The sequence below is a fragment of the Erinaceus europaeus genome, chromosome 4, assembly GCF_950295315.1.
Source record: "Erinaceus europaeus chromosome 4, mEriEur2.1, whole genome shotgun sequence".
Classification (NCBI taxonomy): Eukaryota; Metazoa; Chordata; class Mammalia; order Eulipotyphla; family Erinaceidae; genus Erinaceus; species Erinaceus europaeus.
Genome location: NC_080165.1, coordinates 52,438,125 through 52,510,213, shown reverse-complemented (window position 1 = coordinate 52,510,213; position 72,089 = coordinate 52,438,125). Strand labels below are relative to the sequence as shown.

General features: G+C 41.6%; 2 protein-coding genes and 1 non-coding gene across 3 annotated transcripts; 2 read left to right on the top strand and 1 right to left on the bottom strand.

Annotated features, from left to right (window-relative positions):
* The first annotated feature begins 36,666 nt into the window (after nucleotides 1-36,666).
* Nucleotides 36,667-67,519, top strand: SMIM13 (small integral membrane protein 13). Its single transcript, XM_007538470.3, has 2 exons — nucleotides 36,667-37,257; nucleotides 67,108-67,519. Exons 1-2 carry the CDS (start codon nucleotides 37,182-37,184, stop codon nucleotides 67,293-67,295), a joined length of 264 nt encoding a protein of 87 aa, XP_007538532.1. The 5' UTR covers nucleotides 36,667-37,181; the 3' UTR covers nucleotides 67,296-67,519.
* On the bottom strand, nucleotides 58,837-59,361 carry LOC107523535 (60S ribosomal protein L37a-like). The gene has a single exon (XM_016194955.2). It carries the CDS (start codon nucleotides 59,287-59,289, stop codon nucleotides 59,029-59,031), a length of 261 nt encoding a protein of 86 aa, XP_016050441.1. The 5' UTR covers nucleotides 59,290-59,361; the 3' UTR covers nucleotides 58,837-59,028.
* Nucleotides 67,520-67,897: 378 nt separating the features above from the next.
* On the top strand, nucleotides 67,898-68,055 carry LOC132538353 (U1 spliceosomal RNA). Its single transcript, XR_009549749.1, has one exon. It is a non-coding gene; the product is annotated as a U1 spliceosomal RNA (small nuclear RNA).
* Nucleotides 68,056-72,089: the final 4,034 nt, after the last annotated feature.

Here is a 72,089-nt window from a genome sequence, read left to right as displayed (position 1 = left end):
CAAAAACCTGAGGATTGATCCCTAGCTCCATAATAAGCCAGATCTGGGCAGTGTTTTTGTTTTTCCGCCCTCTCTCATTAAAAATAAAATAAAAATAAAAGTAAATCCAAAATGAGTATGGAATATCTATTAAATTATGATTCTTATAGAAAATTTTAAAAAGAGGTCAACAAAACTTAAATTGAAGGTTTTTTTTAAGAGTTTATTTATTTATTCAAGAGTAAGATAGTAGAGAAAGAACCAGACATCACTCTAGTACATATGGTGCCGAGGATTGAACTCAGGATCTCATGATTGAGAATCCAATGCTTTATCGGCTGCACCACCTCCCAGACCTCAGTTGAAGGTATTTGTTTCAAAAGCAACATAAGTGAAGGTATAACACTTTTTTTTTTTAAATTTTGTTATCTTTATTGGATAGAAACATCCTGAAATTGAGAGGGAAAAAGGAGATAGAGAGGAAAAGAGACACTGGTCTGGGAGGTGGCACAGTAGATAAAGCATTGGATTCTCAACCATTATGTTACCTCCCCACTCACCCACAGAAGGAATTCTTGACTAAAGAAATTGAGAGGGCAGGGTAAGTAGCATAATGGTTATGCAAAGAGACTTTCATGCCTGAGGCTCCAAAGACAACGGAGGTGGCACAGTGGATAAAGCATTGGATTCTCAACCATGAGGTCCCCAGTTTGATCCCCGGCAGCACATGTACCAGAGTGATGTCTGGTTCTTTCTCTCCTCCTATCCTTCTTATGAACAAATAAATCAGTTCTTTAAAAAAGAAAGAAAGCACTGGACTCTGAAACATGAGGTCCTGAATTTGATCCCTGGCAGCACATGTACCAAAGTGATGTCTGGTTCTCTCTCTCACTCCTGCAATCTTTCTCATTAAATAAATAAATATATTAAGAGAGAGAGGAAAAGAGACAGAGAAATACCTGAAGCCCTGCTTCACCACCTGTTTCTTCCCTGCAGGTGGGGACTGGGGACTCCAACCTGGGGCCTTGTTCATTGTAACATGTGCACTCAAACAGGTGCACCACCACCCAGCCCCAACACCTTATTACTTTTTAAAGATTCTATTTATTTATTAATGAGAAAGATTAGGAGATTAAGGAGAGAGAAAGAACCAGACATCACTCTGGTACATGTGCTGCCGGGAATTGAACTCAGGACCTCATGCTTTATCCACTGCACCACAAAATACAACAAATTCTACTCCAAAGAATAATAAAAAAAAACACAAGGGAGTTGGGTGGTAGCACAGGAGGTTAAACGCATGTGGTGCAAAGGGTATAAGGATACAGGTTTGAGCCCCCGGCTCCCCACCTGCAGGGGACTTGCTTCACAAGCAGTGTCTCTCCCCTTCTCTGTCTTCCCCTCCTCTCTCCATTTCTCTCTGTCCTATCCAACAACAACAATAATAACTACAACAATAAAACAACAAGGGCAGCAAAAGGGAATAATAAATAAATAAATGTTAAAAAAAAAACAACAACACATACAACACAATATAGTAGAAAAAGTTTCTCAGTTACCATTCAAAGTAGAATCAACATCATGCAAGATGGTTTAAAATACATAAATCAATCAACATAATCCACCACATCAATAAAAGCAAGACCAAAAACCACATGGTCATATCAATAGATGCAGAGAAAACCTTTGAGAAAATACAACATCCCTTTATGATCAAATCACTACAAAAAATGGGAATAGATGGAAAATTCCTAAAGATAGTGGAGTCTATATATAGCAAACCTACAGCCAACATCATACTCAATGGTGAAAAACTGGAAGCATTTCCCCTCAGATCAGGTACTAGACAGAGCTGCCCACTATCACCATTATTATTCAACATAGTGTTGGAAGTTCTTGCCATAGAAATCAGTCAGGAGCAAGGAATTAAAGGGATACAGATTGGAAGAGAAGTCAAACTCTCCCTATTTGAAGATCACATGATAGTATACATAGAAAACCTAAGGAATCCAGCAGGAAGCTTTTGGAAATCATAAGGTAATACAGTAAAGTGTCTGGCTACAAAATTAACATTCAAAAGTCAGTGGCATTCCTCTATGCAATTACTAAATTAGAAGAAATTGAAATCCAGACATCAATTTCTTTTACTATAGCAACAAAAACATTAAAATATCTAGGAATAAACCTAACCAAAGAAGTAAAAGACTTGTATACTGAAAATTATGAGTTACTACTCAAGGAAATAGAAAAAGACACAAAGAAGTGGAAAGATATTCCATGTTCATGGGTTGGAAGGATTAACATCATCAAAATGAATATACTACCCAGAGTCATATACAAATTTAATGCTATCCCCATCAAGATTCCAACCACATTTTTTAGAATACAAGAAATGGTACAAATGTTTATCTGGAAACAGAAAAGACCTAGAATTGCCAAAACAATCTTGAGAATAAAGAACAGAACTGGAGGCATCACACTCCAAGGTCTCAAATTGTATTATAGGGCCATTGTCATCAAAACTGCTTAGTACTGGAACATGAACAGACACACTGACCAGTGGAATAGAACTGAGAGCCCAGAAGTAAGCCCCCACACTTATGGACATCTAATCTTTGACAAAGGGGCCCAGACTATTAAATGGGGAAAGCAGAGTCTCTTCAACAAACGGTGTTGGAAACAATGGGTTGAAACATGCAGAAAAATGAAAATGAACCACTCTATTTCACCAAATACAAAAGTAAATTCCAAGTGGATCAAGGACTTGGATGTTAGACCACAAACTATCAGATACTTAGAGGAAAATATTGGTAGAACTCTTTTCCACATAAATTTTAAAGACATCTTCAGTGAAACAAATCCAATTACAAAGAAGACTAAGACAAGCATAAACCTATGGGACTACATCAAATTAAAAAGCTTCTGCACAGCAAAAGAAACCACTACCCAAACCAAGAGACCCCTTACAGAATGGGAGAAGATCTTTACATGCCATACATCAGACAAGAGTTTAATAACCAAAATACATAAAGAGCTTGCCAAACTCAACAACAAGAAAACAAATGACCTCATCCAAAAATGGGCAGAGGATATGGACAGAATATTCACTACAGAAGAGTTACCAAAGGCTGAGAAACACATGAAAAAATGCGCCAAGTCTTTGTCAGAGAAATGCAAATAAAGACAACAATGAGATAACACTTAAAAAATAAATAATAAGGCTCAGGAAATACAACAGGGAAAAAAAAAAAAAGGAAATCCCCCTAGTTTTCTTGAGAGAGTTTTTGGGATTCACAAGCAACCTGCTGATATCCATCCTCAACACCCAGACACTATGAAATTGGTTAATATGATCTTTATAGGTCAATGTGCTCCCAACATATGGAAAATGTCACAAAGAGTGGAAGAAGGGTTGTAAATGCTGATGTCTAAATTGGTTGAGATTGTCTTTATTTAATTGTCATGACTAGTTCCAGGAAAATTAGAAACACCATGAGCCTTATTCATGGTAGCTTTCAGCTGTGAGACCTGCAATGTGCCTACTAGTGAAAGCAAGCGCTCATAGATAAGATTCATTGGTCTCTACCAACTAATCATAAGGGCTACCGGCTACAATATGGGACTACAATAACGCCCTCCCCCACCCCCCACTACCATGTTGTCCTGCAAGAAGGAAGGCCATTGAGAGTAGATTTGCTCTGACCTCATGGTTGTCGGATAAATACTAATTGCAAACCAATTCATCAAATGTTACAGCTCACTGGTAGTTATGAGCCTTGGGGGTATTTGTGAATTTCATTTGCTCCACTGATATTTTCCACAAGGAACCCCAGGTAATGGTTACTGTGGGAAGCACACACACGCACGCACACACACATATATATATATTTTTTTCTTTTTTTCTAATTTTTTACCATTTTTCTAATTTTTTACCAGAGCACTGCTCAGCTCTGGTTTATGGTGGAGCAGGGGATTAAACCTGGGACTTTGGAGCCTCAGGCATGGGAGTCTGTTTGCATAACCATTATGCTATCTACCCCTGCTCTCTATTTTTTTTTTTCTTATTAACACTGAGGTCATTTATTTTGCTTTAAACTCTCCCTGCCCATCCCCCATACCACTGACATAACAAGTGTCTCTGGAGAAATCTCTCCTAAGCCCTTCCTGCAGCCTCTTGAATGCTACATAAGTAAGGCCTATTTTTTTTAAAGACTTTTTTTTTAATAGATATTATTTATTTATTAATGAGAAAGATAGGAGGAGAGAGAGAAAGAACCAGACATCATTCTGGTACATGTGCTGCCGGGGATCGAACTCAAGATGTCATGCTTGAGAGTCCAATGCTTTATCCAATGCGCCACCTCCCGGAGTAAGGCTTATTTATTTATTTATTTATTTTCACCATTCCCATCACCAAAGGTCTGTGTCCCCCCACCCTCACCCCCATAGATAACCACTACAGTCCTCCCACAGTCTTGAAAATCATTTGATATATTTTTTTTCCTCATTTATATATTCAGTCCTCTATATTCCATATGAGTGGAAACCATTCTGTAGTTGTCCTTCACCTCTTGACTTGCTTCACTCAGCATAATTTTCTCCAATTCCATATACTTTATAACAAAGATTGATGCATCATACTCTGTTGAATATATGTGTCTTACTACTTTTTTAAAAAGATTTTATTTATTCATGAGAATGATAGGAGGAAAGAAAGAACCAGACATCACTATAGTACATGTGCTGCTGGGAATTGAACTCAGGACCTCACTCTTGAGAGTCCAGTGCTTCATCCACTGAGCCACCTCCGGACTATAATGTCCCATAATATTTTTATCCAATCATCTGTTGAAGGGCATTTTGGTTGTTTCCAGGTTTTTGCTATTGTGAATAAAGCCACTATAAACATGAGGTTGGCTATATTCCTTCAAATCATTGTTATTTTATCTTTTGGGTATATTCCTAGCAGTGGAATTGCTGGGTAATAATGGCATTTCTGTTTGTATTTTTTTAAGGATTCTCCATACTGTTCTCCAAAATGGCTGTACTAGCTTACATTCCCACCAGCAGTGTAGTAGAGTTCTCTCTCCACATCCTCTCCAATATTTATCTTCCCTTTTTTAAAAAAAAAAAATATTTTTCCTTTTGTTGCCCTTGTTTTTCATTGTTGTTATAGTTATTGTTGTTATTTATGTCATTGTTAGGACAGAGAGAAGTGGAAAGGGAGGGGAAGACAGAGAGGGGGAGAGAAAGATAGACACCTGCAGACCTCCTTCACTGGCCATGGCCAGTGCGCCGCTATGTTCCATCGCTGGGGAGCCAGAGACGACCTGAACTGCCCCTGCAGCTACAGACAGACTATGACCCACATAGTCAACGACTGCCACCTCTCCAGATTCAAAGGAGGTCTCAAAACTTTACATCAGGCTCAACCTGATGCTGTTGACTGGCTACGGAAGAAGGGCAAACACTAGAAGAACTGCCTGTGAAGTGACTCCCCTACAGGTGGGGAGCTGGGGGCTCAAACTGGGATCTTTGAGCCAGTCCTTGCAGTTTGCACCACGTGCGTTTAACCCGCTGCGCTACACCCGACTCCCTCTTCCCTTGTTTTATTGATAAAGCCTGTTCTCACAAGTGTGAGGTGATTTTAGTCTGCATTTCTCTGATGATGAGTGAACTAAACATTTCCCCATATGTCTGTGGGCCATTTGCATCTCTAGAGAACCATCTATTCATATCTTCTACCTATATGTAATATGTGTGTGTGCATATTAGTGATTTCATAATGATTAACAAGATTGTAGGAAAAGAGGGGTACAAGTCCATACACTTCCTACCACCAGAGTTCTATATCCCATCCACTCTATTGGAAACTTTCCTATTCTTTATCCTTCTGGGAGTATGGACCAGAATTTTTTTTTAATATTTATTTCCTTTTGTTGTTTTATTGTTGTAGTGATTATTGTTGTTATCAATGTTATTGCTGTTGGATAGAACAGAGAGAAATGGAGAGAGAAATGGGAAGACAGAGAGGGGGAGAGAAAGATAGACACCTGCCGACCTGCTTCACTGCTTGTGAAGCGACTCCCCTGCAGGTGGGGGGGGGGGGTTGTGCACAGGTCCTTGCACTTCAAGCCGTTCTTGGGCATCGTGCCACCTGCACTTAACCCGCTTCGTTAGTGCCCCACTCCCATGGACCAGAATTCTTTATGGGGTGTAGAAGGTGGAAAGTCTGGCTTCTGTAACTGCTTCTCCACTGGACATGGGCATTGGCAGGTCAATCCATACCCCTATCCTGTTTCTATCTTTCCCAGATAGGGCTCTGGGGAGGTCAGGTTCCAGGACACATTGGTGAAGTTGTCTGCCCAAGAAAGTCAGTACCTGCCCACTTTTTAATTGGGTTGCTTTTTCTTTTTGTTGAGCTGTAACAGTTCTTTATAGATGTCTGATATTAACCACTTGTCCAGAGTAATAGGCAAATGTATTTTCCTCTCTGCTGGGTTTCCTGTTTATCCTTATGAAATTTTCTTTTGATGTGTAAAAGCTTTTTAATTTGATATAGTCCCATTTATTCATTTTTGGTTTTGTTTCCCTTCCCTATGGAATGGAGTCTCCAAATATGTCTTTAATGTTGAGGTCCTGGGATGCTTCACCAATATATTCTTATATGTATTTCATATTTTCAGGCCTAATATCCATGACTGTAACCCATTTTGAGTTAATTTTGGTCATGGTGGTAGGTGGTGATCTAGTTTCATTTTTCTGCATGTGGTTGTCCAATTCACCCAACATCATTTGTTAAAGAGACTTTCTTTTCCACATTGGTCAGTTTTGGCCCCTTTATCATATGTAACATGTTGTAAGGGCTGTTTAAAATACATGTTACTGTACATAGTAGAGTGATCCATAACTTTGTTGGGCTATGGCCTGCTAACTAAATGCACAGGTAAACTACATGCATTCTGGCCAAACCTGTGATCTTCACTGCACTATTATATGTGGAAGAAAAATACCAGACAAGGCTAGCAAAATAACTCACTTGAATAGTGTACTGCTTTGCCCTGTGGGTTATAGCTTGGCTCCCAACACCTTAATGAAAACATTGGTGCTGTGATCTTTCTCTCTCTCTTTCTCTCTTCAGCATTGCTCAGCTCTGTTTTATGTTGGTGCAGAGAGCTTCAAGCTTGAAAATCTTTTACATAACCATTAGACCATCATTTTTGCCCCTAGTCTCTCTAAAAACCAAACCAAACAAAAACAGGAAAAGCTGAGACAATGAAGTCCTTACCAAAGAAAAAAGAAAAGTAAAAAAGAAGCCAGTGAGATATACCAGAAGAAATTCTATAAAAGGTAAGGTCAGATTTGTGGGTTAATGGAAAAACCCTGAGAGGCTAGTACATTGGCACTTAAAAAGGTGAAACTCCAACAAGATGCAAAATTACAAAGTTAAATATTCTCTACAGAGATGCTATGGACGGTATAAAGTCTTTTTGATAATTGTTTCTGTAATATTAGCTTAATCTGCCCTACCATTCATCATGTAATACTCCAATTTTGCCATTACAAAAGTAAAAAAACAAGGGCAGGGAAGATAGCTTTTTTTTTTTTTTTCCTATTTTGTTGCCCTTGTTGTTATTTTTATTGTTGCCATTGCTGCTGTTGTTGTTAGATAGGACAGAGAGAAATTGAAAGAGGAGGGGAAGACAGAGGGGAGAGATAGATAGGACACCTGCAGACCTGCTTCACTGCTTGTGAAGAGACCCCCCTGCAGGTGGGGAGGGAAGATAGCTTAGTAGTTATGCAGAGACTCATGCCTGAGGCACCAAGGTCCCAGATTCAGTTCTCCACCCCATCAGAGCTGAGTGGTGCTCTGGTATAAAAAAAAGAAAAAGAAAAAAAGAAAGAAGAAAGAAGGAAGGAAGGAAGGAAGGAAGGAAGGAAGGAAGGAAGGAAGGAAGGAAGGAAGGAAGGAAAGAAAATATTGCAACTGTATATAAGAATTGAGTGGGTGGGGGAGACAGCATAATGGGTATGCAAACAGACTCTCATGCCTGAGGCTCCTTCTTCTTCTAGAGTTTGCCCTTCTTCCGTAGCCAGTCAACAGCATCAGGTTGAGTCTGATGTAAAGTTTCGAGACCTCCTTTGAATCTGGAGAGGTGGCAGTCATTGACTATAGAGGCTCCTAAACCCCACCTAACAACACCATAAGTCAGAGCTGAGCAGTGCTCTGGTGTTTCTCTATGTGTGTGTCTCTTTCTGCATCTCTCTCAAAAATAAAATTACTTTAAAAAAAATCTAAAAAAAAAGAATTGAGTGATTATAGAGGATATATTGCAGGTTCTTTTCCTCTTCTTCCAACTTTTGGGGTTTCACAGCCTTAGATTTATTTATTTTTAAAAGGATTATTTATTTAATTAAAATTCATTCATTCATTTTTTTCCCTCAGGGTTATTGCTGGGGCTCAATGCTGCCATGGCTCCTCATGGCCCTGTTTTCATTTTTTTTTTTTTTTTTGCCATCAGGGTTATTGCTGGGGTTTGGGCCAGCACTGTGAACCCACTGCTCCAGGAGGCCATTTTTTCCCCATTGTTGTTGCCCTTGTTGTTGTTATTATTGTTATTGTTGTCATTGTTGTTGGATAGGACAGAGAGAGGAGAGGAAGACAGAGATGGAGAATGAAAGATAGACACCTGCAGACCTGCTTTACCACTTGTGAAGTGACCCCTCTGAAGGTGGGGAGTCAGGGGCTTGAACCACAATCCTTAGGTTGGTCTTTGTGCTTCACGGTATATGCACTTAACCTGCTGTGATACCACCCTTTTTCTCTCTCTCTTTCTTTCTTTTTTTTTTTTTTTATTGGATAGGTCAGAGAGAAATTGAGAGGGAAAAGGAGAGAGAGAGGGAAAGAGATAGATACCTGCAGCACTGCTTTACCACTTGCAAAAATTATTTACAGTTAAATGCTAAACAGTTTCATATCAAGCCCTGATCTACACCTCTTGCCAGCAGGAAACAGAGAAGTCATTATCCCAATTCCATCAAGATTGAAGTAGAGGGAGTCAGGCTGTAGTGCAGCGGGTTAAGCGCAGGTGGCACAAAGCACAAGGACCGGCATAAGGATCCCGGTTCGAACCCCGGCTCCCCACCTGCAGGGGAGTCGCTTCACAGGTGGTGAAGCAGGTCTGCAGGTGTCTATCTTTCTCTCCTCCTCTCTGTCTTCCCCTCCTCTCTCCATTTCTCTCTGTCCTATCCAACAACGACAACAACAATAATAACTACAACAATAAAACAACAAGGGCAACAAAAGGGAATAAATAAATTAAATAAATATTTAAAAAAAAGATTGAAGTAGAACAAAGAAAAGGAGAGATTTCAAGCCAAATAGAACATAATCTAGGAAAGGAACATTGCCAGTCCTTTGTTTCATTTCCCCTCTGTGACTACTTTCATTAACAAAAGATAAGGCTGCCTTGTCGCCTGTGAAGTCAAATATTTCAAGAGAATGAAAGCTGGCCTTTAAGTGACCTCAGACTAGAGGAACTAAAATTCAAATATCTGTGGACCACCTGGCATTTATTCTGGAAAGAGATCGCAGGAATAAGATCCAACTAGTTCACCTCATATGGAGTAATTAGAAACCCACCTATCAGTTTTATCCAAATCAACCCTTCCCCCCTTAAAAAAGTATATTTACCTAGATTAGTTTACCTCCTAGCCCTATAAAAATCCTCCAGCATTAATTCTAAGAAGACAAATTTGAATCTGCCTCTGTCTTCTTTTATCAAAAGTCAGTGGCACCCAGGTGTCCAACAACAGATGAGTGGCTGAGCAAGTTTTGGTATATATACACAATGGAATACTACTCAGCTATAAAAAATGGTGACTTCACCGTTTTCAGCCGATCTTGGATGGACCTTGAAAAAATCATGTTGAGTAAAATAAGTCAGAAACAGAAGGATGAATATGGAATGATCTCACTCTCAGGCAGAAGTTGAAAAACAAGATCAGAAAAGAAAACACAAGTAGAACCTGAAATGGAATTGGCGTATTGCACCAAAGTAAAAGACTCTGGGGTGGGTGGACTCTGGGGAGAATACAGGTCCATGAAGGATGATAAATGACATAGTGGGGGTTGTATTGTTAAATGGGAAACTGGGGAATGTTATGCAAGTACAAACTATTGTATTTACTGTTGAATGTAAAACCTTAATTCCCCAATAAAGAAATAAATTTTAAAAAAATAAATAAAAACATGTCAGTGGCATATAGTTTCAGCTTCCATGCACTTTGGGCAACATGCCTTTGCTCAGTAAGGTAACCATCCAAATCAACTTTGTATGATCAAGAGATTGCTTTGAAGTTAACAATGCTTCTCTTTTTCCAATTAACAAAGTCTATTGGGAATCTTTTTTTTTTAGCTAACAGAAAGAAGTTAGAGCGGTCTGGGAGGTGGCGTAGTGGCTAAGTGTCATGAGCAAGGAATTAGAGCAAGGACTCATTCGGAGAGCCTGTCGGGATTAAGCAATAACTCTACTTATTTTAGATGCCAGAGAAAGGTCACACAATTCACACAACACACAGTCAACCTGATACCACTCTTTAAATAGCTATTTGCAGGTAAGGCTCATGACGTGATCACCAGCCACTGTGTTGCCTGACTGGAGGTCCTGCGTCCACTGGCGCTGCCAGATGAGTGGGGGTCCCTGGAAGCTGGGGAAGCAGTTACTTAGCCTCGCCACGTGGGCTTAATGTTAAAGAGCGAAATCAAACCACCATCCACTGCAAGGAAGCAAAAGATGTTTATTCACGAATTGCAATCCGGGCCGAGATGGTGACTGGTGTCAGTCTACCAAGCTCGACCCTGAACAAAGCTCAAACCATACAATTTATAGGAATTCAGACTACACTCAGGGAGGGGGAACACATCACCTTATCTGCCTATATCCAATCATTTCAAACTTAGCAAAAGCCTGATCCATTCAGAGCAAAGCATGGGCTATTTCTAAACATCACACCAGACCAATAGGTCATTGCCAAAGTGGGGGTCACCACATTTTTTTGTTCTTTATTGGGACCACCGACCATCTGTTTGCAATCTATCAGGTCATCATTTGTCAGGCCATTTTTAACTGTCTGGTAACAGTATTCTGTTGCAGAGGTCATGATGAGTCCTGCTCGCTGCAGGGTCTGTCAAAATAATTGATGGCCTCTCAGGTTCTGTCGAGGGGAAAGGGGAAAGGAATTTTCCACCTCACTGGTCAGGAAGGCAAAAAGCAACTATATTTAAACTATTCTTAAAACTCAAACTTAAAAAGCAACTATAACTATTTTAGAGTTACTGCCTCTAACACTTAAGTCTTTAGCAGCACTGGCAGCATCCCGGTAAGTAATGGTGAAAGTGCTTCATCCAGCTGGTTTCTGAGCCTTTACTTATACTTAGCTTGCTTCTAGTTTCAAAGTTATATCTCCATTGGCCAATCAGGTTTGGGTTGACAGCTTATCCTATGTATACATATGTTTCTGTCTTTATCACACTATGCAAGTGCATTATGATTACTATAGTTACTAAGGTTACATGTTCACTACACAAAATGCATTAGACTCTCAAGCATGAGGTCCTGAGTTCGAACCCCAGCAGCACATGTACCGGAGTGATGGCTGGTTCTTCCTCTCCTCCTATCTTTCTCATGAATAAACAAATTCTGTGGTCTGGGAGGTGGCGCAGTAGATAAAGCATTGGACTCTTAAGCGTGAGGTCCTGAGTTCAATCCCCAGAAGCACATGTACCAGAGTGATGTCTGGTTCTTTCTCTCTCTTTTATCATTTCTCATGAATAAATAAATAATATCTTTTAAAAAATAAATAAATTCTTTAGAAAAAAGTTAGAAATTAACTAGATGCTTTCTTTCCAAAAGAACAACCATGTACTTTGTGTATGTGCATGTAGCTTACTTATAAAAAGGGCTGGGGAGGGGCCAGACAGTGGTGCCTAGTTAAGTGCACATAGTATGAGGCACAAACATCCTCACAAGAACCTGGGTTTGAGCCCCATGCCTCACCTGGAGAGGGAAACTTCACAATTGGTGAAGCAAGTCTGCAGGTGTCTCTTTCTCTCTGTCTCTGTCTCCATCTTGCCTCTCAATTCCTCTCTGTCCTATAATAAAATTGGGGGAAAAAGGGGGAGTGGATGGCCACCAGGAGTGGAGGATTCCTAGTGTCAGCACTTAGCCCCAGTGAGGCAGAAAAAAAAAAAAAAGAGCTGTGGAAATAATATAATGGTTATGCAAATGGGTTCTATGCCTGAGGTTATGAGCTCTTAGTTTCAATCCCCATCATCAGCATAAACCAGCAGTGCTCTGATAAAAAAATAATAGGACTAGTGAGACAGTATAATGGTATGCAAAAAAGACTTTCCTACTTGAAGCACCAAAGGTCCTAGTTTCAGTTTCTAGCACTGATATAAACCAGAACTGAGTAGTGCTCAGGTAAAAACTAATTAATTAGCTAACTGAATAAATAAATAAATAAATAAATAAAGTCAGAGAGGAAGCAAATAATTTTATGCCTGAGTCTCTGGGGTCTCAGGTTTAATTCATAGCAACACTATAAACCAGAACAGAGCAGTGCTCTGCTTCCTCTGTGTGTACGTGTGTCAATCTCTTTCCCTCTCTCTCCTCCCTCACATTAAAAAAATAAATGCAATATTAAATAAATAAGTAAATAATACAAGATTCCAACTCCAAGGGTAGGAATCAGTCACTCAAAGTAACCTAATGTTGATCTCCCAGGCCCAGGTACCTAATTACTCCAGTGTCGTGTGCTGTTTTGATTTTTTTTCCCCCTCAGAGTTACTACTAGGGTTCAATACCTACTCTATAAACCTTCATTTACTGCAACCTTTTTTTTCTTTTCTTTTCTCTTTCCTTCCCCCCCCCCCCATATTTTTTTCCAGAGCACTAGCTCAGCTCTGGTTTATGGTGGTATGAGGGATTGAACTTGGGACCTTGTAATCTCAGGTATGGGAGTCTGTTGTATAGCCATTATGCTATCTCCCCCACCCCCTTTTTCTTTAAATATTTTATTTGGGGGGTGCTAGATAGCATAATGGTTATGCAAAGAGTCTCTCATGTCTGAGGCTCCAAAGTCCCAGTTTCAGTCCCCTGCAACACCATAATCCAGAGCTGAGCAGTGCTCTGGTAAAAGAAAGAAAGAAAGAAAGAAAGAAAGAAAGAAAGAAAGAAAGAAAGAAAGAAAGAAGATAGGAGAGAGAGAGAGAACCAGACATATCTGTGCCAGGGACTGAACTCTGGACCCCATGCTTAAGAGTCCAGTGCTTTATCCATTGTGCCACCTCCTGGATCATCCAGTTTCCTTTCCTTCTTTCTTTCTTTCTTTCTTTCTTTCTTTCTTTCTTTCTTTCCTTCCTTCCTTCCTTCCTTCCTTTTTAATCATTATTATTTTTATTTGATAAAACAGAGAGAAATTGGGAGGGGGAGAAGAGAGAGAGAATCACCTGCAGCACTGTTTCACTATTCATGAAGCTCTCCCTTGGCAAGTGGGGACTGGGGTGCTTGAACCCAGGTCCTTGCTCGTGGTTATCAAAGAAGAGGAGGAGGAGGAGGAGGAGGAGGAGGGGGTGGGGGGAGGAGAAGGGGGTGGGGGGAGGAGGAAGAGGAGGGGGAGGGGGGAGTAGGAGGAGGAGGGGGAGGGGGGAGGAGGAGGAGGAGGAGGAAGAGGAGGGGGAGGGGGGAGTAGGAGGAGGAGGGGGAGGGGGGAGGAGGAGGAGGAGGAGGAGGAGGAGAAGAAGAAGAAGGAGAAGGAGAAGGAGAAGGAGAAGGAGAAGGAGAAGGAGAAGGAGAAGGAGAAGGAGAAGGAGAAGGAGAAGGAGAAGGAGAAGAAGAAGAAGAAGAAGAAGAAGAAGAAGAAGAAGAAGAAGAAGAAGAAGAAGAAGAAGAATACAAGAGGTGGTGGTGGTAAATAGCATCATGGCTATGTAGAGATTCTTGTACCTGAGGCTCCAAAGTCCCAGGTTCAGTCCCCTGCACCACCCACACCACCATAAGCCAGAGCTGAGCAGAGCTCTGATCAAAAAATAAATAAATAAAAATACAGGGAGTCGGGTGGTAGCACAGCGGGTTAGGCGCACTTGGAGCGAAGCACAAGGATCGCGTAAGGATCGAGGTTGGAGCCCCTGGCTCCTCACCTGAGGGGGAGTCGCTTCACAGGCGGTGAAGCAGGTCTTTAGGTATCTATCTTTCTCTACCCCTCTATCTCCCTCCTCTCTCCATTTCTCTCTGTCCTATCCAAAAACAGCAACAACAACAACAATAATAATAACCAAGGGCAACAAAAGGGGAAAAAATGGTCTCTGGGAGCAGTGGATTCATGGTGCTGGCACGGAGTCCGGGTAATAACCCTGGAGGCAAAAAAAAAAAATTTTTCCACAGCTCTTTTTTTTTTTTCCTGCCTTACTGGGGCTCAATGTTGGCAGTAGGAATCCTCTGTTCCTGGTTTTCTTTTCTTTGCTTACCCTCAACATACTAGATTATTGAAAAAGTCATGGCACATTTTTGCACAGAAAATCATAGAAAAAATGTGATGACTTTTCTGATAACTCAGTGTTTTATTTATCTTATTTTAACGAGAGAGATACAGAAAGAAAAGATGGGGAGAGGCCAGTGCATTGCTCAGTTCTGGTTTATGGTAGCAAGGGGGATTAAATCCAGGACTTTGGAGCCTCAACCATGAAAGCCTTTTCCCATAATCATCATGCTATCTCCCCTACCCTGTTTGTTTCTTATTATAAAGAAACTAGGCTTCACCAAAGGAGAGACTGCAAAGAAAGAAAAGAGGATCTCCTGAGAAGCAAAAGACAACCTACTATATATAGGGAATGGCATGGGATTAATTAAACATACTCCAAGGGAAAAGACTTCTGAAGCATAAGCATAATTGGCTTATTACCTAGGTTGAGAAGCAGTTCAAGATCCAGAACCCACAGTAACGACTTGGACCCTATCTCTTTCTGATAGTTTGCTAACCTGTGGATGCCACTGAAGATTAAATATGATTGAGGACACATGTAATTTTCCCTAGGGGGAGATTTGACTCAGGCAGAAATTTATAGTTGGAACTTGATAACTGTTATATACTTGGCTTCCTTTCAAGGCACTGTTTCTTTTATTAGAATGTCTCTGTGTCTTTACCTATTTAGTTTTTTTTTTCTTTTAATAATTTTTTAATATTTATTTATTTTCCCTTTTGTTGCCTTTGTTGTTTTGTTGTTGTAATTATTATTGTGTGGCTATTGATGTTGTCATTGTTGGATAGGACAGAGAGAAATGGAGAGAGAGGAGGGGAAGACAGAGAGGGGGAGAGAAAGACAGACACCTGCAGACCTGCTTCACTGCCTGTGAAGCGACTCTCTGCAGGTGGGGAGCCTGGTGTCAAACCTGGATCTTTCCGCAGGTCCTTGCACTTTGCGCCAAGTGCATTTAACCCGCTTCACCATGGCCGACTCCCCTATTTAGGTTTTAATACAATCGTGGCTTTAGAAAAACAATATCCCATAGCATGAAAGGTATATTTCAAATGTTTCCTTGCGGGTTGTACCAGGAGACCAGGGCAGCCCCTGAGAGTCCTAGGGTGGCCTTGGTGACGAGGGTGATGTGCTCAGAGAGGAAGGAAGCACATGACCAGCTCCAGGAGAAGCCTCCTGGACAACTAGCTTATTAAGGGATACAAGCAAGTAGATATACCCATAGTTCAGAGAGAAGGTTGAGGTAATCATTAACCCACACAAAATGCATCTTGACCTACCAAGTATTTGATCACAACTGGAAAGTTACCGTATAAGGTCTGATCATGAGCTCCCAATGCCTAGGTAGACTTTTTTCTCTAATGGTAAATTACAAACACCTCAGGGTAGGGGGGAAGGGAGCAATTTGAGCAAAGCCAAGATATTTGTGGTGGGTTTTAGGTTGGCCATACACAGTAATTCACGGTCTTTGTTCAAAAGTGTAGCATTGTTGGTATGCATGAGATCCCTTCTGTTTCATTTAGTTTAAATCCCCCCTGCTTAACACTATTCTATTTACATAACCACTGCATTCTATTTACATAACCACTGTTAACAAGCACCACCCTCCCTCCAGGGCATTGGTGGTTCAGTGATAGGATTCTCGCCTGCTCTGCCCCCTCCTTGTCACACTCTGATTTTCACCAGTCACTTTTCTCTCCACCCTCTCTATGTCACATCCTGTTTCCACCCTACTTGGCAAGTATATATAAAGACAGCATTGTGAGTTTTAGGGTACTTGAATTTAGCTTAGCTCGGCTTAGATTGTGCTGTGTCCTGCATGAATAAAGAGATACTGCCTACAGCTCAACCATGAGTCCCCAGTCATCTGTTACCCGCCCATGAAGCCAGCCCAGCGAAAACAACATAACCCGATGAAAACAACATAGCATGTACAGGAAGGTGCCCTTGTCTGGATAAGCTGGTCTATCATAAGTTCATGAGGTCTATCATAAGTTCGGACCAGCCTACCACCCCTCAGAGAATCAACACTCTTAGACACTCATGGATAAAATAGCTTAGACTTCCCAGACAGTGGGCCTTTTCCCCAAATTTCCTTTGCCCTAAATATAGCCCTGAGAAGTCTTTGCATTGCGCCAAATTCCCCTGCCCCTCATATATTGCCCCTCATATATACTAATTCATTTGAATTTTCTTCATTTGAAATTTAGCAACTCAAAGTTTGCAGGTCAGATTATAAAATAAATTTTTTAAATCTGGCCTATATTATAGAACTGAAATTGTGTTTACCAACCTCAATCATCTAGACTTGAGGCAAGGACAAACAGTATTATTAAAAGACAATTGGAAAAACTCACAGATGCTTTTTTTTTTTTTTTTACCTTGACGAAAAATTCTTTCATTGGCACTGCTGAATATGAGTCACATACTTTAGGAGACATTTTTCTCCCTTTGAGACCGTCTTTGGTAGACATGATCACAGATGAAGAATTATAGAAATGTACTCTATTAAAAGGAGTCTAACTGTGTTATCATAAACAGTTAACTACAGGATTGAAGAGCCATTCAAATTCAGTAAGATAGGTATTATATTAATTTACTAGTGGGCAGTATAATGAAGCCTAATAACCTTTAACCGGGTGATAATTTATGTTGGAACCTAAGTGTAATTTAATTGAGAGAATTCCTTTCAATGCCTTTTGACAAATTCATGTGTTGTATAACTACAATGAAGCATTATCCTAGTTTTCCTTTTTCTTTGAATAGCTTTATTTATTTATTATTGGAAACAGAGAAATTGAGAAGGGAGGGGGAGGTCGAGAGGAAAAGAGACAGAGAAACCTGCAGCCCTGCTTCACCACTAGTGAAGCTTTCCTCCCTCAGGTGGGGACGAGGGGCTTGAACCTGGGTCCTTGCTCACTGTGATGTGAGCACTTAACTAGGTATGCCACCATCAGACCCACTAGTAATTCAATTTAAAAAATGACTCTTAGTCCTAACTAGATACTTTCAACTGGCCTAAAATTGATACTCAGAAGAGTCCACAGTCTGAGTCCCATCCTGTATTGTTCATGAGACTCTAACGACTTGACTATCCCTTCACATCTATAGCAATTTTTAGGATGAGAGATCCCTATGACCCTTGAGTCCTTAGATCTTCCCAAAATACAGGTATCTCTGACTAAGTTAACTCTTAAGGTCAAAGGATTGCTTTGAAGTACTGAACAATTTTCCTCCTTTGACAATTAAGCCTATTAGAAACCAATCTTTTTTTTTTTTTTTTCTTTTGAACTCTGCTTATTTCTGGCTCATGGTGATACCTAGAACTGAACCTGGGAGCCTCAGCAACAAGAGCTTTTGTATAACCATTATGCTAGTGTCTGTGCCTTTATTTTTTAATTATAATTTTATTATTTATATATTCATTTATTTATATTAGAGCACTGTTCAGCTCTGGTTTACAGTGGTGACAGTGATGGTGTGGGAAACCCAGGATTTCAGGGTCTTTGGTAAGAAAGTTTTTTGCGGGTAGTTGGGCGGTAGCACAGCGGTTAAGCGCAGGTGGCGCAAAGCACAATGACCGGCGAGAGGATCCCGGTTCAAGCCCCCAGCTCCCCACCTGCAGGGGAGTCATTTCACAAGCGGTGAAGCAGGTCTGCAGGTGTCTATCTTTCTCTTCCCTCCCTATCTCCCCCTCCTCTTTCCATTTCTCTCTGTCCTATCCTACAACGAAGACATCAATAACAACAACAACAATAACTACAACAATAAAACAACAAGGGCAAAAACAAAGGGAAAATGAATAAATAAATATTTTTAAAAAAAGAAAGTTTTTTGCATAACCATTGTGCTTTCTCCACCCCTCCCTTCACTCACTCCCAGTTAACTGGAAATACTAGAATTGAACTAGGGGTTAGCTTTCTAAAGAACAGTAATGCATTAAAAATTTTTTTAAAATATTTATTTATTCCTTTTGCCCTTTTTTATTGTAGTTATTATTGCTGTTTGATGTTGTTTTTGTTGGATAAGATAGAGAGAAATGGAGAGAGGAGGGAAAGAAAGAGGGGGTAGAGAAAGATAAGACACCTGTAGACCTGCTTCACCACCTGTGAAGCAACTCCCCTGCAGGTGGGGAGTGGGGGGCTCAAACCCAGATCCTTACGCTGGTCCTTACACTTTGTGCCACTGCGCTATCACCAGACTCCCTTCAGTAATGCATTCTTGTGCATGTAATTTACCTATATAAGCAAACCAAAGTTCTGAGAGTAGGGAAAAATCAGAAAAATATGATGTTGGTCTCCTGGGCCTAGACATTTCAGTTGACTTTCAATATCTCATTAATAAATTTCACTATTATTAAAGTTTGCAAATGCAATGTCACCCATATGTTGCTCTAAGTAACCCTCTTTTTTTCCCAAAAGTTAAACAGGGACAGTGAAATAGTTGCCTTGGATAATGTGCTACTTTGCTATGTGGTGATCCCCAAGTGGTTATCTGATCAAAAGAAAAATCACTCTGCGTCACTTTGGGCAAGTATGAAGATTCAAGGGTTACCCGTCTCAGATAAAGGGCACTGATTCCATATAACTGGCTGCACTGAAGTGTACAATTTCCAATTCCAAGTCTTTTTTTTTTCATTTCTACATTTATTATGAGAGAGAGAGAGAGAGAGTGAGAGAGAGATCCAGAGCATCACTCTGGTACATGCGATGCTGGAGACTGAACTTGGAACCTCATGCTTGAGAATCCAAGGCTTTCTTCACTGTGCTGCCTACCAGGCTGCCCCAGCCCCAAGTCTTTATTTATTTATTTTTATTTTTTATATATGTATATTTTAAATATTTATTTATTTGTTTATTCCCTCTTTGTTGCCCTTTTTTATTGTTGTAGTTATTATTGTTGTCTGTATTCATTGTTGGATAGGACAGAGAGAAATGAAGAAAGGAGGGGAAGACAGAGAGGGGGAGAGAAAGATACCTACAGACCTGCTTCACCACCTGTGAAGTGATTCCCCTGCAGGTGGGGAGCCCTGGGCTCGAACCAGGATCCTTACGCAGATCCTTGTGCTTTGCACTATGTGTGCTTAACCCGCTGTGCTACGGCCTGGCTCCCTTTTTATATTTTTATATTACAGATTTACATGTCAACAGGGGTATGAATCCACACCATTCCCACCACCAGAGTTCTGAATCTTCACTCTCCCCACTGCAATCCACCACAGTTCCCCTAAAGTTGTAGGTAGGGGCCAACCATGTTCTCTACAACTATCTGTTCACATTTATACAAAGTTGCCCCTCTTTTCCTGATTCAATCCTCTCTCCCTCTAAGCCACTCATGACATCATAACTACCTCCATATATCCCTCTCCTTTTCGTTCTCTCACTGGGTGCTTCTTCTTCTTCTAGCGTTTGCCCTTCTTCCGTAGCCAGTCAACAGCGTCAGGTTGAGCCTGATGTAAAGTTTCGAGACCTCCATTGAATCTGGAGAGGTGGCAGTCGTTGACTATGTGGGTCATAGTCTGTCTGTAGCTGCAGGGGCAGTTCGGGTTATCTTTGGCTCCCCAGCGATGGAACATAGCGGCGCACCGGCCATGGCCTGTTCGATAGCAATTGAGGAGGGCCCAATCATAACGTGCTAGGTCAAAGCCGGGTTGACGCTTGCAGGGGTCTGTGATTGTGGGTTTGTTCTTTACCTCAGCTGACTGCCAACTCTGTTTCACTGGGTGCTGATGGAGCTGGAATCTTCTTATCTTCATCCTATCACTTCTCCCCCGCTGGGAGTGTGGGATCAAGGTTGTTTATAGAGAGCAGAAAGTAGGAGTTCTGGCTTCTGTAACTGCTTCTCCTCTGCTGAGCATTGCCAGCCCCAAGTCTTTAGGTTCAAGTGTGGAGGGTGACTATATTGGATAGCTATCTGAGATACTGGCTACAAATTTATTACACTGCATTTCCATTTGATCTTTTTCTTGAAATAGAACCCCAAAGGGACTCTCCTATACTCTACCCATTTCCTTCTGGAAGAAGGAAAATCTGACTGTTGGCTTTTTCTGCATCTCCTGCTAGTATAAAAGCGGCCACTGCTCAGGGGTGGGTGGTGGTGCATCTGTTTGAGTGCGTGTTACAATGAGCAGGGACCTAGGTTCAAGTCCCCAGTCCCCACTTGCAGGGGGAAAGCTTAACAAGTGGTGACGCAGGGCTGCAGGTGTCTCTCTCCCTCTCTATCACCCTCTTCCCTTTCAATTTTTGAGTGTCTCTATCCAATAAATAAATAAAGATTTTAAAAGAAAGTTTTTAAAAAGTGGCCATTACTAGGAGAAGGGAGGTTTTACTTGAGTTAAGATGGGCTTTGGCCTTGAATATGCAATAAAACAGGTTTTTCCTTCACACAAAAGAATGGTGTATAGAGTTTGGCTTCCTATGGCTCTAGGTAGTGGATCCTTGTTTTCTACATCCTTACACAATGGGCTCCTGTGGTTCCTGGCCTTTAGAGCTTCCTTGAACAGCCACCTAGGATACTCCAGTCTTCCATTAGGGGAATTTATGCGGGTTTGTGAAAATTAAGACTTGGAACTAGGCAGATGCCTCCTTATCCCAAGATCTTACCCCATAACCTGACCTTTTCTGACCCTTATCCTGTTCCTGTTCTTTGCTGTCCTGGTTCCATACATTTGTAGTAGGTACTCCATCAATAAACCTTGGACATTTGGTATACTCCATGCTGTGTAGGTAGAGACTAGCTTTGGTGTGCTACATAAGTTATAGGGTGGAAGGAATCCAAATCTCAATTCTCTGTCTGCAATGGCAGCTGAAAGTTGGTGAGATTCAGTCCTCCCATTTAGATTTACAGTCTGCTGGGGTCCTTAACATGGATGGCATTCAACAGGGACTCCACTCCAGGTGTTTCTTATTTAAAGGATACCCTATACATTATCCTCAGGCTCTATCTTTGTCAAGCAGCGCAATATTTTGTACCTTTGCTTTGGAGGGTGGGTATGCATATATATGTGGCACAGGGCTGCAAAACAGGTTCCTTACTCTCCATGATCCTGTACCTATGACATGGGATCTTTGTTCCCTTCCTTTTCTCTTTAGTATTCTCTAGCCTGACCTCTGTGCCCTGCACATGCTCAGTAGCACCTCTTCCGTAGAAGCTGTGTAGTCAGGGACTAGCCTCACACAGACCTGTGGAGGTAGGAACTAGAGTTAATTATCTGCACGGCTTCCAGGATGAGGGGCCAGGTAGTGGCAATCTTGGTAGAGCGCACATGTTACGATGTCCAAGGACCTGGCTTCAAACCCCTGGTCCCCACCTGTAGGGGAGAACCTTTACAAGAGGTGAAGCAGTGTTGCAAGTTTCTTTTCCTCTCTGTCTCTCCATTTCCTCTTGATTTCTGTCTCTATCCAAAGAATGCATTAAGAGAAGAAAGAAAAAAAAAAAAGGAGCTGGGTGGTAGTGCACCTGACTGAGTGCACACATTACCATGCACAAAGACTTAGGTTCACATTTCTGTCCCCATTTGCAGGTGTCTCTCATTCCCTCTCCCTCACTAACTCCCTTTTCCCTCTACATTTCTCTCTATCTCTATCCAATATAATAAAAATAAATATTAAAAAATAAAATTAAGACCTGGGGGGCAACTCCCAACTGGGACAAGAGGAGAGATAAAATTAATACAAATAATGTCAAAGAACGTAAATTATGGTGATATTGGGTATTATACAGCAAATCCTAACAAAGGGATTTTTCAAAGTTAACCCAATTACCAAACAATGTGATTATAACAATAACTATCTATTGTCTTCTTGAACCCTAAGACAGCAGGAACCTCACAATTCCACTACAGAGCCTTTATTTTCCCAGTCCTTGAACCTTAGGGTGGGGAGCACTTTCCTGCATGATTCTCTTAATTCATACCAAATAATATTGCATCCGCCGATCCCAGCCTAATCAATGCAACAACTACCACCTCAGCATGCTTCACTTCAGACTGTGTCCAGAGACTTCAGGTGTGGAAATGACAACCCTTCAGCTTCATTACTCAGGTGAGACCTTTCCTTTCATAGTATTCTCTAATTCCATTCCAGGCGGTTCACTTCCTAACAAAGTCCCAAAACCTAGATATAGATCAGGTCCCCTGCGATAGAGCCTATGTTCACACGTATCCATAAACTAGGGCAAAATATATACCTGAAAGCAGAAATACACAATAGTCTGCAGTGAGTACCCCCCCAACACTTCCTCTGCACTATTCCAGCCTTTAGGCCCATGATTGTTCAATAGTTTGTTGGGCTTTGTATGTTAACTCTCTTTTCAGCCACCAGGTTCCAGATGACAGCATGATGCTGACCAGGCTTCCCTGGACAACCTCACCAATGTGTCCTGGAGCTCTGCTTCCCCAGAGACCCACCCTACTAGGGAAAGAGAGAGTCAGGCTGGGAGTATGGATCTACCTGTCAAAGTCCATGTTCAGTGGGGAAGCAATTACAGAAGCCAGACCTTCCATCTTCTGCATCCCACAATAACCTTGGGCCCATACTCCCAGAGGGATAAAGAATAGGAAAGCTATCAGGGAAGGGGATGGGATACGGAGATCTGGTGGTGGGAATTGTGTGTTGTACCCCTCTTGTCCTACGGTTTTGTTAGTGTCCTTTTTAAAATAAATTTAAAAAAAAGATATCAGAAAAAAAAAAAAGCAGGGACCAGGGGGTGGTACACCTGGTTAAGGGCCCATAGTAATAGGCGCAAGGACCCACTCCCCAACTGCAGGGGGAGGTTGCATAAGCGGTGAACTAGGTCTACAGGTGTTTGTATTTCTTGCTCCCTTTCTCTCTCTCTTTCTTTCTCCCTTTCTTTTCTTCTTCTTCTTTTTAAATATTTATTCGTTTATTCCCTTTTGTTGCCCTTGTTTTATTGTTGTAGTTATTCTTATTGTCGCTGCTGGATAGGACAGAGAGAAATGGAGAGAAGAGGGGGAAGACAGAGAAGGGGAAGAGAAAGATAGACATCTGCAGATCTGCTTCACCACCTGTGAAGTGACTCCTCTGCAGGTGGGGAGCTGGGGCTCGAACCGGGATCCTTACTGGTCCTTGTGCTTTGCTCCAGTTGCACTTAACCAGCTGCACTACCACTTAACTCCTTCTTCTCCTTCTCCTCCTCCTCCTTCCCCTTCCCCTTCCCCTTCCCCTTCCCCTTCCCCTTCCCCTTCTTCTTCTTCTTTCTTCTTCTCCTCCTCCTCCTCCTCCTCCTCCTCCTCCTCCTCCTCCTTCTTTTTTTAGATAGGACAGAGAGAAATGGAGAGAGGAGGGGAAGACAGAGATGGAGAGAGAAAGATAGACACCTGCAGACCCACTTCACCGCCTGTGAAACGACTCCCCTGCAGGTGGGGAGCCGGGGGCTACCAATCTACTGCTCCTGGAAGCCATTTTTCTTGACCTTGTTATTTTTGTTACTGTTGTCATTGTTGGACAGGACAGAGAGAAATCGAGAGGAGGGGAAGACAGGGAGGGGGAGAAAGAGATAGACATCTGCTTGAAGGCTTGTGAAGTGAGCACCCTGCAGGTGGGCAAGTGGGCAGGTGGGGAGCCAGCCGGGGGCTCAAACCAGCATCTCAAACTGGGATCCTTATGCTGGTCTTTGTGCTTCATGCCTGTGTGCACGACCCGCAGTGCTACTGCCCGGCCCCTTTCTTTTCTTCTTCTTCACTCCCCTTCCTGGCCCCTTTCTACATCCCTATCCTCTGTCAAATTCTCTTTGTCCTATACAGGAAGAAAAAAAAATGCCACTTGGAGCGGTGGGTTAGTAGTGCCAGCAGGGACCCCCAGCAACTGGAGTCAAAATAAATAAATAAACATAAAAAAGCTTCCAAGGTGGAGAGAACCCACCTCTAAATATTGCTCTAGGGCAGTGAGCCGCAAGTTGGCACTAGACTTTCTCTATTTGGTCTTACCGCTTGATAGGTTCCTTCAGAAAACATGGTTCCCAAGTGTTTCTTAGTGGAAGACAACCCATCCTGACTAGGCAGTGCAGTGTCCACCATTTCTATCTTCAGGGGAAATAATTCCCATTGGGTATTGGAACCAGGTTATCCAGTTCTGCTTATAAGGGCAATGTAGTAGTGCCTCTTTATGCCTGGTTCAATAGACTTTGGGGGCAGAGGGTAGATAGCATAATGGTTATGCAAATAGACTCTCATGTCTGAGGCTCCAAAGTCCCAGGTTCAACCCCAAGCACCACCATAAGCCAAAGCTGAACAGTACTATGGTAAAAGAAAAGAAAAGAAAGAAAACCAAATAGACTTTGGTTTTGGTTATCCAGGGTCAACAGTTGTCTAAAAATATGAAGTTGCAAATTTCAGAAATAAAAAACCTGTACATTTTAAACTTGAGGCTGTTTGGAACAGCCTGCTGAAATCTACTCTGTTCTTTTTTATATATATATATAATTTATTTCTTTATTGGGGAATTAATGTTTTAGATTCAACAGTAAATACAATAGTTTGTACATGCATAACATTCCCCAGATTCCCATTTAACAATACAACCCCCACTATGTCATTCATCATCTTTCATGGACCTGTATTCTCCCCACCCACCCATCCACCCCAGAGTCTTTTACTTTGGTGCAATAAGCCAATTCCATTTCAGGTTCGACTTGTGTTTTCTTTTCTAATCTTGTTTTTCAACTTCGGCCTGAGAGTGAGATCATCCCATATTCATCCTTCAGTTTCTGACTTATTTCACTCAACATGATTTTTTTTTAAATTTATTTTATTTGTTTTTTATTTAAGAAAGGATTAATTAACAAAACCATAGGGTAGGAGGGGTACAACTCCACATAATTCCCACCGCCCAATCTCCATATCCCACCCCCTCCCCCGATAGCTTTCCCACTCTATCCCTCTGGGAGCATGGACCCAGGGTCATTGAGGGTTGCAGAAGGTAGAAGGTCTGGCTTCTGTAATTGCTTCCTCGCTGAACATGGGCGTTGACTGGTCGGTCCATACTCCCAGTCTGCCTCTCTCTTTCCCTAGTAGGATGGGTCTCTGGGGAAGCTGAGCTCCAGGACACATTGGTGGTGTCTTCAATCCAGGGAAGTCTGGCCGGCATCCTGATGACACCTGGAACCTGGTGACTGAAAAGAGAGTTAACATACAAAGCCAAACAAATTGTTGAGCAATCATGGACCCAAAGCTTGGAAAAGTGGAGAGGAAGTATTAGGGAGGTACTCACTGCAAACTCTAGTATACTTCTGCTTTCTTACTTTGGTGCCATACTCCAAACTCAGTCAATTTCTGCTTTGCGTTTCTACTTCTTTTTTTTTTTTTACATGCATAACATTCCCCAGATTCCCATTTAGCAATACAACCCCCACTATTTCATTCATCATTTTTCATGGACCTTTTCATTCTCCCCACCCACCCACCCACCCCAGAGTGTTTTACTTTGGTGTAATACTCCAATTCCATTTCAGGTTCGACTTGTGTTTTCTTTTCTAATCTTGTTTTTCAACTTCGGCCTGAGAGTGAGATCATCCCATATTCATCCTTCTGTTTCTGACTTATTTCACTCAACATGATTTTTTCAAGGTCCATCCAAGATCGGCTGAAAACGGTGAAGTCACCATTTTTTACAGCTGAGTAGTATTGCATTGTGTATATATACCACAACTTGCTCAGCCACTCATCTGTTGTTGGACACCTGGGTTGTTTCCAGGTTTTGGCTATTACAAATTGTGCTGCCAAGAACATCTGTGTACACAGATCTTTTTGGATGGATGTGTTGGGTTCCTTAGGATATATCCCCAGGAGGGGAATTGCAGGGTCATAGGGTAGGTCCATTTCTAGCCTTCTGAGAGTTCTCCAGACTGTTCTCCACAGAGGTTGGACCAATTGACATTCCCACCAGCAGTGCAGGAGGGTTCCTTTGACCCCACACCCTCTCCAGCATTTGCTGCTGTTACCTTTTCTGATGTATGACATTCTCACAGGAGTGAAGTGATATCTCATTGTTGTCTTGATTTGCATTTCTCTGACAATCAGAGACTTGGAGCATTTTTTCATGTGTTTCTCGGCCTTTTGGATCTCTTCTGTGGTGAATATTCTGTCCATGTCCTCCCCCCATTTTTGGATGGGGTTATTTGTTGTCTTGTTGTTGAGTCTGACAAGCTCTTTATATATGTTGGTTATTAAACTCTTATCTGATGTATGGCATGTAAAGATCTTCTCCCATTCTGTGAGGGGTCTCTTGGTTTGGGTAATGGTTTCTTTTGCTGTGAAGAAGCTTTTTAATTTGATGTAGTCCCATAGGTTTATACTTGCCTTAGTCTTCTTTGTAATTGGATTCGTTTCATTGAAAATGTCTTTAAAATGTATGCAGAAAAGAGTTCTGCCAATATTTTCCTCTAAGTATTTGATAGTTTGTGGTCTAACATCCAAGTCCTTGATCCACTTGGAATTTACTTTTGTATTCAGTGAAATAGAGTGATTCAGTTTCATTCTTCTGCATGTTTCAACTCATTGTTTCCAACACCATTTGTTGAAGAGACTCTGCTTTCTCCATGTAATAGTCTGGACCCCTTTGTCAACAATTAGATGTCCATAGGTGTGGGGCCTCATTTCTGGGCTCTCAATTCTATTCTACTGGTCAGTGTGTCTGTTCATGTTCCAGTACCAAGCGGTTTTGATGACAATGGCCCTATAATACAGTTTGAAATCTGGGAGTGTGATGCCTCCGGTTCTGTTCTTTTTTCTCAAGATTGTTTTGGCAATTCTAGGTCTTTTCTGGTTCCAGATAAACATTTGTAGCATTTGTTCTATTCTCCTAAAAAATGTGCTTGGGATCTTGATGGGGATAGCACTAAATTTGTAGATGGCTCTGGGTAATATATTCATTTTGATGATGTTAATTCTTCCAACCCATGAACATGGAATATCTTTCTACTTCTTTGTGTCTTTTTAAATTTCTTTGAGTAGTGACTCATAATTTTCAGTATAAAAGTCTTTCACTTCTTTGGCTAGGTTTACTCCTAGATATTTTATTGTTTTTGTTGCTATGGTAAAAGGAACTGATTTCTGGATTTCAATTTCTTCTAACTTAGTGTTTGCATAGAGGAATGCCACTGACTTTTGAATGCTAATTTTATAGCCTGACACCTTACTGTATTGCCTGATGATTTCCAAAAGCTTCTTGCTGGATTCCTTAGGTTTTTCCATGTATACTATCATGTCATCTGCAAATAAGGACAGTTTGACTTCTTCTCTTCCAATCTGTATGCCTTGAATTCCTTGCTCCTGCCTGATTGCTATGGCAAGAACTTCCAACACTATGTTGAATAGTAATGGTGATAGTGGGCAGCCCTGTCTAGTAGCTGATTTGAGTGGAAATGCTTCCAGTTTTTCACCATTGAGTATGATGTTGGCTGTAGGTTTGCTATATATAGACTCCACTATCTTCAGGAATTTTCCATCTTTTCCCATTTTTTGTAGTGTTTTGATCATAAAGGGATGTTGTATTTTGTCAAAGGCTTTCTCTGCATCTATTGATATGACCATGTGGTCTTTGGTCTTGCTTTTGTTGATGTGGTGGATCACATTGATTGATTTACGTATATTAAACCAACCTTGCATGCCTAGGATAAACCCCACTTGGTCATGATGAACAATTTTTTTGATATACTGCTGTATCTGGTTGACTAGAATTTTGTTCAATATTTTCGCATCTATGTTCATCAGAGATATTGGTCTGTAGTTTTCTTTTTTGGTTGTGTCCCTGTCTGCTTTTGGTATCAGGGTGATGTTGGCTTCATAGAAGCTGGCAGGGAGTATTCCAGTGTCTTCAATCTTCTGGAAGACTTTTAAAAGTAGAGGTATTAGTTCTTCTTTGAAAGTTTTGTAGAATTCATTTGTAAAACCATCTGGTCCAGGACTTTTATTTTTGGGGAGATTTTTGATAACTGTTTCAATTTCATTAGCTGTGATGGGCCTGTTCATGTTATCCACTTCCTCTTTACTTAGTTTTGGAAGTTGGTAGGTATCTAGGAAATGGTCCATTTCTTCCAGGTTCTCTAGCTTGGTGGCATATAGTTGTTCATAGAAGCCTCGCATGATATGTTGAATTTCTGCGGTGTCTGTTGTGATATCTCCTCTTTCATTTACTATCTGATTTATTTGGGTCTTCTCTCTTTTTTGTTTTGTGTGTCTGGCTAAAGGTTTGTCGATTTTGTTTACTCTTTCGAAGAACCAACATTTACTTTCATTGATCTTTTGTATGGTTTTCCTATTCTCAATGTTATTTATTTCTGCCCTAACTTTAGTGATTTCTGTCCTTCTGGTTGCTTTAGGATTCCTTTGTTGTTCTTCTTCTAGGTCTTTAAGATGTGCAATCAGGCTGTTTATTCGTGCTTTTTCTTGTTTCCTAATGTGTGCTTGTATAGCTTCTTCTTCTTCTAGCGTTTTCCCTTCTTCTGTAGCCAGTCAACAGCGTCAGGTTGAGCCTGATGTAAAGTTTCGAGACCTCCTTTGAATCTGGAGAGGTGGCAGTCGTTGACTATGTGGGTCATAGTCTGTCTGTAGCCGCAGGGGCAGTTCGGGTTGTCTCTGGCTCCCCAGCGATAAAACATAGCGGCGCACCAGCCATGGCCTGTTCGATAGCGATTGAGGAGGGCCCAATCATAATGAGCTAGGTCAAAGCCGGGTTGACGCTTGCAGGGGTCTGTGATGAGGTGTTTGTTCTTTACCTCAGCTGACTGCCAACTCTGTTTCCAAGAGTCTGGAACAGAGAAGTTCAGTGTAGGCATAGGGGACCAGATTGGGTGACGAGACGTCAAGCGTTGGACAGGGTGGGCGAAGATATCCGCGCATATTGGCAGGTCCGGTCAAGCGTAGACGTGGGAAATGAACTTAGATGATGCCGCATCCCAACGACTATCTGGCGGGGCGATGTTGCTAAGAACTGGCAGCCATGGAACCGGGGTGGAACAGATGGTTCCAGAAATTATCCTCATGGAGGAATATAATTTGGAATCGACCAAGTGGACATGGGGGCTACGGAACCATACTGGGGCACAGTATTCTGCAGTGGAATAGCATAATGCCAGAGATGATGATCGTAGTGTGGAAGCGCTCGCGCCCCATGAGGAGCTGGCCAGTCTTGCAATGATGTTATTCCTTGCGCCCACCTTTGCTGCAGTGTTTATGAGATGTTCGTGAAATGACAGAGTGCGATCGAGAGTAACGCCAAGATAGACTGGCTGGGCTTCATGCCGGATTCTTGTATCGCCAAGCTGCACATTAAGCTCACGTGAGGCCGAGGCATGGTGTAGATGGAAAACAGATGATACCGTTTTTGCAATGCTAGGGATTAGTCGCCATTTTTTACAGTAATCAGATATCAGAGACATGTCTTTTGTGAGTGTTTCCTCGAGGATGTCAAACTTGGATGCCTGAGTTGCACAGCAGATGTCATCAGCGTAGATGAACTTCCTTGAAGAAGTTTCTGGGAGGTCATTGATGTAAATATTAAATAGCGTAGGAGCCAGAACAGAGCCCTGGGGGAGGCCACTTGAGACAAGTCTCCATCTGCTAGACTTGTCACCCAGATGCACCCGGAATCTTCTGTTTTGGAGAAGAAATGATATAGTGTTGGCCACCCATGGAGGCAGGCATCTTGAGATCTTGACTAGGAGACCCCGGTGCCAGACGGTGTCATAGGCTGCTGTGAGATCAACAAAGACAGCACCCGTCTTTAAATTCTTCTGGAATCCATTTTCAATGTAAGTTGAGAGGGCCAGGGCTTGTTCGCAGGTAGATCTTCCTGGGTGGAAACCAGCTTGGGCGGGTGATAGGAATTTCTCTGTAAGATGAGAAATACGTGACAGAAGCAGCCTCTCAAGGAGTTTGTAACACACGGAGAGGAGAGAAATTGGTCTATACCTGGCGGCCAGTGTTGGGTCTTTCTTTGGTTTCAAAACTGCTATAATCTTCGTACGAGGCCAAACTTTGGGCATAGACTCAGATTCCAAGATGTGGGACAGCTAATGTGTATAGCTATGAACTTCCCTCTTAGGACTGCTTTAGCTGTGTCCCAAATATTTTGATAGCTTGTGTCTTCATTTTCATTGAACTCTCAAAACATTTTGATTTCTTCCTTGATTTCCTCTTTGACCCAGAAGTTGTTAAGAAGTGTACTGTTGAGCTTCCACATTTTGGGACTGTTACTAATCTTTTGTTGATTGTTAAGTGTTAGTGTCATTCCACTGTGGTCTGAGAAGATGCTTGGCATGATTTTAGTGCTCTTGAATTGGCTGATGCTGTCTTTGTGGCCTAACATATGGTCTATCCTTGAGAATGACCCATGTGGATTTGAGTAAAATGTGTATTCCAGTTTTTTGGGATGAATTGTTACAGAGCAAAAATCAAATCTCCATCCACTGCAAGGAAGCAAAAGATGTTTATTTACGAATTGCAATCAGGGCTGAGTGGTGACTGATGTTAGTCTACCAAGCTCGACCCTGAACAAGGCTCAAACCACACAAGTTATAGGATTCTAGAGTACATTTTGGGTGGGGAATATGCAAAACTAGAATTCTATCACACACTCAATAGCATTTTACAGAAAACACAGGATCCAAGCATTTCAGACATTGAAATACCCTAAGCAGCCTATAAGAATTGTTTAATTTCAAGCCTTTATGCAAAATAGGGTCACCACACTAAGACCACTGGGCTATCAGCTCCCTCGACCTTGAGCAAGTGGTTGTGTTTCAAGGACTTGGTTAGGCTAGCTATTCTCTTTAAGACAAACAGCAGGTGGCTTACATCTTGGTGTGTGGGTTTTGTCTAGGTCCCCTTTTTTACAGGAATTTTTCACTGCAGGCAGAAAAGCAACTATACTTACAACTCATGTTTAAAATTTTACTTAAAGCAATTCTAAAGTTACTGCTTCTAACATGAATGACTCTGAAAATGTCCAATAGTTCTAGTTTATCTATCTCTTCATTTAGCTCCCTTATGTCTTTACTGATTTTCTTCCTGGATGATCTGTCAAGTTGAGAGAGTGGGGTGTTGAATTCCCCTACTATGATTGTGTTGCTGTTAATATATTGCTGTAGCTCTTTCAGTAGAAGTTTGATGTATTTAGATGGCTTCTCATTGGGTGCATAGATGTTAATAATTTTTAAGTCCTCTTGATTGACTGATCCTCTGAGCATTAAGTAGTGTCCATTCCAATCTTTTTAATCTTATCTATTTTAAAGTCTATCATGTCAGATATGAGAATAGCTGTTCCTGCCCTTTTTTGTGGGCCATTAGCTTGTATGATAGTTTTCCATCCTTTCACTTTAAGTCTGTGTTTGTCTTGTTGAGTTAGGTGAGTGTCGTATGCTTTACATTGGTTTGTTCTAGCCCTCCCCCGCCAAGAGTATTGGATGAGTCCTGTTAATTTCGCGGGCCTGCTTGGCCCCGCCCCAAGGAACCCCGAGAGAGGGTTCCTGAGTCCGAGAGTTCCTGAGTTCCCGAGTGACAGTGAGTTCCTGAGTTCCTGAGTTCGAGAGTTTGAGGGTTACAGAGTAAGAGAGAGTTACACAGTGTGTCAGAGTTTCAGAGGGCTCTCAAGTACGAGAGTTGGAGAGTTCCAGAGTTGGAGAGTTCCTGAGTTCGAGAGTAAGGGAGAGGGTTCCTGAGTTCCAGAATTGCAGAGAGAGAGTGCTTGCGCCGCCGCAAAGAGACAGCAGAGTTCTGTTTGGTGATTAGTTTGTCTTAGTTTATGAATCGTTGTTCCTGAATAAAGAAATACAGCTTCCCTGCCCAGCCGTTGTCTCCGCGTCTCTGTTCACCACCGTGAAGCCAGCCTGGCCGGCATGAGCCTCCGAAATTTTAACAATAGGTGAGTTTCCTGTAGACAACATATTGTTGGGTTGAGTTTTCTGATCCATCTTCCTACTCTGTGTCTTTTAATAGGTGAATTCAGGCCATTGACATTTATTGATATCAAAGATTGAAGATATTTTAACGCCATTCTTGTAGAGTTTTAGAGTGTTTTGATATATGTCCTATTTGTGGTGGTCTGGTTGTTTATAGGAGACCTTTCAGAACTTCTTTCAGGGCAGGCTTGGTGATGGTTGCTTCCTTCAACTGTTGCTTGTCTGAGAAGGTTTGGATGCCTCCATTTAGTCTGAATGACAGTCTAGCAGGATATAGTATTCTTGGCTGAAAGCCTTTCTCATTGAGCACTCGATATATATCTTTCCACTCTCTTCTGGCCTGTAGTGTTTGTTTGGAGAAGTCTGATGCTAATCTTTTGGGTTTTCCTTTGTAGGTGACTCTTTGTTTTTCTCTTGCAGCCTTGAGGATCCTTTCTTTATCCTTATTCCTTTCCATTCTAAGTATGATATGTCTTGGTGTCTTTAGGTGGGTTAATTCTGTTTGGGACCCTCTGGGCTTCTTGAATCTTTATGTCTTTGCTTTGTCTAGACTAGAGAAATTTTCAGCTATTATGGCCTGGAAAATGTTTTCTTCCTCTCCTTCTCTTTCTTCCTCTGGTAAGCCAATAATGCGTATATTGTTTCTTTTGAAGTCATCCCATAGGACTCTGTTGTTGTTTTCAGCATCTCTCAATCTCTTTTTGAGATATCTTATTTCTTTTTTAGTTGTCTCTAATTCATCCTCAATCTTGCTAATTCTGTCTTCAGCCTCATTGATTCTATTCTCTCTGCCCTCTACTGCTTTCTGGAGTTCATCTATTTTGTTGCCCTGCTCTGATACTGTTTTAGCTTGTTCAGCTAGTTGCCTTCTTAGCTCAGCGATTTCAGCTTTCAGCTCTCTAATAACCATGAGATTATTAGAATTTTCTTCCATATTCTCATTTGTTGTTCCTGTAGTTCTGATTACAATTTTTTCAAATTCTTTACTCACTCCTGTTATTATTTCCTTAGCTAATGTTTGGATGTTGAACTCCTTATTTTTGCTTCACTCTCTGGAGGACTTTTAGCTGGACTCTTGTCCTGGTTCGAGTCTCCAATATTTTTTCTTGTTGTTTTAACCATTTTATATATTATGTTATGAGTTCCCTTTATCAGTACTTTTCAAATTATTGATCAGTATTGCCTGGATTGACTTGTGTCTAAGTAAGTTAATTAAAGGGTTCACAGTGGTGGAAGTTAACAGTTATTTCAATCCCTGAGATGGAGCTCAGTGGTTTAAAAGCTTCTTTCTTTCTTTTTTTTTTTCTTCCCTGTAGGCTATGGGAGCCTGAGGGCTTTTAAACTATCAATAAGCTTCTTAGCTTAATCACTGACTCCTGACCAAGAGATAAAGCAGGGTGTGGCAGAGATTATCCAATGGTTATGCAAAGAGACTTTCACAGCCCCCCAGCTATGCCACCGAGGTATAGGTCTTCTCCTGAGTTTCCTGGTTAGATCTCTGTTCCCTGGTGTCTCTCCCTGTTGCTGCTCCAGATTCTGAGGGTAGTAGCAATGGAGACTCAGAGTTGCACTTGGTGAGTCTCTGGGGAGTCTTCTCCTCCCTTCAGCTGTCCCCTTCTTGGTGGAGCAGACTGGAGGTAGTGTCTCAACTGATAAACTGCTGAACTGTTAGCAGTCACTTAATCTCTCCTTAGGCCCCTCTCTCCTCTCTGTCACCAGCCACATGTGTTTGTACTCACAGGTGATTTACTGGGTTCCTGTTGTCATTCTAGTCCTGTCTTGTTTCGGTTGGTATTCCTTCCGGTAGCTGCTGCCGGGCGCCCACGGCCCCGCCACCGGCCTTACTTTGCAGCCATAGCCCTCTACTCTGTTCTGATTCAGCCATAAATTATTCCCTTGTCCAATATTCATGCTGTATATTTTGTTTGTGCAGGTAACATGGTGCTGTGTTCAAGTAACCCTTATTTTACTTAATAATGGCCCTCATCCACAAGAGTAGCAAGAATAACAATTTAGATATGACAAACAGAAGCAATAAGGCACATTGTGTGACATTGTGTAACAGACTGCATTCATGTAACTTTATTACAATATACTATAATTTTGAAACCATCCAATACAGACAGTTCTTGTTAAATTTTTAACCATCTTTGTTCAGCAGCAGACCCCCTACTAAACAGTCATTTACAGATGTTTCCCAGGTGTCCCCCCCCCCCCCAGTTAGTTAGAAGACCCTTGCTATGTTTACTCAGGGACCATCATCCTGACATCTCTTTCCAGGTGTCCCAAATGAAAGATGAGTGATTTAGGGCAGGGGTAGATAGCATAATGGTTATGAAAACAGACTCTCATGCCTGAGGCTCCAAAGTCCCAAGTTCAACTCCCCCCACCCAACCACCACCACTATAAGCTAGAGCTGAGTAGTGCTCTGGTTAAAACGAAAGAAAGATGACTTAAAGGTTTCTCTATTTAATAAGATACACTAAATCCATCAAATGCTAAGTCAAAGCCTCCACACTCCTAATCTCTTTCTGCATTCTTTTGTCCCTTCAAATGAAAACATAAAACCAAGTGTACACATTAAAGATGATTTCAAGGCCACCATTGCTTATTAAGACATGATAGACAAAACAAATGGTGTCAAGCTGAAATCCTCCTTCTCCACTTCCAGTTCCTATGCTCTTTCTTCACCTTATTCTTTCTCCTTAATTAAAGTTCCCCAAGAAAAAGAAAAAGGAAATGGGTGGGGGGTATACCATAATGGTCATGCAAACAGACTCTCATGGCTGAGGCTCCAAGGTCCCAGGTTCAACCCTGCACATCACCGTATCACTGTAAGCCAGAACTGAGCAGTGCTGTGGTAAAACAAACAAAGTAGACAAAAAGGAAACCAACTACTATGGCGTTAAAACTGTTTATTTTATTTTTTTTTATTTAACCAGAGTACTGTTCAGTTCTGGCTTATGGTGATGGGAGTCTCTTTGCATAACTATTACCCTATCTCCCTCGCCCACACATCTTTTTGCTTCTATGTCGAACAGTTGTACAACTTTACTATTACAGTTTTATTTAATTTTATTATATTTATTTATTTATTGGATAGAGACAGCCAGAACTTGAGAGGAAGTGGGTGATAGGGAGAGAAACAGAGAGACACATGCACACTGCTTCACCGCTGGAAAAGCTTTCCTGCTGCAGGTGGAGACTGGGGGCTTGAACCTGGGTCCTTGTGCACTGTAACATATGCGCTCAACCAGGTACTACCCAGCCCCACAGTTCTAGTTGTTAATGTCTTATGGTGCTTTACTTTTAAACATTTAATGAGTGATGCAGACAGACAAAATACTGCTCAGCTCTGATTTACAACGGTGCTGAGTATTTATGTCTAATATATAAATTAAACTTTATAGGAGAAAGTGTGTATAAAGTTCAGCTTTAGGCATTACCTACAGGGTCAGGGTCTAAGCACTCATACTGCACTGGTAAGGCGAGTGTGTGGGGTGGGGGCTACTGTACAACACCTATGGGAAAGAACAGCACCAGTTCAAGGTGGCAAAGGTTATTTCTTTCCTGGTTTACCAGGCAGGGATCTGTGACTTCCTTATAAGTTCCAAGAATCCAGCCCGAGCAATAGGGTTAGGTTCAGGTGCAACCAGTTTTTCAGGCAACTGCCTCTTTTCCTTTTTCATGCTGTCAATCACGGCTTTAAACAAACCAACTATTTTTAAAAATATTTAAAAAATTATCTTTATTTATTGGATAGAGACAGCCAGAAATTGAGAGGAAGGGGGTGATAGAGAAGGTGAGAGACAGAGAGACACCTGCAGCCCTGCTTCATCACTTGCAAAGCTTTGCCCTGGCCCTGCAGATGGGAACCGGGACTTGAACTAAGGCCTTTCGCATTGTAACATGTGTGCTCAACCAGGTGCGCCACCACCCGGCCCCTGCAAAACAACTTCTGTGTGGATTTAAAGAAAGAAATCATCTTGATGCGCAGGACTGGAAGCCAACTCTGTTTGGAGTTTGAAGAAGACATCAAGTAGACGACAGAGGTTGTGGATTCAGAAAGAGCACTGGGGTGGGAAGGTGGTGCTAAGCGAAGGAGGAGAAGTAAGGCGACCGCATGGTCTCATGAATCTTGGGAGTTGTAGTCCCGGCAGGAAGGCGTCCTCCAGCCTGCACGCAGCTCTGCACTACATCTCCCAAGATGCTCGCGTGGCAGAGGAGGCGAGCGGTGGGCGTGCTAGTGCTGCGTTGCCGCAGGGGGAGGGGGGCCTGGGGAGAAGCAGCGGCGCCGGCCGCCGGGAGACGTTAGCGTCTGTCGTCCGCCGGAGGTTCTCGCGCCGGTGGCGATCGGGGCCGTGCGGCTACCGCGCGTCCCTCTGCTCATCTTTTCTCCTTTCCCCGGCGTGCGGCATCCGCCATGGTGGCGTCCCCGGCCGCTTCCCGGGCCTCGGGGCGCCGCGTCACCGGCTCCCCCGAGCGATGAGAGGGTAGCGACGCGCCGCCGCCCGCCCTCTGCGCCGCGCGAGAAGGAGGGTCGGGCTGGGCGGGCCGCCGCGCCGGCCGGCTGCTCATCTGCGCCCCGCCCCCTGGGGGCGCTGCCGAGGGGGCGCCCGTCGCCCATGCTGCCGGGGAGCTTGGCCGCGCCCGGCGCCCGTCGCGCGTCGCCGGAGCCCCGGACGCGCCGCCCGCCGGCCCGCGCCCACTGACGCGCCGCCCTGAGCCCACCGGCCCGAGCCCCGCCATGTGGCACAACGTCGGGCTGACCCTGCTGGTGTTTGTGGCCACGCTGCTGATCGTCTTGCTGCTGATGGTGTGCGGTGAGTCGGGGCATCCGTCGTGGGGGTGGCTGTACACCGGGCTGCACGGGGCGGGGCGGCTCGACGCGGCGTAGCGACTTGCCTCTTCTGCCTGGCATTTGATTGATTGGTTTCCCCCCCCAGAGCGTTGGGCAGGTGTCTCCCTGCAGCCACCTGTCCGCTCGCTGCTCGGGAGGGAGCTCAGAAATGCCGCCCGGCCCGCTGGCATCCCGCACCGGGAACCGGCATCGTGACCGGGCTTGAACCAGCTCTTGCTTAACCCGCAGCGTGTCTGCTCTTGAGCCATTCAGCCACAGTCCGCCCAGATTTTAACCTTGGCCTGTATTCGAAGGTGAAGCGATTGGCGGCTCCCCCCGCACCCCCTTTTTTCTTTTATGTGGAGTCCCACCCTCATGATAATAAGAGAGATTTCACTACCCGCAGTCATGAGTGGGGATTGGCATAGGCTGGAAGCACATGTGAAGTAGTTGACTTTGATTTCGAACTTAACCATCCTTCCACACAGGGATTTTGAGATTTCGCAGAATTAAAAAAAAAAAAAAGAAGGAAAAAAGAAAAAAAAAACAACAAAAACACGGGCTATATTTAAACTTCTAGGGCCAGAGAACCTCTTAGTTCTGTAATAATGGTGATGTTTTCTTTGCTTTCTTTTTCCTTTTTGGGGTGGGAGATGTTACTTTTCTTTCTTCCTCCTTTCCTTTCCTTTCCTTTCCTTACTTTTCTTTCTTCCTCCCCTCCCCTCCCCTCCCCTCCCCTCCCCTCCCCTCCCCTCCCCTCCCCTCCTCTCCTCTCCTCTTTCCTTTCTTTTCCCAGAGCACTGCTCAGCTCTGGCTTATGGTGGTGCCAGGAATTGAAACTGGGATTTAGGAGCCTCATGCTTGAGAGTCTCTTTACATAACCATTATGCTATCTACTGCCCTCATTTTCTTTTCAAGATAGTATGTTTAAATCTTTTGATTTGTTTATATACACAGTAACTGATAACCACAGGTCTCTTAACAAAGCAGTTGAGCACTTGGGAAGATGGGTAAGTGTTTAGACAGAGTTCAATTTTTCATTATTTCAATTCTGAAATAAGGTTCGGGTTGATGAAAAAATTGGTTGGAATTCAAAATACTATAGGACTTGTTTAATATACTGACTGTTGAGTGTCAGAATTGGGTTTGGAGAAGTGTACCCATGTGCATATTTGTATATGTGTATATAGATGTTTGTATATTTTTATTTTTAACTTTTTTATTTTATTTAAAAAAATTTTTATCAGACCACTGTTCAGCTCTGACTTGTGGTGCTCAGGGTTGAACCTGGGACTTTGGAGCCTCAGGCATGAGTGTTTGCATAACCATTATGCTGCCTATCTTCCGCCCTACATTTTCCTTTTTTTTTTTTTTTAATTATTCCCTTTCGTTGCCCTTGTTGTTTTATTGTTATAGTTATTATTGTTGTTGTTACTGATGTTGTTGTTGTTGGATAGGACAGAGAGAAATGGAGAGAGGAGGAGAAGACAGAGAGGGGGAGAGAAAGACAGACACCTGCAGACCTGCTTCACCGCTTGTGAAGCAACCTTCCGTGCAGGTGGGGAAACGGGGGCTAGAACCGGGATTCTTACCAGGTCCTTGCACTTCGCGCCTTGTGCGCTTAACCTGCTGCACTACTGCCCGACTCCCACTCCTTTCTTTAAAAAAAAAAATTATTAAATTTATTTATTTAATGGAAAGAGACGGCCAGAAATCGAGAGGGAAGGGTGGGATAGAGAGAGACAGACAGACACCTGCAGCACTGCTTCACCACTTGTGAAGCTTTCCTCCTGCAGGTGGGGACCAGGGACTCAAACCTGGGTCCATGCGCATTGTAACGTGCGCACAACCAGGTGCACCACCAGCTGGCATTTTCCTTTCTAAGGTAGCAGGAGATGAGGATGTGATATTGTAGACCATATCATGCCTTGGACAGGGTATTTGCCTTTGGGGCATGAAAAATCCCCATTGTTACATTTCTCAGACTTATTCTCGTAACTCCCAGTAGCTATTTGACTTCACTCATTTTTCTAATCGTATGCTGCTTTTTCAGTTTCACAAAACATGGAATGAGAGGTATGGTATGGTAAGTAAAATAGGCGTGTTTTGATTAAATGTTCATGAAGTAGTAGCTTTATGAATAGGTATGATCCTGGTTCAAGCCCCAGTCACTCCACCTGCAAGGGGGACACTTTAACAACAGTGAAACAGTACTGCAGCTGTGTCTCACTCTCTCTCTTTAAAATATTTTTTAACTTATTTTCCCTTTTGTTGCCCTTGTTTTTTATTGTTGTTGTAGTTATTATTGTTTTTATTGATGTTGTTGTTGGAAAGGACAGAGAGAAATGGAGAGAGCAGGGAGTTGGGCGGTAGCGCAGCGGGTTAAGCACACGTGGCGCAAAGCAAGGACCTGCATAAGGATCCTGGTTCGAACCAGGTGCACCACTGACCGGCCCCTTCTGCAGGTGTCTGTCTCTGTCTCCTTCTCTTCCTCTCCACTCCATTTCTCTGTCTCTATCCAAGATAATAAAGGAAAAAAGGGGGAGGGGGAAGGAGAAAAAGTAATCCAGGAACCTGTTTTGCTGAGTGAGCTAATGATGGAATAGTGTCATGGTTTTGACCAGGATGGACCTGGGGCTTCTAAAGGGTATATAGATCTGACCTGGTTTGAGAAAGAAAAGTATATTAGTTTTTTAGAGTTGCCATAACCAAATACCACACTAGGTGACAGAAATTATATATTTTTTCTCACTAGAAGCCACCAGTTCTAGATGAAGATATCAGTACATTAATTCCTTTATTTATTTAAAAAAGGAGACATTAACAAAACCATAGGACAAGAGGGGTACAACACACAATTCCCACCACCAGATCTCTGTACCCCATCCCCTCCCCTGATAACTTTCCTATTCTTTATCCCTCTGGGAGTATGGGCCCAAGGTCATTGTGGGATGCAGAAGGTGGAAGGTCTGGCTTCTGTAATTGCTTCCCCACTGAACATGGACTTTGACAGGTAGATCCATACTCCCAGTCTGCCTCTCTTTTTCCCTAGTAGGGTGGGTCTCTGGGGAAGCAGAGCTCCAGGACACATTGGTGAGGTTGTCCAGGGAAGTCTGGTCAGCATCATGCTGTCATCTGGAACCTGGTGGCTGAAAAGAGAGTTAACATACAAAGCCCAACAAACTATTGAACAATCATGGGCCTAAAGGCTGGAATAGTGCAGATGAAGTGTTGGGGGGTACTCACTGCAGACTATTGTGTATTTCTGCTTTCAGGTATATATTTTGCCCTAGTTTATGGATACGTGTGAACATAGGCTCTATCGCAGGGGACCTGGTCCATATCTAGGTTTTGGGACTTTGTTAGGAAGTGAACCGCCTGGAATGGAATTAGAGAATACTATGAAAGGAAAGGTCTCACCTGAGTAATGAAGCTGAAGGGTTGTCATTTCCACACCTGAAGTCTCTGGACACAGTCTGAAGTGAAGCATGCTGAGGTGGTAGTTGTTGCATTGATTAGGCTGGGATCGGCGGATGCAATATTATTTGGTATGAATTAAGAGAATCATGCAGGAAAGTGCTCCCCACCCTAAGGTTCGAGGACTGGGAAAATAAAGGCTTTGTAGTGGAATTGTGAGGTTCCTGCTGTCTTAGGGTTCAAGAAGACAATAGATAGTTATTGTTATAATCACATTGTTTGGTAATTGGGTTAACTTTGAAAAATCTTTGTTAGGATTTGCTGTATAATACTCAACATCACCATAATTTGTGTCCTTTGACATTATTTGTATATAGCTGTGCCACCGGTTGCTTCTGTTCTCCCTGGTCTAGGCTTTTGAGAGAGTCAACATATCAAAGACTCAGCCTATGTATTAAAAAGACTCAGTCTGTGCTTTAAAAAGTTTGAGGCATACAATCAATTTTCCCCCTCTCATATTAATTAAATAGATATTTATATGACTACAAATTAATAGGAGTGTACATAAACACCATTCCCACCACCAAAAGACTGTCCCATCCCACCCCCCCACCTCACCCCCCACATCCCCTACCTCCCCCCACTGCCCTGGGGAGCCGAATATCCACCCTCACCCTCAACCCAGGGTTTTTACTTTGGTGCCCTACTCCAACCTTTTTTTTTTTTTTTAAGATTTTATTTATTTATGAGAAAGCTAGGAGGAGAGAGAAAGAACCAGACATCACTCTGGTACATGTCCTGTCGGGGCTCAAACTCGGGACCTCATGCTTGAGAGCCCAAACCTTTATAACTTCGCAACCTCCCGGACCAGGACCACGCAGTACATTAATTTCTTTTGAAGCCTCTTTCTTTGGCTTATAGATGATTGTCATCTCACCGCAATTTCACGTGGTGTTTCCTCTGCTTTCGAATCTTTTCAAATAATGATACTACTGAAATCAGATTGGGTTCCATCTTTATGAATTCATTTAACCTGAATGAACTTTTTTTAAAAAATTCTCTTTATTTATTTATTGGATAGAGACAGGTAGAAATTGAGAGGGAAAGGGGTGATAGAGAGACCACTTGTGAAGCTTTCTCCCTGCAGGTGGGGACCAGGGGATCAAACCTGGGTCCTAGCGCATTGTAACATGTGCGCTCAACCAGGTGCACCACCACCCGGCCCCAATGAACTTTTATTTTTTTTAATTTATTTTCCTTTTTGTTGCCCTTGTTGTTTTTTATTCTTGTTGTAATTACTATTGTTGTTAATAATGTCGTTGTTATATAGGGCAGTGAGAGGGGAAGAGGGGGAAAGACAGACGCCTGCAGACCTGCTTCACTGCCTGTGAAGCGACCCCCTTGCAGGGGGGGAGCTGGGGGCTTGAATCGGGATCCTTCTACCGGTCCTTGTGCTTTGTTCCACGTGCTGAGCTACCTCCTGACTCCCTGAACTTTTTTTTTTAAAAAGATGTTTATTTATTTATGAGAAAGAGAGAAAGAACCAGACAACACTCTGGTCCATGTGCTGCCAGGGGTTGAACTCAGGACCTCATGCTTGAGAGTCCACTGTGCCAACTCTTGTACCGCTCACTGAATGAACTCTTCATAGAGCCTATCTCCAACTATATAATGAGGTTAGAAATCTAAACACCTGGCTCGAGAAACCCATCATAGCTTAGTTTGCTTAGATAGTTTTTTTCCTATAGGGAATTCTGATTTTTTTTTTTCCAGATTGGAGGTTCCTAGGGTGGGACTTACTTCACCTTTCTGTATCAGTTATGTCTGCTTTAAAAAAAATTTTTTTTTGCCTGTTATCTTTCTTTTTCTTTTTTTTTTTTTTAATTTATTTATTGGGGAATTAGTGTTTTACATTCAACAGTAAATACAATAGTTTGTACATGCATAATATTCCCCAGTTTCCCATGTAACAATACAACCCCCACTAGGTCCTCTGTCATCCTTCTTGGACCTGTATTCTCCCCACCCACCCACCCCACAGTCTTTTACTTTGGTGTGATACGTATGTCTGCTTTCTTACCTCTTATTCATTCTAAAAATGTTTCCCACCCTCTCTGAAACTGCCACTATAAAGGTCAATAATAGATGCCGATATTACCTAGTTTGTGGTGGTCAGTTACTCTACTTGTGTTTAACCTTTGCTGAAGAATAAAACTCATTGACATAAATTTAGAGTTTGAATTGGGCTTATTATTGTGGAAGCAACCCATGTAGCAAGTAAAAACACACTGTAAGGAATTTGTACAAAATATTATAGATTTTTTAAAAAGTATTTTATTTATTTATTAAAGAGAAAGATAGGAGAATTAGACATCTTTATTATTATTATTTTTCAAATATTTATTTATTTTCCCTTTTGTTGCCCTTGTTTTTTATTGTTGCTGTAGTTATTATTGTTGTTGTTATTGATGTCATTGTTGTTGGATAGGACAGAGAGAAATGGAGAGAGGCGTGGAAGACAGGGGGAGAGAAAGACACCTGCAGAGCTGCTTCACCGCCTATGAAGCAACTCCCCTGCAGGTGGGGAGCTGGGTGCTCAAAGCAGGACCTTGCACGGTCCTTGCACTTCACACTGTGTGGGGAGCCAGGGGCTTGAACCAGGATCCTTACGCAGGTCTTTGCACCACGTGTGCTTAACCTGCTGCGCTACCGCCAGACACTCAGGATCAGACATCTTTCTGGTACATGTGCTACCGGGGATTGAACTCAGGACCTTATGCTTGAGAGTCCAATGCTTTACCCACTGTGTCATCTTCTGAACCTTGTATAGATGGTTTTTATACTTACTCTTAATTAAGTTTTTTATTATCTTTATTTATTGGATAGGGATAGCCAGAAACCAAGAGGATAAGAGGAGAGAGGGAGAGAGACAGTCACCTGCAGCACTGCTTTACCACTTGCAAAGCTTTCCCCCTGCAGGTGGGTGCTAGGGGCTCAAAGTAAAGTCCTTGTACTTTGCACATTGTAACACGTGTACTCAACAAGGTGTGCTACCACCCAGCCCCAATGATTTTTATATATTTTTTAAATTTTTACTTTTTTATTTCACCCCCCACCGCCCAGCCAGAGCCATATTTATTTTTCTTTTCTTTTTTTTTGTTTATTTTATTTATTTATTCCCTTTTGTTGCCCTTGTTGTTTTTTTATTGTTGTAATTATTATTGTTGTTGGATAGGACAGAGAGAAATGGAGAGAGGAGGGGAAGACAGAGAGGGGAGAGAAAGATAGACACCTGCAGACCTGCTTCACAGGCGGTGAAGCGACTCCCCTGCAGGTGGGGAGCCGGGGTTCGAACTGGGATCCTTATGCTGGTCCTTGTGCTTTGCGCCACCTGCGCTTAACCTAACGCTGTGCTACAGCCCGACTCCCCATATTTATTTTTCTACTACAGTACTGTTCACCTCTGGTTTATGGTGGTGTGGGGGGATTGAACCTGGGACTTTGGAGCCTCAGGCATGAGAGTCTTCTTGTATAATCAGTATGCTCTCTCCCCCCAGCCTTATAGATGGTTTTTATAATCTGAAGGAATGTGGGGCAAGATTTGCCAAAGAAAGATAAACTCTATCAGTGGCACTTCCCCTTAGGGTAGTGGAGGTGTGCAGATATTTTAGTTGTTCTGACCCTGAAACTCTAGATTAATTGGTTTAAAATTCCTCTTTGGGGAGAGGTTGGAACTGCAATTAAGTTTGGTGTTTAAATTTTGGTAGGGCCAAGAACTAACATTTTGGGTTTGTTCCACTCTCTCCTCTTTCTGATTTATTTATATTTTCCAGAGCAGTGCTGTGCTTTGGCTAAAGTGGTGATGAGGATTGAATCAGGGACTAGAGCCTCAGGCAGGGGAGTCTTGCATAGCCATAATGCTGCCTCCACTGGCCCCTCCCTCCCTCTTTCCTTCTCTTTATCTCTCACCTCACCTCACCTCACCTCCTCTATACTCTCTATCCTTTAGTCTTCCTTCTCCTCCCCTTCCTGTGAGGCATTTCTTTTGGTCCTTATATACTATACTTTCTTTTTTTTTAATTTTTTAAATTTATTTTAAAAAAAGGAGACATTAACAAAACCATAGGATAAGAGGGGTACAACTCTACACAATTCCCACCACCAGATCTCTGTAGCCCATCCCCTCTCCTGATAGCTTTCCTATTCTTTAACTCTCTGGGAGTATGGACCCAAGGTCATTGTGGGATGCAGAAGGTGGAAAGTCTGGCTTCTGTAATTGCTTCCCCAATGAACATGGGCGTTGACTGGTCGATCTATATTGCCAGTCTGCCTCTCTCTTTCCCAGGTAGGCTGGGGCTCTGGGGAAGCAGAGCTCCAAGGCACATTGGTGAGGTTGTCTATCCAGGGAAGTCTGGTTGGCATCATGCTAGCATCTGGAACCTGGTGGCTGAAAAGAGAGTTAATATACAAAGCTGAACAAGCTGTTGACTAATTATGAACCCAAAGGCTGAAGTAGGCAGATGAAGAATTTGGGGGTCTCCCTTTTGTAGCTAGCTAGTAGGCATATTTTAGTTATATTTCAAAAGGCATGTAGCTATACTAGTGTCTTTTTTTTTTTTTTCTCTGTGCCTGAAATCTGATATGCAGGTGGATCCAAGTTATTGTCTGGGGGAGGTGATGTCATGGCTGGAAAAGGGACAGAAAGTTGGATCAGGGAAGAGAGTAGCTCCCTAATATGGGAAAGGGGTATAAATGTTATTGACTGTAAACCCCATCGATTTGATTTTGTCTGGGACCCATATTCAGCTTAGGAGGCTATGTGACCTCTGCATCCCTGTAGATCTGAGCTCACATTCTGTGGTCATGAGTAGGAACATTCCTCTTAATTTTTTTTGTTTTTATTTATTTATTTATTTTTAAGAGAGGGAGAGAGAGATACACCAGAGCACTGCCCAGCTCTGGCTTATGGTGGTACGGGGGGATTGAACCTGGGACTCAGGTTGTCTCTTTGCATAACCATTAGGCTATCTACCCCCGCCCAGGAACATTCCATGCTGCCCCAATATCGACCCATCTTCCACAGGTGTAGCATAGAGTATGTTTTTCATTTTCCCTTCTGAGGATGGAACGTTTTCTACCATTGTTGATCCAAGTTGAGGGCAAGGTCCTATGTGGGGCCCACAAAGGGGTTTATTTTGTTGCTCCTGATAGAGATGACTGGTGACAATGGAGAGAGGGATTTATTTGAGGTCTAGGCCCATCATGTCTGCTTGGGAATCTCAGGACTTCCCAAACAGGGCCCCAGCTATTGGGGTGGCCTGATAGTGACTGAAGAGTCATCATTAAAGTATGCCAGTCTCTTGCCCTTATTCAGCGTTTGCAGTCCTTGCTTTGATAAGGTTAGCTTTGGAGTGAGTGAGAGAACTGTAATAGGAAGTAGGTGAGGAAGGTAGCTAAGTCTAATTAGATACTATTTCATTAGGAACTTTATATTGACTCACTGCAGACTATTGTGTACTTTTGCTTTCAGGTATATATTTTTCCCTAATTTATGGATACATGTGAACATATGCTTTATCTCACAGGACCTGATCTATATCTAGGTTTTGGGACTTTGTTAGGAAGTGAACCGCCTGGAATGGAATTAGAGAATACTATGAAAGGAAAGGTCTCACCTGAGTAAGGAAGCTGAAGGGTTGACATTCCACACCTGAAGTCTCTGGACACAGTCTGAAATGAAGCATGCTGAGGTTTTAGTCATTGCATTGATTAGATTGGGATCGGCAGATGCAATATTATCTGGTATGAATTGAGAGAAGCATGCTGGAAAGTACGCCCCACCCTAGAGGTTCGAGGACTGGGGGAAATAGAGGCTCTATAGTGGAAATGTGGGAGTCAGGCGGTAGTGCAGCAGGTTAAGCACACATGGCACAATGCACAAGGACCGACGTAAGGATCCTGGTTCGAGCCCCCAGCTCCCCACCTGCAGGGGGCTCACATCACAGGCAGTGAAGCAGGTCTGCATGTGTCTATCTTTCTCTTCCCCTCTCTGTTTTTCCCTCTTCTCTCCATTTCTCTCTGTCCTATCCAACAACAATGACATCAACAATAATAACTACAACAAAAATGGAAACAACAAGGGCAACAAAAAGGAAATAAATAAATATCTAAAAAACATAGTGGAAATGTGAGGTTCCTGCTGTCTTAGGGTTCAAGAAGATAATAGATAGTTACTGCTATAATCACATTATTTGGTAATTGGGTTAATTTTGAAAAATCCCTTTGTTAGGATTTGCTGTATCATATACAACATCACCATAATTTATGTCCTTTGACATTATTTGTATATAGCTGTGCCACCGGTTGCTTCTATTCTTTCTGGTCTAGGCTTTTGAGAAAGTCAGCATATCAAAGACTCAGCCTATGTATTAAAATGACGCAGTCTGTGCTTTAAAAAGTTTGAGACATACAATCAATTTTTCTCCTCTCATTAATTAAGTAGAGATTTATATGACTACAGATTAATAGGAGTGTACATAAACACTTTACACCACCAAAAGACTGTGTCCCATCCCACCCCAAACCCCCCAGTCTCCCCTCCCCTCGCCACCCAGGGAAGTTGAATATCCACCCTCACCCTCACCCCAGGGTTTTTACTTTGGTGCCCTACTTTCAATGTGTTCTTATTATAGTGGTTAATGTTGATTTTTCTTGGCTTCTTTCTCATCCTGCAGAATTTTGATTTTTTTGATTATAGTATAAGAAAACACATTTTATGACTAATGTACTCATAAGTATATAGATTTTGTCTCTCTCTCTTTTAATTATCTTTATTTTTTTTTTATTGGATAGAGACAGCCAGAAATTGAGAGGGAAGGGGTGATAGAGAAGGAGAGAGACAGACACCTGCAGCACTGCTTTACCACTTGCAAAGCTTTCCCTCTGCAGGTGGGGATGGGGGCTCAAACCTGGGTACTTGTGCACTCCTCTCTCCATTTCTCTCTGTCCTTTCCAACAACAACGACATCAGTAACAACTACAACAATAAAACAACAAGGATAACAAAAGGGAATAAATAAATATTAAAAAAAAACTTTAAAAAATGTAATTCCTTTCAGTTACCAGCTTTATTCCCTTATGTATTTCTATATTCTTAAATATTGTATTAATAGCTGTTTCTTGATTTTGCAATTTTAGACGCTGCATTACTATGAAACACTTTCTTTTTTTTTTTTTAAATAAATATTTTATTTATTCATGAGAAAAATAGGAGGAGAGAGAGAAAGAACCATGTATCACTCTGGTACTTATGCTGCCCGGGATCAAACTCAGGATCTCATACTTGAAAGTCCAGTGCTTTAATCACTGCACCACCTCCCAGACCACCTTACTTTCCATACATGTTATTAGTAATGACAATTTTGGACACCCAGGAGATGGCTCAGCTGGTTAAGCATAGCTGCGTTGAATCCTTGGTGAACATGGGAGCATCATAGATAGCACTAAGGAAATTCTTTCAGTCTCCTCAGCTCTTCCTCAGATTGGTCTAAAGAGAAGGCACCAGTTAAGACCAAACTAATCTCCACAGCTGTCACGCACTTGCAGTGCAACAGACAGGAAGATCAAGTCCTGCCAGACCTACTGAAGTACAGAAGGTGAGCTAGGACTTTTAGATATAAGAAGGAAATGGAGGTGCTCACCCATTCTAATGGAATAAGATGCATATATGGACATGATTCAAGTGCTACAAAGATAGCTGGACCCCCTAATGATGGTTGAAAAGTAACAGTGTAAATGGTGCTCACTGAATTCAGGAGGACAGTGGGAGAGACTATCAACAGGGTTTAAGAGAAAGCATGAGAAATGTTCAAATTGAAGTCACAGCTGTGAAATATACTAGCAGAATTGAACAAAAGGCAGTAGAATGGTACAACAGCAGAATGTTACAAACCACAGGTGAGTCAGTAAAATGGAGGAGAAATGAGATGAATATAAAACAAGTGGAAGAAAGAATTAAAAACCCATGGAAAGATAATCTATGGGTCAACATTAAGAGGAACAACATTTATATCATAGGGATTTCAAATGGAGTGAAAATGGGATTGAAGTGTCATCTAGGGAAATAGTCAAGAAATTCCCCAAACTGGGGACAGGAACAGAAATTTAGATCCAGGAAACTCAGATTTCCCAGTAAAATAAACAAGTAACACATCAAGACATGTTGAACTTAAAATGACTGGCCAGTATAAAGAATCCTGAAGGTGGCAAGAATAAAACAAAAAATTGATTTCCTCCAGGTAGGGACAGAGATAGACATTGAGATCCAGGAAGCTCAGAATTCCCAGTGAAATATTTTTTTGTGTGTAGAAAAAAAGAGAAATTGAGAGAAAGGAGAGATAGAGAGCAAGAGAGACACTGCAGCACTGCTTCACCACTTAAGAGCCTTCCCCCCACTGCAGGTAGGGACCAGGGACTTGCTCAACCAGATGTGCTGTGCCCCCTGAAATAACCCTGGAAGACTTCCAGCAGATTTAGAGGCTAGAAGGGAATGGAAAGACATTCAAAAGTATTGAATGAAAAGAATATCTTACAGGCTAGGAGTATCCATTGACCGGCTGATATCCATGTCCAGCGGAGAAACAGTTACACAAGTCAGACCCTCCCGCCTTCTGCACCCCACAATGATCCTGGGTGCATACTCCCAGAGGGATAAAGAATAGGACAGCTGGGAGTCAGGTGGCAGTGCAGCAGCTTAAGCGCACGTGGCGCAAAGCACAAGGACTGTCTTAAATAAGGATCCCGGTTGGAGTCCCCAGCTCCCCACCTGCAGGGGAGTCGCTTCACAGGTGGTGAAGCAGGTCTGCAGGTGTCTGTCTTTCTTTCCTCCTCTCTGTCTTCCCCTCCTCTCTCCATTTCTCTCTGTCCTATCCAACAATGACGACAACAATAAAACAACAAGGGCAACAAAAGGGAATAAATAAATATTAAAAAAAAAAAAGAAGAATAGGACAGCTTCCAATGGAGGGGATGTGATAGGGAAATATGGTGGTGGGAACTGTGTGGAATTGTACCCCTCTTATCCTGTGAGCTTGCCAATCTTTGTTTAATTAATAAAAGAACATTAAAAAAGTTTTTTATGACTGATTTAATAATGATTGATAAGATTGTGGGATAAGAGAGGGTACAATTCCTTATAATTTCCACCACTAGAGTTCTGTATCCTGTCCCCTCCATTGGAAGCTTCCCTATTTATCCCTCTGGGAATATAGACCAAAGATCTTTATGGGGTTCTGAAAGTAGGAGGTTTGGCTTCTCTAATTCACCATTGGACATGGGAGATGACAGATTGATCCACACCCCTAGCCTGTTTGCTATCTTTTTCTCATGGGGTAGGACTCTAGGGAGGTGAGGTTCCAGGACACATGGTGAGGTCATCTGCCCAGGGAAGTCAGGTTGGTGTCATGGTAGCATCTGCTACTTGGTGGCTGAAAAGTATTAAGATATAAAGCAGAACAAATTGTTTAATAATCAGGAACCTGAAGGTAAGAGTATATAGTAGATGAGGTTTGGGGTTTTTACGTTGGAATATGCTAGGAAACCTAATTTAGGTATATTCCAAGGAACCCGTGACTTAACTAATTTTTCCTGGGCCAGACAGCTAACTTGCAAGTGGGCTAAAAGTATTTTCTGGGAGGACTGTGTCAGAGTTGGGAATAGGACCAGAAAGCTAGATCCAGGCAGATATGGGAAAAGTATATAAATACCATTAACTGTAAACCCCCTGATCTGACCCAGGCCCCATCCATGTCTATTTGTATTTAGCACAAAAGCCTGTGTAACCTCTGCATCCCTGTAGGTCTGAGCTCAATTCCATGGTCATAACTAGGAACATTCTAGGCTGCAGTCATTTTGGGACTAGTCTTCCTTGAGTGGCAGGGTATGTTGACCCAGCCTCCCTTTGGAGAGTGGGGCAATTTCTAACAGTTACTTTTTTTTTTTTTTATATCTATCTATCTATCTATCTATCTATCTATCTTACCTATCTATATTTTTTCCCTTTAGTTGCCCTTTTTAAAATAGTTGTTGTAGTTGTTATTGATGTCGTCTTTGTTAGGACAGAGAGAGATGGAGAGAGGAGGGGTAGACAGGGGGAGAGAAAAATAGAGACCTGCATACCTGCTTCACCGTCTGTGAAGTGACTCCCCTGCAGGTGGGGACCCGGGGGCACAAATTGGGATCCTATGCCACTCCTTGCGCTTCACACCTGTGCGTTTAACCTGCTGTGCTACCGCCCGACTCCCATACCACTGTTATTCTATATTGAGGGCAAGGTCCTGTAGAGGCCAACAAGAGGGTTTATGATGTTCCTGTTGGAGATGACCAGTGCTGTGGAGAGAGGGATCTGTTAGAGGTCTAGGCTTGTCACATTTGTTTGGGAATCCCAGGATTCCCTGACTAGGGCCCCAGATGATGGGGTGGCCTGGTAGTGGCCAAAAGGGCCATTATTAGAGTGTGCCAGTCTCTTGGCTTTATCCAGTTTTTGTAGTCCTTTATTTGACAGGGTTAGACTTAGAGTGATTGTGGAAAGTGAAATAGGGAGTAGGTCACGGGCAGTATCTAGGTCTAAGAAAGAAAATACTTGGGAGTCTGGCTGTAGAGCAACCCGGTAAGTGCAGGTGGCGCAAAGCGCAAAGACTGTTGTTAGGATCACAGTCCAGGCTCCCGGCTCCCCACCAGCAGGGGAGTCACTTCACAAGCGGTGAAGCAGTTCTGCAGGTGTCTTATCTTTCTCTCCCTCTCTCTGTCTTCCCCATCTCTCTATTTCTCTCTGCCCTATCCAATAACAACGGTATCAGTAACAACAATAACTACAACAATAAAAAAAAAAAAAGAAAATACTTGATTAAGTACTTTATGGTGTCTTCTTTTAGGTCTTTCTACTTGCTTGCTATACTTCTTGATTCACTGTAGACTATTGAGCTTTTTTACTTTTTTTTTTAAATTTCTTTATTGGGGAATTAATGTTTTACATTCAACAGTAAATACAATAGTTTGTACATGCATAACATTCCCCAGTTTCTCATTTAACAATACAACTCCCACTAGGTCCTCTGTCATCCTTCTTGGACCTGTATTCTCCCCACCCATCCACCTCACAGTCTTTTACTTTCCTGTGATACGCCAATTCAATTTCAGGTTCTATTTGTGGGGTTTTTTTTGTTTTTTTTTTCTGATCTTGTTTTTCAACTTCTGCCTGAGAGTGAGATCATCCCATATTCATCAGTTTCTGACTTGTTTCACTTAACATGAATTTTTCAAGGTCCAGCCAAGATCGGCTGAAAACGGTGAAGTCACCATTTTTTTACAGCTGAGTAGTATTCCATTGTGTATATTTACCACAACTTGCTCAGCCACTCATCTGTTGTTGGACACCTGGGCTGCTTCCAGGTTTTAGCTATTACAAATTGTGCTAAGAACATATGTGTACACAGATCTTTTTGGATGGATATGTTGGGTTCCTTAGGATATATCCCCAGGAGAGGAATTGCAGGGTCATAGGGTAGGTCCATTTCTAGCCTTCTGAGAGTTCTCCAGACTGTTCTCCACAGAGGGTGGATCAATTGACATTCCCACCAGCAGTGCAGGAGGGTTCCTTTGACCTCACACCCTCTCCAGCATTTGCTGCTGTTACCTTTTCTGATGTATGACATTCTCACAGGAGTGAAGTGGTATCTCATTGTTGTCTTTATTTGCATTTCTCTGACAATCAGAGACTTGGAGCATTTTTTCATGTGTTTCTCGGCCTTTTGGATCTCTTCTGTGGTGAATATTCTGTCCAAGTCCTCCCCCCATTTTTGGATGGGGTTATTTGTTATCTTGTTGTTGAGTTTGGCAAGCTCTTTATGTATGTTGGTTATTAAACTCTTATCTGATGTATGGCATGTAAAGATCTTCTACCATTCTGTGAGGGGTCTCTTGGTTCGGGTAGTGGTTACTTTTGCTGTGAAGAAGCTTTTTAATTTGATGTAGTCCTACAGGTTTATGCTTGCCTTAGTCTTCTTTGTAATTGGATTCATTTCATTGAAGATGTCTTTAAAATTTATCCAGAAAAGAGTTCTGCCAATATTTTCCTCTAAGTATCTGATAGTTTGTGGTCTAACATCCAAGCCCTTGATCCACTTGGAATTTACTTTTGTATTTGGTGAAATAGAGTGATTCAGTTTCATTCTTCTGCATGTTTCAACCCATTGTTTCCAACACCATTTGTTGAAGAGACTCTGCTTTCCCCATGTAATAGTCTGGGCCCCTTTGTCAAAGATTAGATGTCCATAGGTGCGGGGACTCATTTCTGGACTCTCAGTTCTATTCCACTGGTCAGTGTGTCTATTCATGTTCCAGTACCAAGCAGTTTTTTTATTTTACTTTTTAAATGTATAATTTATTTATTCCCTTTTTTTGCCCTAGTTGTTTTATTGTTGTAGTTATTATTGTTGCCATTGTTGTTGGATAGGACAGAGAGAAATGGGGGGGGGGGGAGAGAGAAAGGAAAGAAAGATACCTGCAGATCTGCTTCACTGCTTATGAAGCGACTCCCCTGCAGGTGGGGAGACAGGGCTCGAACCAGGATCCTTATGCCCATCCTTGTACTTTGCTCCACCTGCGCTTAACCTACTGCATTACAGCCCGACTCCCATACAAGCAGTTTTTTTTTTTTTTGTAGTCCTATTTTAGTTATGTTCTATTTATTTATTTATTTAAGAAAGGATTAATTAACAAAACCATAGGGTAGGAGGGGTACAACTCCACACAATTCCCACCGCCCAATCTCCATATCCCACCCCCTCCCCCAATAGCTTTCCCATTCTCTATCCCTCTGGGAGCATGGACCCAGGGTCATTGAGGGTTGCAGAAGGTAGAAGGTCTGGCTTCTGTAATTGCTTCCCCGCTGAACATGGGCGTTGACTGGTCGGTCCATACTCCCAGTCTGCCCCTCTCTTTCCCTAGTAGGATGGGTCTCTGGGGAAGCTGAGCTCCAGGACACATTGGTGGTGTCTTCAATCCAGGGAAGTCTGGCCGGCATCCTGATGATACCTGGAACCTGGTGACTGAAAAGAGAGTTAACATACAAAGCCAAACAAATTGTTGAGCAATCATGGACCCAAAGCTTGGAAAAGTGGAGAGGAAGTATTAGGGAGGTACTCACTGCAAACTCTAGTGTACCTCTGCTTTCTTACTTTGGTGCCATACTCCAAACTCAGTCAATTTCTGCTTTGCGTTTCTACTTCTTCTTTTTTTTTTTTTACATGCATAACATTCCCCAGATTCCCATTTAACAATACAACCCCCACTATTTCATTCATCATTTTTCATGGACCTGTATTCACCCCACCCACCCACCCACCCCAGAGTCTTTTGCTTTGGTGTAATACTCCAGTTCCATTTCAGGTTCGACTTGTGTTTTCTTTTCTAATCTTGTTTTTCAACTTCGGCCTGAGAGTGAGATCATCCCATATTCATCCTTCTGTTTCTGCCTTATTTCACTCAACATGATTTTTTCAAGGTCCATCCAAGATCGGCTGAAAACGGTGAAGTCACCATTTTTTACAGCTGAGTAGTATTCTATTGTGTATATATACCACAACTTGCTCTGAATGACTCTGAAAATGTCCAATAGTTCTAGGTTATCTATCTCTTCATTTAGCTCCCTTATGTCTTTACTGATTTTCTTCCTGGATGATCTGTCAAGTTGAGATAGTGGGGTGTTGAAGTCCCCTACTATGATTGTGTTACTGTTAATATATTGCTGTAGCTCTTTCAGTAGAAGTTTGATGTATTTAGATGGCTTCTCATTGAGTGCATAGATATTAATAATTGTTAAGTCCTCTTGATTGACTGATCCTCTGAGCATTAAGTAGTGTCCATTCCTATCTTTTTTAATCTTATCTATTTTAAAGTCTATCATGTCAGATATGAGAATAGCTGTTCCTGCCCTTTTTTGTGGGCCATTGGCTTGAATGATAGTTTTCCATCCTTTCACTTTAAGTCTGTGTTTGTCTTGTTACGTTAGGTGAGTTTCCTGTAGACAACATATTGTTGGGTTGTGTTTTCTGATCCATCTTCCTACTCTGTGTCTTTTAATAGGTGAATTCAGGCCATTCACATTTATTGATTTCAAAGATTGAAGATATTTTAACGCCATTCTTGTAGAGTTGTAGAGTGTTTTGATATATGTTCTATTTGTGGTGGTCTGGTTGTTTATAGGAAACCTTTCAGAACTTCTTTCAAGGCAGGCTTGGTGATGGTTGCTTCCTTCAACTGTTGCTTGTCTGAGAAGGTTTTGATGCTTCCATCTAGTCTGAATGACAATCTAGCAGGATATAGTATTCTTGGCTGAAAGCCTTTCTCATTGAGCACTCGATAGATATCTTGCCATTCTCTTCTGGCCTGTAGTGTTTGTATGGAGAAGTCTGCTGCTAATCTTATGGGTTTTCCTTTGTAGGTGACTCTTTGTTTTTCTCTTGCAGCCTTGAGGATCCTTTCTTTATCCTTATTCCTTTCCAATCTAAGTATGACATGTCTTGGTGTCTTTAGGTCTGGGTTAATTCTGTTTGGGACCCTCTGGGCTTCTTGAATCTTTATGTCTTTGGTGTTGTCTAGACTAGAGAAATTTTCAGCTATTATGGCCTGGAGAATGCTTTCTTCCTCCCCTTCTCTTTCTTCCTCTGGTAAGCCAATAATGCGTATATTGTTTCTTTTGAAGTCATCCCATAGGACTCTGTTGTTGTTTTCAGCATCTCTTAATCTCTTTTTGAGATCTCTTACTTCTTTTTTAGTTGTCTCTAATTCATCCTCAATCTTGCTAATTCTGTCTTCAGCCTCATTGATTCTATTCTCTCTGCCCTCTACTGCTTTCTGGAGTTCATCTATTTTGTTGCACTGCTCTGATACTGTTTTAGCTTGTTCAGCTAGTTGCCTTCTTAGCTCAGCGATTTCAGCTTTCAGCTCTCTAATAACCATGAGATTATTAGAATTTTCTTCCATATTCTCATTTGTTGTTCCTGCATTTCTGATTACAATTTTTTCAAATTCTTTACTCACTCCTGTTATTATTTCCTTGGCTAATGTTTGGATGTTGAACTCGTTGTTTTGTGCTTCACCCTCTGGAGGACTTTTAGCTGGACTCTTGTCCTGGTTTGAGTCTCCAATATTTTTACTTGTTGTTTTAACCATTTTATATAAGTTAACAGTTTTTTCAATCCCTGAGTTGGAGTTCAGTGGTGTAAAAGCCTTTTTTTTTTTCCCCCTGTAGGCTATGGGAGCCTGAGGGCTTTTAAACTATCAATAGGCTTCTTTGTTTAATCACTGACTCCTGACCAAGAAATAAAGCAGGGTGTGGCAGAGATAATCCAGTGGTTATGCAAAGAGACTTTCACAGCCCCTCAGCTATGCCACAGAGGTATAGGTCTTCTCCTGAGTTTCCCGGTTAGATCTCTGTGCCCTGGTGTCCCTCCCTGTTGCTGCTCCAGATTCTGAGGGTAGTAGCAATGGAGACTCAGAGTTGCACTTGGTGAGTCTCTGGGGAGTCCTTTCCTCCCTTCAGCTGTCCCCTTGTTGGTGGAGCAGACTGGAGGTGGTGTCTCCACTGACAAACTGTTGAACTGTGAGCAGTCACTTAATCTCTCCTTAGGCCCCTCTCTCCTCTCTGTCACCAGCCACGCGTGTTTGTACTCACGGGTGATTTACTGGGTTCCTGTGGTCATTCTAGTCCTGTCTTGTTTCGGTCCGGGTGGTCTCCTTTGGTATTCCTAGTTGATCCGGGAGAGGATAGGAGAGGAGAGAAAGCGATCTGCTGCTCGTAGCTCCGCCTCCGGAAGTCGAATCACAAGCAGTTTTGATGACAATGGCTCTATAATACAATTTGAGATCTGGGAGTGTGATGCCTCCGGTTCTGTTCTTTCATCTCAAGATTGTTTTGGCAATTCTAGGTCTTTTCTGGTTCCAGATAAACATTTGTAGCATTTGTTCTATTCTCCTAAAAAATGTGCTTGGGATCTTTACGGGGATAGCATTAAATTTGTAGATGGCTTTCGGTAATATATTCATTTTGATGATGTTAATTCTTCCAACCCATGAACATGGAGTATCTTTCCACTTCTTTGTGTCTTTTTCAATTTCCTTGAGTAGTGACTCATAATTTTCAGTATACAAGTCTCTCATTTCTTTGGTTAGGTTTACTCCTAGACATTTTATTGTTTTTGTTGCTATAGTAAAAGGAATTGATTTCTGGATTTCAATTTCTTCTAACTTAGTGTTTGCATAGAGGAATGCCACTGACTTTTGAATGTTGATTTTGTAGCCTGACACCTTACTGTATTTCCTGATGATTTCCAAAAGCTTCTTGCTGGATTCCTTTAGGATTTTCCATGTATACTATCATGTCATCTGCAAATAAGGACAGTTTCACTTCTTCTCTTCCAATCTGTATCCCTTTAATTCCTTACTCCTGCCTGATTGCTATGGCAAGAACTTCCAACACTATGTTGAATAGTAATGGTGATAGTGGACAGCCCTGTCTAGTACCTGATCTGAGGGGAAATGCTTCTAGTTTTTCACCATTGAGTATGATGTTGGCTGTAGGTTTGCTATATATAGACTCCACTATCTTGAGGAATTTTCCATCTTTTCCCATTTTTTGTAAAGTTTTGATCATAAAGGGATGTTGTATTTTGTCAAAGGCTTTCTCTGCATCTATTGATATGACCATGTGGTTTTTGGTCTTGCTTTTGTTGATGTGGTGGATCACATTGATTGATTTATGTATATTAAACCAACCTTGCATGCCTGGGATAAACCCCACTTGGTTATGATGAACAATTTTTTTGATATACTGCTGTATCTGGTTGACTAGAATTTTGTTCAATATTTTCGCATCTATGTTCATCAGAGATATTGGTCTGTATTTTTCATTTTTGGTTGTGTCCCTGTCTGCTTTTGGTATCAGGGTGATGTCGGCTTCATAGAAGCTGACAGGGAGTATTCCAGTGTCTTCAATCTTCTGGAAGACTTTTAAAAGTAGAGGTATTAGTTCTTCTTTGAAAGTTTTGTAGAATTCATTTGTAAAACCATCTGGTCTAGGACTTTTATTTTGGGGGAGATTGATAACTCTTTCAATTTCATTAGCTGTGATGAGTCTGTCCATGTTATGTACTTTCTCTTTACTAAATAAATAAATTTTAAAAACCGAGTTTGGGAGAAATCTCCCTTCACTTCAGAAAATTGTGGGAGAAGTATATGTCAGGTTGTCTCTAGACATTTGATAAAGCCATCCACACCTGGTCTTTAAGTTTTTTTTTTTTTAATATTTATTTTTCCTTTTGTTGCTCTTGTTTTATTGTAGTTATTGATATCATCGTTGTTGGATAGGACAGAGAGAAATGGAGAGACTAGAGGAAGACAGAAAGGGGAAGACAAAGATTGACACCTACAGACCTGCTTCACTGTTTATGAAGCAACTCCCCTGCAGGTGGAGAGCCGGGGGCTCGAACTGGGATCTTTATGCCAGTCCTTGTGCTTTGCACCATGTGCATTTAAATCAGCTGCGCTACCACCCTATTCCCCCTGGGTTTTGTTTTGAAGGAGACTTTTTATTACTGATTCAATTTCCTGACTTGTTACTGATCTGTTCAGGTTTTCTACTTACTCTAGGTTCAGTCTAAGAAGGCTGTCTGAATATAAGAATTATTCTGGGTTTTTTGTTTGTTTGTTTTCCCTAGAATCTCAAATTTAGGGAGTCGGGCGGTAGTGCAGCAGGTTAAGCGCATGTGGCACAAAGCACAAGGACCGCATAAGGATCCCGGTTGGAGGCCTGCCTCCCCACCTGCAGGGGAGTCGCTTCACAGGTGGTGAAGCGGGTCTGCAGGTTTCTATCTTTCTCTACCTCTCTCTGTCTTCTCCTCCTCTCTCCATTTCTCCCTGTCCTATCTAACAAGGATGACATCAATAACAACAATAACTACAACAATGAAAAACAACAAGGGCAACAAAGGGGAAAATAAATAAATAGATATTTTAAAATAAATAAAATAATAAAAAGAATCTCAAATTTAAGGATGGGGAAATAGCACAACGGCTTATAAAAAGACTTTCATATCTGAGGTTAATGTATAGACTTCAATTCTGAGTATATATATTCCTTTAATCTAAGCATTTAAGCTTTCAGATTAATGAACTGATGGAATTTCCACACTAGGCTTAAGTTGTTAATGCATTTCCAATATTTTTTATATAAATTAACCTATTTATTACAGGCTAGTAATATTGCACTTCTACTGGTCTTTCAACTCCATCTTCTGATGGCAGTCTTCACTGTGACAGAAGTGGTGTTGTAGGTCCAGTCCCTGCCCACAACAGTCTTCATGCAGAAGCCGCAGTGCCAGATGCCTACAGCGCACCGCTTCATCTTGGTCTTGCCACAGAAGGAGCAGGTGTACTTGGTGTGCTGGCTGATCTCGATCTTCTTCACCATCCTCTGCAGGGAGATGCCGTAGCGGGTCCTATATTTACCCAAGATGCCCACCTTCTTGGTGGGCTTGGCCATGGCGCCACCAGCTAGGTCCAAACCCAGAGAGCTAATAGAATTATTATTATTATTATTATTATTATTATTATTATTATTTTACCAGAGTACTGATCAGCTCTGGCTTATGATGGTATGGAGGATTGAACTTTAGACTTTGGAGCCTCAGGCATGAGAGTCTCTTTGCGTAACCATTATGCTATCTACCCCTGCCCTTTTTTTTTAATTTTTTTTTTTTTTTTAATTAAATCATTTACAGTTTAGGAGACCAGAAGCAACTGGTCTTGTCAGTATATAAGATATAGTTATCTGTAAACAGATAAATGACATAAATTATGGTAAGGTCTTGTATGGACCCTCTGGGGCTTTGCTTGTTTTCCTTCATGCTTCTTTCGATCCATACCATTTGCTACTACATCTGCTGATCTCAGCCAAATCAATGCAACCAGTACCACCTCAACAGGTTTCACTCAGGACTATGTCCAGAGATGCCAGATCTGGTATGTCAACACTCCAGCTCAACTACTTGGGTGAGAACTTTCCTAGTTCACAGGACTCCTCAGTTCCATTTTGGATGGAACTGTTACAAAGTTACAGAACCTAGATACAGACCAGGGTATCTGTGAGGTAGGGCACATGTGCACATGTATGTATCCGTAAGTTAGGGGAAAATATATGCCTTAAAAGTAAAAAAGCCTGGAGAGGGTGTGGGGTCAAAGGAACCCTCCTACACTGCTGGTGGGAATGTCAATTGGTCCACCCTCTGTGGAGAACAGTCTGGAGAAACTCTCAGAAGGCTAGAAATGGACCTACCCTGTGACCCTGCAATTCCTCTCCTGGGGATATATCCTAAGGAACCCAACATATCCATCCAAAAAGATCTGTGTACACATATGTTCATAGCACAATTTGTAATAGCTAAAACCTGGAAGCAACCCAGATGTCCAACAACAGATGAATGGCTGAGCAAGCTGTGGTAAATATACACAATGTGGTTGCTGAGAGAAGGATTGCCAAAGGGATGCCATGCAGTGACCGGAGCTGGTGCTTTGGTGGTAGGTGAGGTGTGCTGACATATATTGGGAAGGCGTGAAACTATCCCGGAGTCAGCAGCAGACTTGTATGAAAACAGTTCCATAATGAAAATAATTTAATAGCTTTTAAGAAAAGAAAAGCAATATGTAGTGTGTTTTATGAAATCCATCTTTAAACAGATGCTTAGCTCTTGACACAAGGGTGTGCTTCTTTGCTTATTCCAGGAAGCACATATACCTTCTGGACTTTTGTTGTTCGTTTTGTTTTGTTTTGTTTTTTTGTTTGTATTTAATCACTTTGCTGAAGAAATGTTGATTTACAGCAGCATTGTTATCAAAGGAGTGTAGTTCTCGCATCTCCCCTAGGTAAGCATCAGTGTATCTTCTACTTTTGTTACTCTGAATAGACACAGACATTGAGAAAGAAGGGGGAGATAGAGAGGGAGAGAGATAGACACTTGACAGCACTGCTTCATTGCTTATGAAGCTTTCTCCTGTAGGTGGGGACTGGGGTCTTGAACCTAGATCCCTGTACACTGTATTGTCTGTGCTCCACCAGCTGCACCACTCCCTTGCCCTGCGTCGGTCGGTGTACCTTACACACAACCAAATCATCATTTTCCTTCACTATAGAGCCATTTGGTCCCCAGGCTCCTCCCATCCTGCTCTCCCTTTTGAGTCTTTGGATCTGCTGAAGTATAGTTAAGTAATTCTGTACCCTGTATTTTTCCCGTTGCTTTGTTTCCTAAGTCCCACTTGTGACAAGACATAACTTGTTACCTGCCAGTTTTCTGACATACAATGGTTACTATAAGACTAGGGTAATGCCCAGACTTGTCTTCTGTACTATGAAAAACTACGGTGTTCATTTTATCAACCAGCATAATTTTCTGACTTTAAGCATGTTAATATGGATTATCCTCCTTTGCTATCCACCTTTCCTTCTCTCCCTTCTCCTATTCTTTATCCCTCTGGGAGTATGGACCAGGTCATTGTGGGATGCAGAAGGTGGAAGGTCTGGCTTCTGTAATAGCTTCCCTGCTGAACATGGGCATTGACAGGTGGATCCATACTCCCAGCCTGTTTCTTTCTTTCCCTAGTGGGGTGGGGCTCTGTTATTTTGTTTTCTATCATCTTCTAGATACATACAAAGTAGGTAGAAGTTATTCACTAGGCACAAGATCCGGTCTATTTTCCTTTTCTTTTATTATTTATTTATTTTAATTTAATTTTTTTTTTTTTTACTATCTTTATATGTTGGATAGAGATAGCCCGAACTCGAGAGAGTAGGGATAGAGAGGGAGAGAGAAAGAGCAGCACTGCTTTACCATTTGCAAAGCTTTCCCCCTGCAGGTGGGGACCGGGGGCTTGAACCTGGGTCCTTGAGCACTGTAGTATGTGCACTTAACCAGGCACGCCACTGCCTGGCCCCTTCATTTATTATTTTTATATTACAGAATTACATGTTGACAGGGGTTTGAATCCACACCATTCCCACCAGAGTTCTGAATCTTCACACTCCCCACTGCAATCCACCACAGTTCACCTAAAGTTGTAGACATGGGCCAGTCGTCTTCTCTACAACTACCTGTCCACATTTATACAAAGTTACCCCTTCTTTTCCTGATTCAATCCTCTCTTTCCCTCTAAACCACTCATGACATCATAGCTACCTCCACATGTCCCTCTCCTTCTCCTTCTCTCTCTCTGGTGCTGATGGAGCTGGAGTGCAGAGCCCTTTTATCTTCATCCTATCACTTTTCCTCCACTGGAAGTATGGATCAAGGTTGTTTATGGGGAGCAGAAGGTAGGAGTTCTGGCTTCTGTAGCTGCTTCTTTGCTGAACATGGGTGTTGATAGGTTGATCCATATCCTCTGTCTGTTTCTATCTTTCCCTAGTGGACGAAAGCTCTGGAGATGCGAGGGTCCAGGACACATTGGTGAGGTCGTCTGCTAGGGTGGAGTCATAGCAGCATCTGTAGCTTGGTGTCTGGAAGGTGACATCACCTAAGTTGAGACAAGATGGTTAATGAATAGGAACCAGAAAGTAGGATCAGAGCAGATGAGATTAGGCATTTTAGGGTAGAAGAAAGCTAGGAGAACCATTTTAGGCATGTTCCTGGGGGCATACAACTATAGTAGTTTTGCTTGAGTTTGGTAGCTAGCCTGAAGTTGGATGAGAATATTGTCTGAGAGAATGGTGTCAGAGTGGAGAAAAGGGCTAGAAAGTTGGATTAGGGCAGGGAGTAGCTCCCATTCTTGTATATATATAAAAAAATTCTGTGGCTAAAATTAACTATTTACCTCCGTCTACCTGCTCCAGGGCCCATATATAAATACACATTTATATTTAGCATCAGAGCCTATGTAACCTCTAAGTCCACATTGGTCTGAGCTTATAACTCATGGTCACATATGAGGAATATTGCAGGCTGCACGCTCATTTCAGGACCAGTCTTTTTCGAGTGCCAGGGCAGGATACCCCCAGCCTCTCTTAGGAAACTGGGGGGCTGTCCCTACTGTCATTGCTTTATGGTAGAGCCAAGGTCATGGGAGGGCCCACAAGATGCTGTTCCTTGTGGAAGTGACCAATGGTAGTGGAGAGAGGGACCCTTTAGAGGCCAAGATCCATCATATATGTATGGGAATCCAAGGATTCCCTAACTAGGGCCCCAGATGATCAGATGGTGAGATACTGACCAAACAGGCCATTATTAAGTGAACCAGTCTCTTGCCCTTATCCAACTTTTGTTGTCCTCTCTTTATCTGATTATCTTAGATTTTTCTCTCAGTTGTTTAGGCATTGAGTATCATTTGTTGAACCCAGCCAGAGGTAGGTTTTGGGGATCTGTCTTCTTTGGGCCTTTCTGCTAGACTGTCCTGCTAATTTGGTCTAAATCCAATCAATTACAGAATTTGTGATGCCTTCTCTAGGCACTTCGACCATTACTGAGCACTTTGACTTTGAGTTATATGATTGCCCCTTGTTTATGGATATGTGTACACCTGTATCCAGTACCCTAAACCCTAGCCTAACCTGTTATCTGTTACTTAGTTAAATGATGTGCAATCTAACTTGGATGTAGGTGGTCCCATGTGTTAGGAAAGGTGTCACCAGATTTGAAGAGTTGCGAGGCTGACTTCTCAGGCCGGTAACTCTGGTTACAGTCTACAGTAGGATTTCAGTAGCAGCATAATGTGGGGTGGCAGCAATTTGAAGTCGACAAAGTTGGTGTGGCGGTAAGGAGTCTTAGAGAAGGAATTTCAAGAAGTGTGGACATGTCCTAGAGGTACCAGGACTACGAGAAATTTGGGTCTTAAAGAGAATTGCAAGGGTTTTTTTATAGTCTTAGAGTTAAAATATCAATAATTAGTTATCATAACCAGGTTAGTTGGCGGGGGCTATTGTCTATATTAGTATACTTGACTTCACTATGACTTGAACACTTTTAGTGGTATCTGAACCTCTTTGTATTTTAGATACTTACAAGGTCAAAAGGTCTTGACCTGTCTGACCTTAAGCTATAGTTGATTTAGATGTTTGCAGAGCTATATGTGTTCAGATATATTTTTAGAGCTCCATAAACAATTATTCCCCTTATCAGAGTTTGATCATTTTGCAAATCTAAGATAAATATTAGCAAAAACTAATATTTCTGCTTAGGTTTATGGTCTAGGCAGTTAGGGAACTTGAGATATTCCTATTTATTTATTTTCCCTTTTGTTGCCCTTGTTTTTTATTGTTGTAGTTATTATTGTTGTTATTGATGCCATTGTTAGATAGGACAGAGAGAAATGGAGAAAAGAGGGGTAGAGAGAGATAGACACCTGCAGACCTGCTTCACCGTTTGTGAAGCGACGCCCCTGCAGGTGGGGAGCTGGGGAGCTCAAACCAGGAGCCTTAAGCTGGCCCTTACGCTTTGTGCCACGTGCATTTAACTCGCTGCGCTACCACCTGACTCCCAGAACTTGAGATATTAAATCTATCCACGCCCCCATGTGTTATTACTACTGATAGAATTAGAGTTTCGCATCTTCCCCAATCTGGTCTATTATCTAAGCTGGTGAATTTTTGTACAAATTTTATTTTCCCTTTTGTTGCCCTTGTTTTTATTCTTGTTGCGCCACTTGCACTTACCCTGCTGCGCTACCGCCCGACTCCCTAAGCTGGTGATTCTAACCCCTGTGTCTATGGCACATTTCTTCTTTCTTTCATTACACTTTTCTTTTTACATTGCACTGCTTTCATACACTTCTGTAAGCATATTCCTCTTTGTTTGGAAACTCTCCTAAAAACCAATACTGTGGGTGGATGCTTCACTTTGTATTATGGAACTTCCCACTTGTTTTCACTTACATTCATAATATGAGAGAACAAATTCTGAATGTACAAGTTAGCCAGGCACAAGAAATTCTGCTTTACAGCAAAGACACCTAACCTCCTGCTGCATTGTTCATCAGGTATCTGTTGGTGGTGCTGAGGATCTAGCCTGAGTCTTCTTTCTTTCTTTCTTTACTTTCCTTTTTGTTGCCCTTGTTTTCTTTTTTTTTAAATTGTTCTTGTAGTTATTATTGTTGTTGTTATTGAGGTCCTTGTTGTTGGATAGGACAGAGAGAAATGGAGAGAGGAGGGGAAGAGAAAGACAGACACCTGCAGACCTGCTTCACTGCCTGTGAAGTGACTCCCCTGCCGGGGATCGAACCGGGATCCTTACACTGGTCCTTGTGCTTCGTGCCACCTGCGCTTAACCCTCTGCGCTACCTCCTGACTCCCTGGCCTGAGTCTTCTAACATCAAGTTCTAAAGTCCTATGTGTCATACCACTGTGCTGTTCCCCTGCCTCCATGATAGTGTTTATGATGGGAAACCCCAGTGGTGACAACCTTTAAACATAGTTTCTTTTCAGTCAAAAGACTTTCAGTAACCACTATTACTTTTGTTTATGATCATATGTCTTGTAGCCAGTGTTAGAAATTTTTACCTTTTGAGGTGAATACTATCAACATTAGCTTGATATTCTTACCATGATGTAAAATTCACCTTCATAATCTCAGTGGGAAAAATGAATAATTTTAACTTTTAGGTTAGTTTCTAAAAATCAACCTAGGATTTAGAGTTTTTTCTTAGAACCTTTTGAAAAACAACTGGATTTATTTATTTCTCCAGTTATGGTATTGGAATGCTAAAAGCATATAAGCTTCAGTGTCTTCAAGATTTACTTAAGTTTTTTTTTTTTAATTATAAAACCATGTTTTGCCATTTTAGAAAATTTTGTTATAGAGAAGTATTTTTTTTCTATATTTATTTTCCCTTTTGTTGCCCTTGTTTTTTATTGTTGTTGTAGTTATTATTGTTGTTGATGTTGTCGTTGTTGGATAGGACAGAGAGAAATGGAGAGAGGAGGGGAAGACGGGGGGGGGGGGGGAGAGAAAGAGAGACACCGGCAGACCTACTTCACTGCTTGTGAATGACTCCCCTGCAGTTGGGGAGTCAGAGCTCAAACCAGGATCCTTATATTGGTCCTTGCGCTTTGAGCCATGTGTGCTTAACCCGGTGTGCTACCACCCAACCCCTAGAGAAGTACTTTTAAAAATTTAGGTGTTTAATCTACAGATTCAAGCAATTCTTACCAATATTCTTGGTGCTTTTTTTTGTTTGTTTTGTTTTTTAAATTGACAGAATAGTTCTATAATTCACATGGAAATGTAAAAGGACTCCAAATAACTAAAATAGTCTTGAAAAGAAAAAAGTTGGTAGACCAGTAAGCCAATAGTTTTTATTTTTTCTATTTTATTTGATAGGTCAGAAGGAAATTGAGAGGTACACACTATTTAACTGGTAGACTATTTCCTGGCCCCATCTTTGAATTGATGATGAGAGCTTTCAGTAAATAAAAGTGCTGGGCTAGCATGGGGGTGCCTCTTCCTGGGTGTGTACTCTCTGGGTTGGAGAGAATGTGACAGGAGCCAGCCTGGGCTGCTACTCACTCAGCGACGGGAGAGAGATGACTCAGGAACAGACTTGTGATGGCGAGGCAATTCAGTTCTTTATTGATCAGAGAGCCAAGACTTTTAAAGGTTGGACCTGGAAAAGTGGCAAGTCAGAAACGGAAATGGCTAGGAAAGAGGGGCGGAGAAAGGCAAAAGGGACTGGAAAGGTAGGAACTTCCTTAGCAACTGTTGTGAGGATTTTAACTGGTAGTATTAATAATATCCTGCAGGTAGGGAGGGTCTTGAGGGTAGAAAGAAGATAGATCAAAGGAATGGAATGGGTGGGGATCTTTCAGGCAGGTCAGTGATTGTGTAGATAATAAGGGAGCAGGCCATAGTATCAGGAATGCAGGGTGCTTTGTGAGGCAGGGAGTCTGATAAGAGGAGAGGATGGGTGTCCCATCAAGTCCAGCCCTGCCAAGCTCAACCACATCCTCACAATTTCCCAAGATAAAAGCATTAAGGTTTGAGTGTCCGGGTAAGTAGTAAAGTATATTTTCACCAGAAAAATGGTCATAAAGTTTTGATTTTAACATAAAATTTTTTTATTATAGTTGTAATATAGATGGACCAAGCTTGGGTTCTAAATTCTAAAAAGACAGAATTGATCTTTGCTATCTCTGTTTATTTCACAGTCTGTTTATGCTTTGTCCCTAGTAAATGCTTCATAGTACATGCTATATAAACGTATATACATGTATTTATATTATATATATTGTTTTGTAATGCAGCCTCCCCCCCACAATTAGCTGGAATATTCTCAGTTGTTAACAGTGTGTGCAATCACTTTGCTTGTTATTTTTGTGTCTCCTTAGGTTGGTATTTTGTATGGCATCTTTTTTTATCAAAATTCAAGTTTCTGAGGGAACTGGTAGGAGACACAGGATCCCAGGAAGGAGATCATGAGCCTTTGGGGTCTGACACAGAAGAAGATGCTTCATCGTCTCCACACAGGATCAGATCTGCTCGCCAAAGAAGGGCACCTGCTGATGAAGGCCGCTGACCCCAGCCATAGTCCTGTACGAGTGAGTGATGAAAGACAGTTGTGAGCCTCTCTCTTTAATGACTTGGCTTTGAATTTGCTACATGATTGAAGAGCATTTGTACTTGAATTTTTAGTTCCATTCAAAACACAGATTTACATGTAAGCCATATGAAAATAAAGGGAATTAAAACCAAACTGTACCACTGCAAACTTCATCTTAAAGATAATTCTTTGCTTCACTAGCTTTTTATTGATGTACTTATTATTTGTGTCTTGAGCTTATTTTCTTGCAATAGTGTGAATCTGATTAATATTACAGACTTGAAAAAAATATTTTATTAATTAGTTTTATAGTGTTTTTTTTTAAACCCACATATTTATCCTTGCTTGAAATTTGAATGCAGCTCAGATTTAACTGTCAACCAGGTGATAGTCATGGTGTAGTCATCCTAGCTTTTGTCTATGCAAACTTAGAACTTATTATAGTGTCATCACTGTATTACTAGTTCCAAACTTGTCAAGTTTGACATTTTAAAATGTCTTCAAAATTTTATGGTAGAACTCAACATTGAAATAGATAGTGACTGTGTGTGCAGAAAAGTATGAAGACCAAGCAATGGATACTTACCTGGCAGGGGAGATACAGGGTCACGAAGGTGGTTTCCCCAGGGCGTGGCTTATCCATTGCATTCTGGATGTGCTGACTCCTGCGATTTCCCCAAATGTGGGAAACTGCATAATTTATGGTAGTGGGGGACTGGGTTCATGCTCTCCCCTTGGGGGGCTGGGCTGGGGAGGAACCAAGCAGTGAAACTTAAACTTTGATATTAGTGAAGCCCATGTCCATCCCTGGAAGAATGACTAAATTCCATATTTTCTAATAAAGCAGCTACAAAATGTTTTACAGTACCTAAGAAAGGAAGATACCCGATAAGTAGACAGATATGTGCTACATTTTGCCAGTGAGACATTTTCTAAAGGATTGCCTGTCATCTGTCAAGAAATGCAGTTGATAGCAGGAGAAATTGCCAAAACCTTTAGAAACAGATGAAACAAAATTTAAGGAAGCAAGAGGCTGATGTGATTAGTTCATGTGATGAGCAGGACTGTTGATAAGGCGTTAGGCAGCCTTTTGTCCAAAGCTTCCTGGAGACATATAAACAGAAGAAATTAATGGAGTGTTCATTCAAGAAATTTTGTATCAGCAGTGCTCTTGATGACATCTATGATGCATTTTATGTGGAAGAACGCAGACAATAATGACTGATGTGAGAAGTAATTCAGAAGAGTCGGAACCAGAATATGAAATGGTAGTAACTTTAAACCAATTAATTTTTTCATTCACATTCTTTACGTATACACAAGATTGGTGTGATAAAAATCAGATTAACTCTGAAAAGCGCTGTTTCATTAATTGTAAAATAAACACGAAATATTGTGTTATAGTTTAACCTTTTGTGTTTTTTTTTCTTAGTCATATACAAATGGTTCACCTTATAGTTGGTGGTATCTTAGATAAAAAAACAATTTGTAAGTTTTCTTTTCCCCTTCTAGGATTGCTGTTGTTTACTAGGTAGCTCAATTCTGGTTTTTAAAATGTTATTAAAATTCTTTATACCCTGAAGATTGGGTTTTGGCAACCTGTTCAAGCTTTTAGAGAATAACTTAGGAATTTTGTGAATTATATCCTACTTTAGATAGAGTAGAATTAGTTACTCCTTTTCTATGGGAGAAACTCATACTCAAGGAATGTGTTGTGGGGAAAATATTTTCCCACAAACAATTCAGTGTCAATACCTCAGTGGTATCAGATATGAGGAAGAATAGAATGGGTGAAAATGCCTTGCCTCATTGTAAAATGACTTGCCAGGTCTCTACTGTTTGTCTTAACTGAACTTTGGACTGTTTACTGTGGAAGAGAGATAGGGATTCAAAGAAAAGTTCTGTTTTATGTTATCTACTTTATGCAAGAATGAATTATAAAGCCAACTTACTATTTTTACTCTGAGTTATTTTATTTTATTTTATTTATTCCCTTTTGTTGCCCTTGTTGTTTTATTGTTGTAGTTATTATTGTTGTTGTCGTTGTTGGATAGGACAGAGAGAAATGGAGAGAGGAGGGGAAGACAGAGAGGAGGAGAGAAAGATAGACACCTGCAGACCTGCTTCACCGCCTGTGAAGCAACTCCCCTGCAGGTGGGGAGCCGGGGTTCCAACCGGGATCCTTATGCCGGTCCTTGTGCTTTGCACCACCTGTGCTTAACCCGCTGCGCTGCAGCCCGACTCCCCAACTCTGAGTTCTTTTATGATTCTGTTCTGTTACATTTTACATTCTGTTTTGTCGATGTATGATTATGCTTGATACTTCATATTTTGCTGTTAATGTTCTTTGTTTATAGTTTCCTTGTTCTACCCTAAGTTGTATTCCTGATGAAAACCTCCCCTGTCATTGTAGGCCTTTGGATGACCTAAGGAGTATTTCCTTGGTGAAGATCCCTGGCTGAGATGGGACACAATCTTTGCTAATACATTTTTTTTTTAAATGAATGCAGCTTTCTACTTTTAATCAACTGTAGGAACTAACAGTAGTGTGGCCTTTAAACATTAATCTTAGTGCTTTACACTAGCTGATTATCACAATAAAGTGATCAGCTGTTAGAAAATGAAAACAAGAAAACTCCTTGGTATTGAAGTGATAATTGGATTTTTTTTTTTAAAAAAATTTATATTTATTCCCTTTTGCTGTCCTTGTTGTTTTATTGTTGTAGTTATTATTGATGTTGTTGTTGGATAGGACAGAGAAAAATAGAGGAGGGGAAGACAGAGGAGAGGAGAGAAAGACAGACACCTGTAGACCTGCTTCACTGCTTGTGAAGCGACTCCCCTGCAAGTGGGGAGCCAGGGGCTTGAACTGGGATCCTTACACCGGTCCTTGAGCTTTGCATCACGTGCGCTTAACCCGCTGCACTACCGCCAGACTCCCGATAATTGGATCTTTATAGTCTGCTACTTTGAGTCATGGATTCTATTTTATAGTAGGTATCTACTTTTAGATAGATAATATTTGTTGACAAATTTTAAGTAGCTGATAGGCTTCTTGTATCAGTATTAAAAAAAAAATCTACATGGGTCATTCTCAATTAATACAAATTAATCCATGTAAAGGTGTACATGTTGACATTATTTATTAATATTTATGCTTCAAGAGTCTTGTTGGATTTTAAGACATATATTGCTTGACTTACATGGAAAACATACCCCAAAAATATATTAATAGTTCAGACTCTACCGTGTTAAACTTCTAGGAAAGTAAAAATCAGTCTCATATGCCAATATGAAAGTTCTGCAAATGATTTCCTTTTTAGTGTTTTCTTCCCTTGCATCCTCTTTCCCCAGTACACTCACTAGTGTACATCTTTCTAAGGCAACAAAGAAAAGCAAGAGGAATTATTACTACGGAGGTATTGTATGGTGTAGTGCTGCTGTTCTTTTTCCTGTTTTAGTGCTTTTGCAACAGAACTTAGTATCACAAGTGCATTTTTGGTTTCTCAGCAGGAGACAGATGAGCCTCTGATTAATTTTAAAGTTTATAAGGTTCTGAACGTAGAAATCATACAAATGATGTTTTTTTTTTTTTGAATAAGGATTCTAAAAGGGTTATCAGGTATCCAATACTTCATGTCTTGAGGATTAATATAGACTTAAAAACTATAGTACCCGTTGTCATTTCTTCCATAATCAACTCGTACCAAATCTTTGTCATCTTGCCTCTGAAATTTTTGTGAACAATGTCTGTATCAGGTATATTGGTAACGTTGCTCTGATCTAAATGCCAAAAATCAACAATACTTTTGTGACACTATTGAATAAGATCTATTGTGTAACTGTTAAGCGACAAGTGGAATTCAGTCAGTAGATTTTGATGTGACTTCCTGTTGGAAGCCTAAATGTTAACATTTTTATACGTGAATAGCAAACTCAGACATGCTCACCCATTCCTTAGATATTATTAGACTTAAAGACAACTTCAAACATTTTTTGTACAAAGTTGGGGATATGTTAAATGTAATGACTTCACAAAATAAGGCATTTAAACCAAAATGTGCTGTAAACAAACAAAAGAAAGTAATATGCTTTTACTTCTAATGACAATTTTTGAAATTACTTTTGAGTCAGCAGTGTGTCAATTTCCAGTGTTTAAGATCTTTTTAATATATGTTGTCACATGTGACCAATATAACTTCAGGTTCTGATAGGTAAGCTTCAAGTGCTTTTTTAAAAATTTTATTTGAAATTGAGTTTTTGTATATGAGAGTGCAGAGCACTGCTCTGCCATTTATGGTCTTCGACTTTGTCACTCCTGTTTTTATGCAGTGTCAGGGATTGAACCCAGGGCTTTGCACATACAAGCCCTGCATTCTACTGCTTAGTACCTTCCCTGCCTGTGAAGTTGGCTCTAAAAGTCAATGAGCAGAACTCAGAGGTTACACAAACTCCAGCAAGTAACAGATTAATATTTTTATGGAGTCTAGCATTAAAGCACCTTTTATTATCTGCCTTTGTGGAGTATCCTGTATTTTTTAACTTAAAGCATAAAGAATAGCTTGTCTTGTATTATTAACTTATATTTTCCATTTGTTAATGTATGTGTGCTGCCTGTTTTATGACCAGTGTTTAACATTATTCTGCAATTCAGTTCTCTAAACCATTCAAATACTGCTGCTGTGGTTTCTTAAAGGAACCATTCTGTGTTGTGCTATGACGTGTCGTCAAATTGCTGACTGACAGGCTTATAAGGAATGAGAATAGTAC

What these genes read in the sequence shown, in the direction of transcription:
- LOC107523535 (XM_016194955.2), bottom strand. Translation starts at nt 59,289, where the DNA reads ATGGCCAAGCCCACCAAGAAGGTGGGCATCTTGGGTAAATATAGGACC.
- SMIM13 (XM_007538470.3), top strand. Translation starts at nt 37,182, where the DNA reads ATGTGGCACAACGTCGGGCTGACCCTGCTGGTGTTTGTGGCCACGCTG. An exon ending in CTTGCTGCTGATGGTGTGCG is followed by an intron (nt 37,258 to 67,107) that starts GTGAGTCGGGGC and finishes GTGTCTCCTTAG; the next exon opens with GTTGGTATTTTGTATGGCAT.